The following is a 72089-nucleotide window of genomic DNA, read 5'->3' as shown; positions in this document are numbered from 1 at the left end:
AAATAATAGCATTGTCATATGTAATCTGAATAATTCGACTGCAAGACCGAGCGCCTTTACAAATTGATATTTCACAGATGTTGGTATTTACGAGGGCGGCCATAGTCTATATAATAAAAAAGCCCTTTAGCGCATAATTTGGTGGGCTATGTCATATGTTACTTTTACTAGTAGTTGCAGAACATGTAAATACCTTGATATCATAGAACCCGTGATATCATAGGAACCGCGAGTATATACACATGTTTAAAGTGGTGGCATCTTTTAGATAAATGGTGCCGTGATTATGATAAATAGTAATTACTGTTGCTTTTATAGATGTCTGGTGCTATATGGTTTTGATAGATGGTGATGTCATTATAAAGTGACGTGGTGATGATATATAGTGAAGTAGTTTAGGTTTAGGGTACTGTCGTTTAGATAGATGGTACAGTGGGCTTTGATAAATGGTGATGTTGCTGTCATTATAATATATGGTGCTCTTTTTTCATATACTGTGCTGTTATTTTGATAAATGGCGATTTCATTTTGATATATATGTTCATTTCATTTTGATGAAAGTGATGTAATTTTGATAGATGGTGATATGGTTCCGAGAAATGGTACTCTGGTCTTAATCGGTTATGCTATCATTTTGGTAATTTTGGTATAAAGTGACTTTATTTTGTTAGATTGTGCTGTGATTTTCATATATGGTTCTGTTATCATGTATATGGTAAATGACCTCACCATTCACCGAAACAACAGCATTAGATCTAAAAACACCATAGCACCATAAAGCAGAACCACATCACCATACCAAAATTACATCACAATATATGGAAACTCCATCACCATCTTTCAAAATGGCATCATCATATATTGAAACGACATCACCATCTATTATTTAAAAAATTCTGGAAACAAAGTGATCCCTCGGAAGCATTTATCACAACAAAATTACATAAGAATTGCAGACTCGGTTTGATCGAGTCTGTAAAGTAAGTCGCAGCACCGTCTATAAAATGACAGCAACATACGCTTTTATAACATCACATCTATCAAACCGAGATCACCATATATGAAAATGATAGCACCATCTATCCAAACGACAGCACCATATAACAATAAATAAATCACCATACGACAATAACGACATCATAAATTAGCAAAATCACAACATAGTATCAACACTTTAGGATGTATATAGAAGGCGGCTATGGCGTTCCATAATTATCTTTTTTTTTCTTTCTTTTTTTAAAGAAACACATGAAATATGTTTTAGAAAGAGTCTGGGCTGTATATAATCTGGTTACGGTGACACAAAGGTGAAATGTGTGTGTTTTATTTATCTCATGAGCACGAGACACTATGTCGTGGCCACGAGCTACTTACTCGTGGTCACGAGTTACTTAGTCGTAGGCACGAGATAATTAAGTCGAGGGAACGAGATACTACGTCGTGGCCACGAGTTACTAAGTCGTTGGAACAGATAATTAAGTCGTGCGCACGAGATAAAAAAACCAATCAGATTTCCCGATTTATATTAACTTTCCTAGTACTAGTGATTTTACATTTAGCGTCACTGTGACCCTAATTTTTGACCCATTGACCTCAAAATTATTTGATGTCATCTACTGATCAGGTGCTATGATCTTTCTAGGTTATAATAACCACGGCTTAATAATTCTAAATTATTAATCAGATTTTTTTACATGAAGTGTCATGGTTACCTTGACCTCAAACATCTATATATGCTATCTACTGTCCATGGGCAATGGCCCTAGCAAATAAAATAAACAAAGATTTATTCCTTCTCATGTCATCGTATAAAAAGTGTCAGGCCGTCGTACATACAAAAATCTGGAAACAAAGTGACCCATCGGAAGCATTTATCACAACAAAATTACAAGAGAAATGCAGAATCGGTTTGATTGAGTCTGTACATGAAGGAAAATGAATACGTGCAACATCCCTCACGCCCACTAGCACCGGCTTGAGCGGTACTGATTTCTCAACACTAAATAGTGCTGGCATCAATGATCCGGAAGGACCAGAAAAATATAACAACACTATCACAAAGGGCTATAACTTAGTCAAATTAATGTCTGATTTATTGGCCTTGGAAGGTGACTTTCTCATATTATCCTTAAGAAATGTATCAAATTAAATGTGATCACCTTTAGTATCTTCAAAGATTAATGTCGCATGTAAAACTGTAATAAGTAAAACTTTATTATTGTGATTAATGCTTCCAGGGGATCACTTTGTTTTCAGATTTTTATTTATCTCATGCCCACGACTTAGTATCTTTTGGCCACGACACATAGTATCTTGTGCCCAGGATTTAATTATCTCGTGGCCACGACTTAGTAACTCGTGATCACGAAATAGTATCTCGTGCACAGTAGATTGATGATAAAACACACACACATGTCACATTTGTGCCACCGTATCTGGTTGAATTGTTGCTGCATAAATTGTAAAATTGATGCAAAAAGGAAAGAGCCTTTCATCAATACTTTGAAGCGATATACTCAGTTGCTAATTGAGATTTGAGATTTTCTCTATTCCAACAAAGAACTATTTCAAGTACCTAAAGTTACTGATGGAATGCGATTTTTTATGATCCAAAAGTGTATGCCTTCGAGCCACTTGCCGTTCATCCAAAAAGTTCGAATACCGCCAGGGACTTTGGATTCTTTCACAAGACAAGCTATCCAACTAGCTTTTGATACGTCGATGATTCTACTAAGGTGCCCGCTTGTGCCTGAAATAATGCACACAGGGACACTCGAGGTCCCATGTACCAGTAAAGCAGAAAACTCGCCATATGACATTAATGATTTCAATCTGACATAAAAAGCAACCCTAAGAAGATAAACGACTGCTGTGGATATATTACAAATATGTTACTAGTATGGTACAAGACCGTTTGAATCAATTACAACTAGAACTGCCATTCCCATGGCGTGAGTATCCCCGCATACCGCTTTGGCAGAATCAACAGTGGTCATTTAGAGCTTAAGGAAAACCTCCTTGCCAAATTTGAGGTTAGTAAGTCAGTGCATTGATAAGTGATGTACTCTACATGACCCTCGATTTATTTGTCAAAATGAAGGCTATATTAATTAGGACAACACAAAGAGGAATTGAATATTAACATTAATGAATAATAAACCTTAATTTATAACAAATCCGTGGTATTCGACTGTTCCCACTATCACATGTATTAAACTCATTACCAGCAAACAAATAATCTAATAAATTTTAATAGAATATATATATATATTCTTCACATGATACTTGTATTAAATTTTTATCAATTATGATTAATCATCTATTATATATTTAGCCTTTCTAATTTATTCTATATTGTTGAAGACAGCACTCTAGACTAATCAAATACTGGAGGCAGCTAGTAAAGGAAGATCTATGAGCCAAAGTATGTAAGGTTTTTAAGTATAGAAGATCTATTATGATATGAGCCAAAGTATGTAAGGTTTTTAAGTATAGGAAGATCTATTATGATATGAGCCAAAGTATGTAAGGTTTTTAAGTATATAACTTTTGAGTTCAAAGAGAAAACTACGGTGACACGGAGGTGATATAAATTTGTTGTTTTTTTATCTCGTGCGCACGTGTTATTAGATAATTAGGTAGTCGCGCGAGATACTAAGTCGTGTGCACGAGTCATTAAGTGGATTGCACGTGTTACTAAGTCGTGGGCACAACCTACTATGTGGTGTGCACTGGATACAATATCGTAACAAATTACTGCATTTAATCACACTTTAAGGCTTTAACAGAGCTGATTTCCAAGTTATGCCACCCAAAAGACAGTAATTCTGGGTTGACATAAAGCGGTAAATAGAATCTACCTAAAACGTGAATTGATATTTATAACAGATATACGAAAATATGCGGGACTTATATAATCCAATGATCATAAAAGCGCATTTAAAATACAAAAGTTCTCTGTTTAAGCACGGATTTATATTATAAGATAACCAGCGGAAACCATTATATATTATAATAATAACTGTAATTAAGATCCGTGGTTTGTGGTATCATTGGACGACATTTTCATCAGTACTTTAAATTGAAACAGCAATGTGTTAAAAATAAGCTTTCTAGAAAAATTGCACTAGAGTTTTTGAAAACCTTGCCTTTGTTGAGGTTGATGATAAGAAACATTCGTTTGAAACTTGAAGTAAATTCCTCATAAAATAAAAAAGTTAAAGTAAAATTTTAGGAAAGTTCGAGGGGAGATAATTTATTTGTTCATTTCGATTAAACTGCCATACATTTTGATGGAACAGCCGTTCAATCGGGTAATTTCAAAATTATATCTGTCACATCTCTGTTGTTCCTCACTTGCAGTTACTCCGAAATAACATATTTACTTATAATATTTCTGCAATAATTGAAATGACAGCTTTGTTCCTTTAAGAGTAATCAATCCCAAACATTTTGGAACTACATGTAATAGTTTTAAATTTGGCGAAAAAATGTTGGGAGTTCATATTTAAATGAGTACTGAGAAATTTAGTGACGAGGTGCATACTTTTTCTTAATACATTGCATATATGTATCTTTTCTCTTTCCAATTTTTTGAGGAGGGGTATGAAAAAATGTTATCACAATCATATATGTACTCTTTAAGCGCATGTAACATAAACAACACTGTAGTTAGAGATTTTTTGTGTTGATATTATCATATATTTAGCTGTAACCACCACCTTGATCAGCAGAACGAAACCATTTGAGAAATTAATTATAGAGTACCTGAAACATCTACGCGAAAGTTAAAGAAAAGATGTCATTTATATTTAATTTCTATTTTTAGTTATGGCGGCCATATTGAACAACAGACCAAAACTGTGATCATTGCTTTATAGAAATCTATCCAAGGATCATTGCAATAGTGTTTTAAAATAATTAAGGAGTAGATCTCGTTTAAAGCCCCTGGCCTCCAGATGATAAAATGAAAAAGAAATCAAGTAAAAGGTTAATAGTAGTCTGGTTAGGTTTAATATGTAAATCTATTATTACTGACATCTTAATTGAAACAAAAGCGTCACTATAATTATTGCGTTTCTTCTTTGCATTATCTACTGCGTTACCAGTAGTAGTAGCCAATAATAATTACGAAAAGTTAATTCATTCAACATTTTGACGTGTCACAACAGTGGTTCGGAAAAATTCCGGGATCCGGTACGCTCGGTGAGGTATATTAATGTTCCTTCATGAGGAGTCCCTAGTCATATTTCAAGTTTAGATCGATATGGTATAATTAATAAATTATAATTTTGAGTGCAACAAGTTACTACAAATATCAAAACGAAAGCAGTTTATTTGTTTCCCTCTATGTTTGCAACGATTTCGAATTTTGTGCGTTCCGGTCACAAGCCGTGATATTGTCCCGGTACTAAAATGAAACCCAGATGAATGAATTCCGTAGTAAAATAGTAAAAAAGAAGGTATATCCCATTTGGCAGAAAAGCTTTCTAATTGTTTATAGGGCAAAAATGTTAAACTATGATCATTTTGAAGTGTCATTTAATATATTAGCAAGACGGTATTTGTTTCTCTTATCTTTTTGCCCCATGTTCACAAAAATTTAAGTATCAGGATCAAATCTAAAATCTTCAACGGACCGGAACCACTTGAGCAATTGCTATAAAGACTGTGAATCGGGCTAGTCGACTGTGCAGGTCACTTTCTTTGTGATTGATCATGAAATAATTTCGATGGTTATTCAAAAGTTATCAGTTCTAGCAACTACTACCAGAAAACTGCTTAAAAGCCTGTCCAGGAACGATGCGATGGCTGAACTGTTCTTTAATTTGAGGTAAAATTACCAACACTACCACGACCATTGCTGTATAGTTCATCAAAATATAACAAACAAAACTATTGTTTTGCTATGCAACATAACATTAAATGAACTAAAGACAATGCAGTTGCATTTTTTCTTTACTTAAAGTTTTAAAGTTTTCAATATTTTGTTATTTCTCGAATATCTTGGTCTTGAAAGTACGAATTTCATATTAATCTTGGCTTCTAAAGTACAAATATTGATAGAGGGGTCGAAATGTCTTAGCCATTAGGGGTCGGAAATTCATTTAAAAAGTGGTAGGAGTGTTAAGGTGTCTAGAAGTCATCTTAATATCCTAAGGGTCGAGAAGTCAAGTTTCTTACTTGCCTACCAGTTGATGCATCATCTAAATATCTAAACCCAGAGAAGATGATTTATAATTTAAGTACATTGTATATGTAAACTAAGCAACACCACTAAACAAAGGTGGGATATTTTAACCCCAGGGGCATGACGTACATAACATTTATAAATATCCACTAGGCGGTGCTACATGCCAAATATGTAAGCTATGGAATTACAGTTGCACAAACGATGACTTAAATGGTTTATGTGTACACTAACTTCTAACACTATCAGTTAGGTGAACCCTTATGGGGGCAAATAAATATATTTTTATCCAATGAGCATGATTTATATATCCTTTGTTAATGACAACAAGGCGATGTTACATGTCACAATTATCTACGATCGAGGTATGACTGTTTCTGAGAACAAGTTTTTTAATGATCATATTTGAAGTCTATTTTTATCTTTTGCAACCTTCTAATGCACTAGACTGAAACCGTTTATACCACTTTTTAGGACGACCTGAGAATCATGTCTGCATGGTCAAAATCCATCAAGTGGTTTCAAGGGAGGTGTTGTTTTAAGAAAATGTGGACAACGACAACAGACGGACACACTGTCATCACAAAACTCACTTTTGAGCGCATTGTGCTACATTAATCTAAAACAACAAGTTCATTTCATTCAGAACAATGCTGTCAGCAGCAGATAAATGACGCATTAAAATTTCAAAAAGTGGAGGAATAAGACGGACAGTATCGTTGGGGAATGGTTAGTATACTCGTGATCGGGTGATTTCATATTGACCTGTTATTTGGTCAAAAGACATTTGTATCTTTTTAATTTTTTTGTGTTTTTTATTTATTTACTTTTTGAAACAAAAAAGCGACTTTCATTCTTTAAATTCCTATCAACGCTTCGTATTGGCAAAAGTACGTACATTGACCTTCCTTTTCAGCATTTGCCCTGCTTCCCTCGTATTGGTAATCTTATATTAGCATTGTGCTGGCTAGAATAGTATGGTACACAACAATGTTAAACTTTTTTTTCACAACTAATGCTTCAGGGAATACAAATTGAATAAAAGACGAGACGAGAAATGTCGAACAACAGATATGCCCCCCTTTTTAGCCCTCGACTCATACTATTAGTAATTATGTTATAGAAACATGCTATAAATGGGTACATGGAAGAGTTAAGTTATGGAAAAGAAAATACAGTCGACATTGTATTAAGAGACCACTCAAGGGACTGCCAAAAAGTGGTCTCTTAATAAAGTGGTCTCTCAATAGAATTCTGGAAAATTCGAGACTTTTTATTACAAGTCATAGATATAATAACATCTTTTTTATAAAAACAAAAAATATACAATTTGATGTATGTATTACCGTTTTATAATTACATTTATGCCTTTTTTTTAAAAAAAAAGTCATCAATATTGTTTGTTTTTGATTTTTAGCAGAAATTTGTGTACAAATGTGTTTTACGCTCATAATACTGTAAACAGGTCATTTTGACCATGATACAAAGCATATTGTCTTATATTTTTAATATGTTCATACACATCTCCTGCTGAACATACTTTAGAATCATCAGCCAGAGCTCCAGATAATTATTTATGCAATGAGTTTTAATAAACTTCTTGATTTTTTCAACAATTTGTTTTCACACTACCCCGATTTCAAATTCAATAAGATTTTTAGAGATCAAGGATTTGTTTGCCTTTTTTTGTCGAAGGGTCATATTTAATGGGATACTACATGTATTTTGTAAAGCATCAGATGAGCACCTACACCATCAGCAATGAAAGGCTCGGCTCTGTAATGTTTAGTCTACTAGGTTTCACGATTTTATTTCGACTACAATCGGTGACATTTGCTATTTACTCAGACTCAATTCCATGCACGATTTCCTCATACAATTTATCCGGTCTTATTAGTTGTCTGTCTTTTTTTCGCTCGATCAGTTTAACAGTTTGAACAGTTTATTGAAAATGCTGGGCCTCATAGAGGCATCAGTCACATATACAATAATATATACATATCCGACATCATTTTCGATAAGGGAGGTCACTCTCAGCACATGACAAAACTATGCAAACGCGGTGTTGTGATACGTTATTGCTCTGACAAAATATGTCACAATAAATATTACGATCGGAAAATCCGATTTTGAAACGATTGCAATTGTTATTCATTTCGTTTTTAAACGACAATTACTTGTGACCAATGACCATGAAAATTATTTGTTTGTTTGCTTGTACACATCTAACCTACTCGCTAATTACACAGGTGAGAATGCCCGCAGGGACGATTGTTTGTCACGGCCGTTTAATAGATACTTTAACACTTAATTTTGTACATTTGGGCCGACATTCAGTGGCCGCTGGCCGCGATATAAAATAGTCGTTTAATGGAATTAAATTAAATAGTAAAAATCATCGGGAGGGATTTTATGCGGCCGCTTAATAAAAAAGTCGCTTAATAAAGGTGGCCGCAAGTACGATGCCGACTGTATGACCAATTTATGACCTGAAACTGAATAAAAGAAAGCTGTCATTGTTAGAGGGTAGCAAGAATAAAATAAATATTATCATATAAATGTAACAATTCTGGCATTTAAGGCCCCTGTGACCTTGACATTTGACCCCAAAATCAATAAGGGTCATCATCTGACCAATCATTATGGGAAATATGAAGAGCTGGTAATAAATAGTTTTTAGATAATGAGCCGAAACCATTCTGACATTTAATGCACATGTGACCTTGACCGTTGACCTTGTGACCAGAAAGTCAATAGGGGTCATCTACTGAAAATGACCAATCAGTATGTGAAATAATAAGACTTTGTGATATATAGCTTTTAAGATAACCAGCGGAAACCATTCTGATATTTAAGGCCCCTTTGACCTTGATCTTTGACCTAGTAACCCCAAAATCAATAGGCATCATTACCTCGTTATGAATAATCAGTTTGTGAAACATGAAGACTTCGTGATGAATAGTATTCAAGATAATCAGCGGAAACCATTCTTACATATCAGCGGAAACAATGTGGCCTAGAGACCGACAGACAGACAGACCGACCGACAGACCCACCGACCGACACACCCACCGACATAAGCAAAACAATATACCCCCTCTTCTTCGAAGGGGGGGGGGGCGTACAAATACTCATGATCAACAATTATGGCGTTTCAGTATAACAAAAATGTCTTTTACGATGTAGTAACTTAGAGTACAAAATGAATATCATATGAACGTTTTTGACACAGAAACTGACAACAAGGCTTGTGGTATATAAAATGAATTTGAGATAGATTTTATTTTTGGGGGATAAAAGCGATGCTAGATGGCGTAAAATATGCATTGATACAGACTTCTGGACTCAGGAAATGAACATGAGAATAATAAGATTAGATCAAATAATGAATTGATGATATTAAAACATCATATGGTGCAAAACTGAAGTTTCAATGGTTATATGTTGTAAGGGGTGAAGTACAAAGGAATACGTTTAGTAATATATATAGAAAACAAATGAAGTTATGTGATTAATATCACTTACTTTGTTTAGAATCAATATATTCTTTTTCTTTCTCGTCTTTACTTGCTATTTTCAGTGCTTTTTGTAACGTCTCTCCTAATCCAGCCAGGTCTGCTCGTTCTTTTTCTCCTTGTTCATGAATTTTCCCAACTTCTTTGTCCCGTTCTTCATGCAGTCTTTTAACAGAAGCATCAGCTTCATCTTTTAATTGTGACTGAAGAGATAGAAGATCTTCTTGTTTTCTTTTTATCATATCTAGTTTAATTCTGTCATATTGCTCGTCTAATCCAGCCTTCATCTTGTCTTGTATTGCCTTTGCCACATAGTCTAGTACTTTTCTTACATCATCTTTACCAATGATTAAAATATCATTTTCTAACTGTAATTATAAATACAATACAAATATACAATATAAAATTTTAAAAAGGTAAATAAATAAAAAAATACAAAATAAATAAACAATAAATAAATAAATACATAAATAAAATGAACCAATATTAAAACAAATAAAAAATAAAAAATGTAGTAGTGGTAGTGGAAGTGGTGGTGGTAGTAGTAGTAGTAGTAGTAGTAGTAAATTTAGTAAATTAGTAGTAGTAGTATTAAGTAACAGTAGAAAGAAGCGGTAGTAATTGTAGTAGTAGTGTTAGTAGGTAGCAGTAGTAAGTAGCAGTAGTGTGTAGTAGTTGTTATTGTAGTAGTGGCAAATTGTAGAAGTAGTTAGTAATAGTAGTAAGTAGCAGCAGTAAGTAGCAGTAGTAAGATACAGTTGTTATTATAGAAGTAGTAGTAGTAAGAAGAAGTTGTAGAAGAAGTTGAAGAATAAGAAAGAAGTTTAAGAGGAAGAAGAATGGGTAGTAGTAGTAGTTGTGGTAGTAGTAGTGGCAGTTGTAGTTGTGGTGGTAGTGGAAGTGGTGGTAGTAGTAGTAGTAGTAGTAGTAGTAGTGGTAGTGGTAGTTGAAGTGGTAGTAGTAGTATTAGTGGTAGTGGTAGTGGTAGTAGTAGTAGTTGTGGTAGTAGTTGTGGTAGTGGAAGTGGTAGAAGTAGTAGTAGTAGTATTAGTAGAAGTAGTGGTAGTGGTGGTAGTTGTGGTGGTAGTGGAAGTGGTGGTAGTGGTAGGATTAGTGGTAGAAGTAGTAGTAGTAGTAGTAGTATTAGTAGAAGTAGTGGTAGTGGTGGTAGTTGTGGTGGTAGTGGAAGTGGTGGTAGTGGTAGGATTAGTGGTAGAAGTAGTAGTAGTAGTAGTAGTATAAGTAGTAGTAGTAGTAGTAGTAGTAGTAGTAGTAGTACTAGTAGAAGTAGTGGTAGTGGAAGTGATAGTAGTGGTAGTGGTAGTGGCAGAGGCAGCGGCAGCGGCAGCGGCAGCAGCAGTAGCAGTAGCAGTAGTAGTAGTAGTAATAGTAGTTGTAGTAGTAGTACTGGTGGTGGTGGTGGAGGTGGTGGTGGCGGTGTCGGTGGCGGTGGCAGTGGCAGTGGAAGTAGCAGGAGCAGTAGCAGTAGTTGTAGTAGTAGTAGTAGTGATGGTAGTGGTGGTGGTGGTAATGGTTGTTGTATTGGTTAGACTGGTAGTGGTAGTAGTAGTGGTGGTGGTAGAGGTAGTGGTAGGGGTGGTGGTGGTGGTAGTAGTAGTAGTGGTAGTGGTGGAAGCGGTAGCGGTAGCAGTAGCAGTAACAAGAGCTGTCGGTAGGACAGCAACGCTCGACTTTTCTTAGTGCTTGATAGCCAAAAAAGCCTTGATTAAAAGGTAAAATTTTCTCAGTAAAGAAAAAGGCAAATTTTTTCTTTAAATCCATATTACAGTTATAGGCATTGAAGAGAGTCCTATTATGCTCTCAAAGAAGAGTATAAAATTTCAACATGTTTCACAGCCTTATTTCAATGAACTTTGAAAATATTTGAGGTATAACAAATACTTTAACGTAAACTCTAAGTCGAAAAGGGGGCATAATTCTGTCAAAATGCTTGATAGAGTTACCTCCTCCTGTTAACAGGTTGGGGTCATGATGGTCAACAAGTACATGCAAAGTTTTAAGGCCATATGTCAATGCATTTTGAAAATATTTGAGGTATTACAAAAACTTTAACGTAAATTCTAAGTCGAAAAGGGGAATAATTCTGTCAAAATACTTGATAGAGTTACCTCCTCTTGTCTACAGGTTGGCATCATGATGTTGAACTAGTGTGCAAAGTTTCAAAGCCATATGTCAATGGACTTGAAAATATTTGAGGTATTACAAAAACTTTAACGTAAGTTCTAAGTCGAAAAGGGGCATAATTCTGTCAAAATACTTGATAGAGTTACTTCCTCTTGTCTACAGGTTGGAATCATGATGGTGAACTAGTGTGCAAAGTTTCAAAGCCATATGTCAATGGACTTTGAAAATATTTGAGGTATTACAAAAACTTTAACGTAAATCCTAAGACGAAAAAGGGGCATAATTCTGTCGAAATGCTTAATAGAGTTACCTCCTCCTGTCTACAGGTTGGGGTCTGTGTACAAAGTTTCAAAGCCATATGTCAATGGACTTTGAACATTTTTGAGGAATTACAAAAACTTTAACATAAGTGGTTACGCCGACGCAGACGCCGACGCCGACGCTCGGGTGACTTCAATAGCTCTACTTATTCTTATCTAATAGTTGAGCTAAAAAGGGTAAGTAGCAGAAGTAAGTAGCAGTTGTAATTGTAGTAGTAAGAATTAGTAGTAAGTAGTTATAGTAGAAGTATAGATGTTTACCTCTGTCAGCTTCTTTTTAGCATTCTGTGCATGCGTGTCTGTAGCTAAATATACTTTATCAGAAAGTAGTTTCTGTAATAGTTTTAAGTATTTTTGAAGATCTGTATCCTCTATTTCAAGTGTTGAAGAATGTCGCACTTTTCTTCCAATTTCCCTTGCCTGGTCAAAATTGAATAACAATTTTTAGTTACTTTTACCTAAAACCTATAGGTTGAGTATAAAATATATACGTTTACTGTGTAAGAAACTGTTACGTTATACATGTAGTAAAATAATACTTACTAGGACTTGTATAAATAATGAATTACAAACACGATAAGAGCTTTGTTGAGCTTAAATGTCAAAGCTAGAGGTGTGGTCTGCTAGGGGTGTGGTCTGCTAGGGGAGTGGTTTGATAGAGGAGTGGTCTGCTAGATGAGTGGTCTGCTTTTTGCATTAACCACTGCCGTTTGCCAAGGGTCGTTGTCATATTTTCCCGGGAGTATTAATAATGTTGTAGTGTTACGTACCAGTACCTCTCTTTAATACAATTATGATATCAAAATCGATATAAAAATTGTTTCAAAAATGAACGCTTCGTAAAAAAATTACTGAGGAATGTAGGAGTGCTTGCTTACAAGGAACTATATAACAAAAAAGACAAAATGCAATGGGCAACAATTTACCTAAAATAATTGATATGCACAAAGGCTCAGATGAATTTGGTTTAATCCCTATGACAAGATAAGAAGTTGATGACTACTGAAGATCATTTCTTCTCTATATTCAGCACAAAATTTGGGGTTAAAAATCACTACTCAGTCCTGTATATTTTCTTATCACGAAACCATCTCAAAATGTATCTTCACACATGGTGGTTATACTTCTGTTAAATTAAGTTTGAAATTTCTAAGAAAGTAAAAAAATCTTAAAAATACATACTTTGGGAGCAGAATAAATTCTTTATACTCGCCTACAAATCTTTTTTATCGACATTCCCCTTTGAAACAATGTGCTTTATTTTCAGAAAGCATAACAACAATCTAAGTGTATTATATATATCATACAATACTGTTACATATCTTACTTTAGATCACTGAAATATGCAATTCTTGTTTTTTTTTGGTAACTGAGGACCAAACACAAGTCTAAATAAATAGTATCTTAATATTGATTACCTCCTCAAACATATTCGCCTTATTATTGAGGTTTTCATGTATTTTCCCCTGGAAGTCTTTGTAATTGAGAATAACGCTGATTATACCATTGAAGTCTGTTTCTGCTGCAGACGTTTTATCTTTATACCCATCTGGAGGCATGAAGCATTTCGCCACTTCCCAGAAATTACTACACCACTGTGAAGCATCAGTGTTTTTGTAAGATGGACCAGAGTACCTATGTACATTTTGTATCTCAGTTGTGAAATTATGACATATTTTGTTAGGGCAGCCGGCAGGATTATACCTTGTTGCAGCATTTCGATGATAACTGCATTTTCCGCGTCCAACATTACATATTCTATTTGTTGGACATTTGATAACATTTTCTGTACAGCAATTCGAACACAAAGTCCCACTAAATAGTCCATTTTGGTAACATATATCATCTAAGCATTTCAATTGGAATTGTTTGATTTCATTGCAAACAAAAGGTTCAATACCTTCTTTAGTCAACAACACTGCTAACTGAGATTTAACCCAGTTATTGTATTTCTTTTCTAAAAGTTTAGGGCTATAAGAAGCCATGACTTGCAAACTTTGTGTCTTCCAACTTAAAGAATTATATACACTGGCATGTTTTGTAAGCTTAGCTCCAGGTAAACCTGAAAAAAATAATTATATAAAATGCCATAGTATATTATTACTTTTCAAGAGGGATCTTTCACTATCATTTAAAGGTGTAATGCAATTATTTAGTAAATAAATGCAATGAGGGACTTTAGTGGATTATCTTCCCTTGATAAAAACCGAGGTAAACCAAAATGTAAGTAGGTCCAAATATTTGGAATCCTTTGATTTTATCGTTGAGTTTTATGTAAGACAGGTTGATATGTCTTAATCAATTATTTCAACATGCATCAACAAATATGTAAACCTTAAGCAAAAAAATGTTTCATTTATGTCAACAGGTTATACACCTTATCGCAAAATTTAATCTGAATATTACAAAATTTAATGATCATAATTAGCCCTAATTATTTTGGTTGGTTCAAAGAAATAGGCGATAAAGTCCGAGTAATCCAATAGCTTAGGACCTACCTATTTATAGGGAGTACTCAGGGGAGGTTATTCGCTAAAGTCCCTCATTGTTTTCAGTTTTCATACTCTTTAAGATAACAGTGCTTGTTAAAAAGAAATAAAAATGCAGAAATTCAAGCAATTCAAGCCTGAAAATATTGGCAGATATATCAAACTTTGAATTTCAAATTTATAATAATATTACAATAGTAATATAAATCCGTGGTTGAACATTTCTATCGGGCAATAAATTTATCTGAACAGACATATCGTCAAAGTTTACCATAGGGTTAATTCAGCTTGGCACCACTTTATATAACATTTAAATGGTAAACACCGAGAACCGAAAATGTGTGACAAGCAAGGCAGTTCATTCATGTATGCGGTACATAATATTATGGAGCTGTTTTGGAAACCAATTTGTTTAATGGATATTGGTCTCCATTCCTTTTGCAAATATCACCTACAGTGTTATTTTTTCTTCAACAACTTTCTATCACTTGAGCTTTGTGATGTTCATTAAGCAATTTACACATGTATCGTCTAACATTCTGACAATAATGCCTTGGTTCATTATAAAAATGAACCGGTTGAACCGGGTGATGTTCCCCGAGAAGGTTTTGGACACAGGAAAGTAAAAAAAACGAACAAAAGGCAATAACTCCGTGATGATATTTTTTATAGTTTCAGGGTTATGTCCCAGGTAAAATTCAAAGTGTAAAAATGAACAAACATTGCTGTTGTATCCAATGAGATCTATCTACATACAAAGTTTCATGTTGTTATCTCTTATAATTTAGAGTTATGTCCTGGACAAAAGTCAAAAAGTAAAAACAATCAAAGGGCAATAACTTCACAAAAAGGCAAGGCAGAGCTATGGTTCTTTAGTACCGCACATCTTACTAATTAGTTATTAATTATAGGTAGATATATCTACCAATTGTTTGTTTGTTTGTTTGTTTCATTTTACGCCTTTTCCCAACAGTATTTCAGTCATATAGGCGGGTAGTTTCCTAACCATCGTTCCTGGAGAGTTACACCAGTACTAGACTACCTTTCTCCGCGCTAAACTACCAAAGCATCTCCCGGGGATCGAACCCACGCCAGAGAGGTAACTGGATTAGAAGTCATCGACTCTAACCCCTCGACCACGGAGGCGGATATATCTACCAATAAAGTTTCATGTTGATATCTCTTATAGTTTTAGAGTTATGTCCTGGACAAAAGTCAAAAAGTAAAAACAAACAAAGGGCAATAACTTCAAAATAAGGCAATGCAGAGTTATGGTTCTTAAGTACCGCACATCTTACTAATTAGTTATTATTAAAGGTAGATATATCTACCAATAAAGTTTCATGTTGAAATTAGTCAAGACAGAGTAATGTTTTTTTCAGAACTTCACTTCTACTAAATGAGACCTATCTACCTATAAAGTTTCATGTTGATATCTCTTATAGTTTTAGAGATATGTCCCGAAAAAGTTCAAACTGTAAGAATGAACAAAGGGCAATCACTCCAAAATTAGTCAAGACATAGTAATGGTTTTTCACCATTTCACTTCTACTAAATAAGACCTTTCTACCAACAAAGTTTCATGTTTATATATCTTATAGTTTTAGAGTAATGTCCCGGACAATGTTCAAGTGTGAAAATGAACAAAGGGCAATAACTAAAAAAAAAGGCAAGGCAGAGCTACGGTTCTTTAGCACTGCACTTTTACACCTTGAGAAATATATAGTATAGGGCTCTCTAACAAATAACACAATACTTGTATATTGTGCTGTTTTTATCATTATCGTTCATTTCATGTCAGCTTTTATAGGACTCAGCCTAAAAGGAAATTTCTAACATCAAAAGAGTAACATACGTAGTGGTTTGTTATTTTACGAACATGAAATGCTCCAGAATCTGCTCTACAGTAGGCCCCCTATCTGCCCTCAAGTTTGTTAATAAATTCCTTGTTCGTGCGTATCAGACAAAAAGCCATTGATTACAAAAATGTTGTATAGATCTTATTTTGTTTAACCTTATAAGAGTTTTACACTGGCTGCCGGTACAGACCTGAATATCTAGCTCGAGTGTAACGGTTTACGGTGGTAACGAGGCCCTGTCGAGTTTCCGCTAAACAGTTACCCAAGAGCTTGATGTTCCGGTATGAATCGACTGCCGGTGTTTGATTGTTTTTCTTGCATACTGAATTTTTGTAATATAAGTGATATAAGTGAAACTGATATTTTCATTATTTTGTCTATAGTAGCGTATGAATTACAAACGTCATTCATAACGGTAAGATGACGTCCTCCTTAGGACGACTTTTAAAGCCCGCGACTTGTCTTAACGTAGGTGTAAGATTTTCCAGCACTGGTGTTCACGGGAGATAATCCTGTCTGATATGCAAAAATCCATGATCGATTCTATTTATATTATCATATTGTTCGGCGCTATGTTTACACTATCTTTGTAAAAACTTTTACTTGTGGGCGAAATGACTACTTCGGTGACCGATTACCACATTATACCTGACATTGACGTAGTTATCAAATCAAAACTGGGAAAACCCGATCACATATTGACATTGAAACATTATAACCATGCAGTATCTTCATTACTTTTAATTTTAAAGCTACAGAACAGTAAAACATTGGGTTCATGTGCTGTCAGAGCAATAATTGCGTTTAACAAACTGGCCCAGTTTTTCACAATGGGTCTGGACCTATAGCCACTTAAACACAACTTGGCCAAATTCTTAGAAAATGTATCACCAAAAGTAGACCAAAAACTATTTACAATTCACAGTTTTCTGATTGGTTGGCTACAATAGGAATTACCCACACTAACGCATGTACAGATTCAATTACCCAGCCAACATTCTATATCGGCCCGACATCAAACCGACATGGTTTTCTATGACGGCCCGATGTCGGCTTTAACCTCGGCTGCAAATAGGAATGATGTTGGCCCGACATCGGCAGAACAATATCGGGCCGACATCTTAACGATATAGGCCCGATATTTCTTGCCGACGTCGGGCCTACATCAAAACAATGGCGGTGCGATGTCAGCCAACAGTAGAAAGATATCGGTCCTATATCGACCAGGTATCATCCTTATGCTAGCATGTTGATGACATCTAGCAACAAGCATTTGGCACAACCTGCAAAAACACAAAAAAAAAGTTAATTATTCTACAAAATTAGACAATAAAGACACATATTTTAACTTAAATGTGCAAATGACAATCACTACCATGATAATGCATGCCGCGAAATCATGTGACAAATATTTTCAAACATAATTTTACATCTAAAAAAGAGACAACAGATAAATTGTGTTTTTCCAATAATTTTAAGTGTAAAAATTAAATTATTAACAGCATTTACAGATTTGTTGAATCATCATTACATTAAAAAACATGCTTTTCATCACCTTCCTTTGTTAGCTTTTCTTTTTGGCGCTTAATCTGTTAATTGTAGGACTGCAGTGAATATTTTCAAGCTTTTCATTTAAGATATAATAAAAGAGTGATTTTTATGTAGTCAAAACGTAAATATTGAATTAAATAACAAACCACATATCATTTCCAAACTCAACTATGATTATTTTAGAAATTCATATCAAAATTTACAATTATTTGCTGCATGATTTTCAATTCAACAGAAAACGCAATATCGTACCAATGTCAATCCGATATACAAAATACTTACATTGATAGGTCATGTAGGCCCGACGCAGACCCGATGTATCTTTTTTGATTTAACACGAAATGTGGTTAATATTGTTCTAGTAATTGAAATCATACACAGGACAATTTATTCACATTATTAAGTAAACACTGGCATTGCAATTAGAATTTTTCAAAATACTCAATATGTCGGCACTACAGCGGCCCGACGTCGGCCAATAGTCGGCATATTTTGCCGACATGCCGACACTAATCCTATATCGGTCCGATATGGTGATGCTGGCTGGGTAAACCGAGCAATTTCCATGTAATTTTATTGTGATAAATGCTCCCGAGAGTTTACACTTGCTCCAGATTTTCTTTTTTACAAATACGTAAATTTGGCAGATGGTGCTTTTATATTTACGTTCTTTCTTGTTCTAAGAAACACGAACTGTTCTGTGTTACTTGCAAAGTATTACTTGTAAATTTTATTATTGAGATATCATACATTCATCGACTGACTAAGGCAGCAATGTTGTGTTGAAGTTAAGGAAACAGATATTTTTCATACGAAGTTATTCTTTGTAACAATTTTATACTTTGTTTATAGTGCTCACCATATGTTTGCATCATTGCAGAGAAGAGGTTTTAAATAAGATTAGTTTATGCATGTTGTGTATAATTATATTATCACAAAACTGTATGCGTGTTCATTTAGACAAATACTTAGACGAACACTTTTCAGATAGGAATATCATAAGTAATCAAACAATGAAATCCGTTTCAAACTTTTAAATGGCATTTTGTTTTAAGAATAGTTTACCTCTTTAGACTGCAAAAGGTCTTCTTAGACAGGGTGCCTTATATATATTATTACTTTTATTATATTATGTTTAAAGGTTTACTTAACATGTAGCCGATGAACTTTTATAATCAAATTGGTTCAAAATGTGGTCCCAAACATTTTTTATTTTCTAGGTACATGAATATATCTCGATATTTTGATTGATGTTTAATCTACTGACGTTTATGCTTCACATTTTATTTTGAAGCTTTTATTGTTCATGTGTGTCTTTTAATAGTACTCGTTTTATACTGTGACAGGACAAGAATGTCTAAGTCAATGTCGTATCGTGCTAGGAGTCCGACAACAAGTCTCTTATTTATGTATAGATATCAGACCCATTTCCAAATGTAACCAAATTAAAAGGTGGTTATTGCACACAGCAATATCCATATCACTTCAAAAGAAAAAACAAAACTTTGAAAGATATAAATACAATTAAATTTCGTCAAAACCAGCTTGTTTCCTAGTTTCTAAAAGTAAACAAATGGATAGATTGAGTAAATTCAGATGTTTTATGGCAATACAATGCAAAAGCTCACAGTGATGCGTTTTGTCCAAATGGAAACAGTTCCCATTTAGGTGAAAGAATAATAAATTTTAATTTCGCCTCTCGATTTAGTCTCGATAACCTACCTTCCTTACATGAAATCTAACATTTGCACAGTCCATTATTTGTATTCGGAGATATGAAAACATTGCATTTCCATTTGAAGAAAATGTAAATATAAATGTTTTGCAACACAGCCATACATTCAAATATATCACATAGTGTAAAACTGATTTATGTAAATGTTTTATGCAGAATTTTTATTGAAGCAATCTGTCTAAATTTCAGATCTACTTATTTCTTACATGTAGATCTGATTACAACCGTATATGTAGCACCTTCATTAAGATTCGAATTTCCCGAGAAAGCTATTTTAGCGATGCAATCAAACTATTTTACAGATAGGCATTAGGAGAGTAGTAAATTATCGTTGTCTGCGGAAGTAAAACAAAGTGTTGTTTTTGTTAGGAAATTCTTTTTGACATAATATGAAACAAGTAAACTTGAAATAATACACTCAGTTTTTAAATAGGCAAGATTGTTTTGCTAGTTTACCTGCAGGGTATATGAAAAAACGCCGTGTTTGTTCTCTTGAAATTGTGAAAATGCCCTACACAGTATTGGTTTTTCAGCTGTTAAAATTAGAAAACGCATCGCTTTCAAAATTAAGAAAGCTCGGCGATGATTGGTAGTTTGAAAAAAAAAATTGGTGATTGTCAGATCTTAAAGTGTAGGGTTACTTAAGGAGCTGATTGTAATCAGATTGTTAATTTACGACTCGCACAAAAAATCGTGTCATTCCGATATGATAATGCATTTTCCTTTAAATTATATCAGACTCGACAGTTTTGCAGCAGAAAAAATTCATCCAATTAAAACTAGAAATGTGTCTACGGGTGCACCCGCACTCCACTGTTTTGTCAAACTTATGACTCTATGTCAAATGTTTTATGTCTACACGTGACATACGTTGAAAAGTACAAGTATTTTACTAAGTCAAGGGCAAGCACTAACATAAGTACACGTGCTGATCATTTTTTTCAAAAAACATTCAAGCCGAAGGGTCAAAAACTTTTTGAGTTATGAACAAGTTGAAAATTGCAAAAACATCCACATGCAAAACCCCAGGTGCACAGCTTCACAGTGATAATAATCATTCTTCCTGTTAAGTTGATTGGTTTTATCTCAATCTCTCAGGGAACACATAAATAATAAAACGATTTTTACTTAGTCAAGGGCAATTACTCTTCAAATACTGAATAAATCCACAACTTAACGATAAGGTGCACAATTACACATGCAAACAAACATTTCTGAAAAGTTTCATGACTTCAAGTCAAATACTTTTTTAATTAGCAACACACGACCCAAGTTTGAAATTACAAATTTTTACTTATTCAAGGGCAATAACTAGAATTACTTTATAAATCCACAAGCGAGGTGCATGATGACCAACATTCCTATTAAGTTTCATGACTCTATAATAAATATTGTTACGCACAACACAATTTGAAAATTGCAATTTTTTACAAAGCCAAGGACTAAAAAGAATTAATCCACAAGCAAAACCTCAGGTACACAACCTCACATGCTGAGCAACAGCCCTTTAAAGTTTTTCATGAATCTAGGTCAGATACTTTTGAAACTTGTGCGACTCAAGTTGAATATTGCAAATTTTTACTAAGTCAAGGGCAATAATTATGACAGAACAGAATAAATCCAAAAGTGAAACCCTAGTTGAACAACATGCCGAGTAACATTCCTGCATTGTTTCATGACTCTACGTCAAATACTTTTGAGTCACGTGCGACACAACATGAGAAACGACAGACAGATGGAAGGAAGGACGGACAGACAATGGTAAATCTAAATACCCCCATAGTGGGTGGGGGTACAACAACTTGTTTACATTAATATGTTTCTTTCAGTCGAGTGATTATTTCATTTTGTAATTTAGTTGGTTTACGACTTACATTAAAGCCCATTGTAAAGTGCCTTTATTCGTTTATTGATTTACGAGCGCCCGTTTAACCCCTGACCCTTTCCCAAAAGCTAAACCCAAATTAAAGGGCTATTAAAAATATTTGAAAATTTTGGGGAAAAGGTCATTTTTAACGTAAAAAATTTCCCAAATTTAAGTCCATTTTAATGATGCTACATGTAGTGGGAAAATTGAATGTAAGATAGGGGTTATTTTTACCCCAAAAAATTTTTTGGCCAAGGTTTTTTTTATCTTTAAAACCTTTGGGTTTGGCCCCTTTTCCGAAAAAGTCTTTAAATTTGTTCAAGAAAAATGCTGGAAAGGGTGTATGTTCCAGGGGTTTCAAAAACTTATTTTTTAAATTTTGCCGGCATTTAATTTTTTTCCAACTCAATTTCATGAAAAAATCATACCTGCGAAGCTCACTCAATGAATAATCAAAAAGTTTTACGTTTAGTTAGCTGTTAATATAAACTAAGCATTAAGGCAGATATAAAGATTGGGTATCTATGCAATAAGTTTTACGTTTGGGTGTAGATAAATAATCTTGCGAATCGTTAATAATGTCATTTTTAAATGGATATGGCTATCTCTAGTACAATTGAAGAGAATGTATACATGCGTATTTAAAAAGTTTATTATTTATCATTATTTGTTATTTCTGCATCAGACCGTAAAAGTATCACGCAGTGAAAGGGGCTGTTTAATTATGTAAGTACAATAACCATTAAATACAATTACGGCAAAAATACACGTCTCCTATTTAAGAAGTTAAATCTTTCTTTATCAAAGAATTTGCTTTTTATCTTCTTAATCAACTATTTATCTTCTTCAGTATTATTTCTTACACTATGCTATCTACAAATCAATACAGATAATAAAGATGAGGATAACCACAATAATATTAAGTTTTCTTTTACCAAGATAACGTGATTTCGAAACTTAGTTTTTGTGTTGTTTGGGTTTGTTTTGTTCTTGTTGTATATTTTTCAGTATTCAGTATTCAACAATTCCTTCAGTTGATTACGTGAGAATATCAGTATAACAAAATCCAATATTGGTGATGAGAGTCATATTTCACCATACACTGGGGATATCCCCAGTCATGTCTCTGAATATAAATCGCTTTAATTTGACTGCCATAGTCATAGGTTTAAAACCAGTCTGAGCTGGCTCATGTTTTTCCTATTATAGAGTTATGGCAATATTGTAAAAGGTGGCTTAGCCTGTCTGTTTTGTTTATATGTCACACTTTGGGGCAGCTTTACTTAATGATTTTATATATTGTATTTATGTTATGGAGGGACACTGATCTCGACGACATCCAGTTCTCGTACAAAGTCAATCCCACTACATACTTCTTACAGTGTAGGTGTTTGCTTGTACTCTTGAATAAATGTGTGCACTTAATTTTATGGTGACTGAGTGACGGATTCGAGTCCCTGTCAGGCTGCACATTTCCTCACTCTGTGACTGACATAAAGCCCAGAGTTTATTTAAAATTGCTCTGTAAGCCTGGGAAATTCAAAAAGCTACTTGCATATATAGTAGGGAAGTATTTTACGGTTTAGAACTGTTCAGTATTTAGCGGAGATAAAGTGAAAGCGGCCGAATAACTCAGTGGGAAGAGCCACGGAATGTTATTCCGAGTGTAAGGGGTTCGAGTTCCTGCCAGATTGTTACATATCAAGATAAATCTGTTAATTAGAAAAAAAAAGAAAAATGGAAAGGAATTGTCTAAATTAAATACACATGTATTACCAAAAACAGGATTGAAACTCTTATCTTCCGCGTAAAACACGACGAAATCCAGTATTCACCATGAGGTCACAAACTTTAATGTAAACATCACAATAATATTTATATATATAATATTTCTATTCTTGGAAAGAGACACTAAACATCTTTAAGAAACCCGAAATTTACAAAATAGATCTATTTAAGATTTCCTTTAATTTCGCAAAAGTAACAGACGCAAAACACGGTACTTAAACGTTTAGACGAACGCAGACGCACGTTAAACACGTTTAAACGTTAGTGGTGATAGCAAACGCACGTTTTCAAATGCACGATAAATGAAAAACGATACACGAAAAACGCTAACCGTGAAACGCTTGTAACCGATGCACTCTTGACAAAGCGTTTTATCAAACGCGCGATGCAAGATATATGCATGCAAGATATACGAAAAACCCACGCACGAAAAACGCTATTTTGGACAAACGAAACGTCCAATCAGTATCAGTTCTATGGATTGTAAAAAAATACCGTCGTTTGGAAGTTTTTATTGTTAAAGAAGGCTACGTGAAGGGGATTTACGTTTTGTTTTCTTTGGTAATGTTCAAGTGCACAAATACGAATGAATTAGACCGTAAGAACGATATTGTAAACACCAATCACTTATATGCAAGTACCATTTTCAAATTAAAAGGATTTATGTAAAATCTGTTGATAAAGTAAAGCATGACTTAAAAACAGCCTTCAGCTTTTCTAAAGGTTAAATATGTTAGATTTAGATAAATCGTTTAAAAATAATTTCCAAACTTAGCAACGAAACAATGTAAATACATAAACAACGAGAATACCTCTTATCTACCCGTCCGCTCTTCCTAATGTTAAAAAATCAGTAATGTTGAAAAAGAAATTTGATAAATTAAATGGGGTTGAAAAAAGTTACTGCCTTTATTATTCTAATTTGGAAATTCATTTTCTTGTGCGGGACAAGGGAATTGAGTCAAGGGGGATCTTCCTTATTTTCCCGTAATTGAAAATTAAAGGGCGATAAGGGGTCTGAGAATATTGAAATAGAAATTGTTAAACTATATATTCATCAACATCAGTAAATTTTCTTATTAATTTGGATGGCAAAGTAATTTCACGAGCATTTATGTGAAAAAAATATTTTTGTTTACAGAATCCTTGGGTGTATTATGTTTGAAGGAGTGTGTGGTGATTTAAGTATGGTAACCCTGTCAACGGTTGCCTTCCATAAATTCTGGACAAGAGGCCTGCAACTGTTGTGTTTAGGTAACTCAATCATTGGTTACCATCATAAATAATTGAGGAGTATGGTATGGTAAAAACGTGGTCAAACCTGTCGTCAAAAATATAGAATACTAACTTTGGGTTAGTTTACACTAGTGTAACCTCGAAATTTTATTGAGAGATAAAAGTAATAGAAAGGCATCGAATGATTTGTACGAGGGTGCGTAGCCCCCCGAGTATACTCACATTGCTTATTGTTTTGATGTTCTTTCTCTTTTGTATCATAGTCAAACATGAAAACATGTTCCCTGTTGTCACAATATGAAACCCAAGAAAAAATAACCAACAAACGAACATCTTATTTTGATATTTCTATCGCTATCCCTTTCTCTGACGACCCAATAAGTAAACCCCGGCAAAAGTAGGTCAATCAATGTGCATGCCTTTGAGTGCTGGTAACTAATACCTGCAGTCCAGTGTGCATTTTAGAAGAGACTGACGACTATATTTGTAACAGTTTAACAGTATACCTATATGGTAGGAGAACGCCTTAAAATCTGTAAATAAAAGCATAACAATTACTGAACAATTAAAGACTAGCAATTGTTTTCAGTTATATCAAAAAATTCAAACATACAATAACGTTGCTCAGTTGAATAAAAACCTTATTCAAAATATTGACATCTTAAAAAGCAACATTACAAGTTTTCTAAAATGAATTAATGATGCATCCCTAAGGATAAATCATTGACTTTAGGAATACTTTTACTTATTTCAAAGTGTCAAGCGGTTTGCTGATTTTATTGGATAAATAAATTATTGCATTGATGTTTGAAATGACACATTAAATTATCTTGTTTGTTTGTATCTTATGGGACCTATTCTATTTTATTATTTTAATTTATTTAGTTATAAACTATTTCTCCCTGTTTTCTTTGTAAGAATAAACGGGGGACTACACGTTTGTTTTGTTATTGTTATAAAAACCCTTTTTTAATTAAAACCCAAAGGCTGATAAGACGGGCCCTACGGTAATTTGTAAAGGGTTTGGGCACAAGGTAAAAGAACCCTGTTTAAAGTGAAAATAAAAGTAATTTTGGGGTTATGAAAAAATTAAAAAATCCCCCCGGTTTAAGACGGTGGGGGCCCGGAATAGTTTTTGGGAAATACAAAAAAAAAACAAATAAACTTTTCTTTGTTTTTGATTTTTTATCATAAAAAACGTTAATTTTAAAAATTCGAAATGTAACGCCCGGGAACATTGAATTTCAACAAAATTTTTATATTTTTTTTTTCGATAGCCCCCTTTTAAAAAAGGGTTTTTATGCGACCCCCCCTTTTATATTTAGTTTTGGGCATTTTTTAAATGCAAATTATTAAAGCATTTTTTTATTTTCCATATTTCCTTTGCAAATTTTCCCGGAAAAAATCGTGGTTATTTGTCCGGTAATTAAACCCGGGTTTCTAAAAAGTAAACTTTTTTTAAAATTTTAAACCCCCGGTATCCCTTTTTAAAAAAACAAGAAGAAAATTAAAAACCAGTAAAATTAACCAAAGATTTTATCATTTGCTTTCCCAAAGCCAAAAATGGACCAAAAGGTGTTAAAAATTTTCAAGTTATTTTAAAATTTAAAGCCCAGAAAAAAGGTTCAATTTTTAAAAAGTTGTTTGTTTTTTTTTTTCTTTTATGAAATTTTTTAAATTTTAAAAAAATTTTCCCATTTATCAAAATTTTTAAAATTTAAAAAAGTTGCAAAAAGAAATAAAACCCCAAACAATTTAGGAATTATTTTTCATTTTGTTTAAAAAAGATAAAAAAAAATAAATTTTTTTAAAAAACTATTTTTAAAAAAACCAACGGGAAAATTTGCCCGGGCCAAGGGGATTTGAACTAGCCGGCCCAAAATTGGGGGTTAAAAAACTTTTTCGGGTCCTTTTCCCCTTTAAACAACAAATTATTAATTGTTTTTATAAAAACATGAAATTTAAAAATTTAAAAACTTAAAAAAAAATTTTAAAAAACTTTTTAATAAAATAATAAGTTTTAATTGAAAACTTAAACAAAACCTCCCAAAATTAAAATGGGGGCCCGGGTTAAATTTCCAAAAAACCAAATTTTATTTTGGGCTTTATTTAATTAATTTGAATTAAAAAAGTTTCTTTTGAAAAAATTGTAAAAGAAAAGTTTTGCTTCAAAAAAATGATTTTTATTTTTAACATAAACCAAAAAAAATTTATTTGCAAAAACTCTTTTTAATTACAAAAGTTTAATTGTGTGATTCTATTAAAGCAAGAAAGCCAAAAGTATTCAAATTAACTATTTTTACCATTTAACGGGTATTTAAGGCAAAATTTATGAGAAAAACATGAAAACAGGTTTATTAATCTCAAATGACCTTTACATCCCTTAAATTGTTCCCCTTTTTTCCCTTTATATCGAACCAAATTTAAAATGATAATTATTCCTTTACTTTTATGATAATAGCAAATCATATTTCTTCCGGGACTTGATGCTTTAAGCCCCAGCCGAAAAAACTCTACTTGTATTAATGTTTATTAGTATATGAAACGAGTTTAGTTACGAGGATTTATAACACAGGCGGGTGACCATCAAGGGGTGTTTTCTGCAAAAAAAAAAATGTCGAGGCTGTTACTGGCATTTATTTTCGTATAAAATTTCAGAAAAAAAGAAAAACGTGCATTCCTCTTTTTTGCCCTTTCACCCTTTTTCACCTTCTCACCCCAGATTTAAAATGAACCCATACCAGCTAATGATGTCATAAGCCTACCTTATAAAAGGATGTTTCGTAAGCTACCTTACAGCTTTTTCAGTTGAAATAGTTTCATTCAGCGGAGTGTTATCCTTTTGATTTTCAATAGCAGTTGCATAATTATATGAGGAATAAATTCATTTAACGTAAATTGTCTTTCTTACTTATAATTATTATTTAATTATTATTATCATCATCATCAAATTATTATTATTATTATTATTATTTTTGCTACTTGCTATTCCGCTGCCCCATTGGAGCCTCAGTGAAGAACTGTTACTGTTTATATATCAATAACAGTTTTCAAATGCTTATTGAAAAGTGTTCCCCGAGATAAGGGTTAAGTAAGAACAAAGAGGTAAAGTTCCAAACCATGAACAAGCGGCATGGCATGGTCAGAAAGGTAATTTATTTTCCCTTTCTGTATCATTTTTAGAATCGTACCGCGTATTTAAGGAAGGTTATTACAACGTTTCAGTATTATAACACAAAATAAAATAAGCAAAGACGGCGGCTGAATTTTTTGGGGTCTCAGAATGTAGGAGGGGGTAAAGGGTTGTGAGATTTTAAACCAATTTTGTTTTGTAAAGTTCACTTTAATTCCGTTTCCAGGTAATATAAGTATAGTAAAATTGGCGGTATAAGACTAATTGCAACATTGAATTTTTAATTCAATGTTTTTTTTTGGCCTGATCAATAAAAAAAACATATAACAAAAAAAAAAAACAAAAAATCAAAGAACCCCCCCCCCCCACACACCAACAAAAAAACATGTGTTGCTGGACATCGAACTCGGACTTTCGCTTCAAAGCGAGCGTGTAAAACCACACTTGGGCGCTGGAGTAAGATAACAGCCTGAAGAAAACCATATTATTTCTTATTAGAAGTTTGTAACCCTTACTAATTTCGAATATTTTTGTTCACCGTAAGCCTGTTGTTTAACACTAAAGTAAATAATCATGGAGCTGAGTTTTTTAAGCATGTATATTATAAGAATAAACACAATAATTAGAAATCTTTCGAGGCCAAACTACGGGAACTATTTATTCGTTACAAAAAAATTAATTACGCCCATTCATTTGCAATCTTTACGCAGTGATCTCCCCTTAATTTTTTCGGCGTTTTAATGTACATATGAAAGTGAAAAAAACCTCTCCGGACGATTTTGGACTACTTTCGCCGCATTTGCAAATTAGAACATCAGGGTAAACAAATAAAATCAGAAAAAGGCAAAATTAACCGAGTGTCGCACCGACACTGTCAAAGTCATATGATGGCTTTTCAGCTTAAATTTGGAGAAAGCCCTCAGGCGTCCCTACGTATATCATTTCAGGGATTTAGGAAAACAAATCGACCTTCTTGTCAGCTGGCTCGACAGCTTCAAGTCATTATAAGATAATTCGGAGTCCTTGGTGGGATTCGAACCCACAGCGTTTGGGGCATGTGATTGGACGTCAAGGAGCTTAGCAATTGACCATTCTTTCGAGAAGGCCCCAATATTTAGTTTACCGTAGACGAATCTTTATTTACGCCATAGAAGAGTGATACACAAGGTGTTAAATGTTTTGAGTTATTATTCGGAAACTGTTGCATGTACACTTTACAAGCATGCTGCTTGTGGAAACTCTCTACATATTTAAAAACTATCCATGCTAGAAAAATTAAAGGCGTATATAGTTTCAACGGATAACTTCTTTTGTAACAGCTTTAACCAACTTACGGACTTTTTGCCTTTCATACACAAAATCAACTTTAAGGAAATGAATGGCATAGTGGTTTAAATATCACCCATTTAACCCAAGAATCGTAGGTTGGAACATTCTACGGGCTATGTAAATATTTCTTCGTATAAAAAGTACTGGTTAGTTCCAGGAAGCTGAATCGAAAACGAAATTTAAGGGTTCCCAAAACTTTTTTTAGTGGGGGTTCGATAGGGGGGTGAATTTTTGTTTAATTTTTTTGATATGGGTTTTAAAATGATTGTTTTTAAAAACGATAGATTAAAAAAAATATGTTTTCTTTTTCCTATTAAAACCCAGGTTTTTTTTTATGGCATTTCATTGCATTCACAAATTTTTTAAAAAAAATAAGAAAAAAAATTTTTTATAATAAAAAGGGGGAATTTAAAAGGACCCAAATTTTTAAAATTTCATTATAGATATATTTTTCGAAAATTAAAAATGAAACATTGTATTTTCCTTAATCTCGAAATTTTTTTTTTAAAATTTAAAAAAAAGAAAAGGTTTTAAAATGTCTTCTGTCACAAAATTTTTGCTACACATGCTTAACATTTGACTGTTGTCTATTTTAATAGAAATATTCAAATTAGACAAGCGCGATTTGTTTGTGATCTTTTGTGGCTAAGATAATACACGTGATTTAAAGACCACCCCATTTCTATGCCTGTAATTAAAATATAAATAAGTAAAAATCTCGCCGATGGAAACACCTTTTAATATAAACCAAGGGCGGGTTAAATTTTTAACGTATTATTAACAAATGGTAAAAACCCAAATTTACGCCCCGGGCTTTACGGCTTGTTTCTTCAACAACGACGCCAAATAATTCTAATTGAACTTAAATTCAGCCTAAAGGATGAGAAAAAAACACAAAGCTCGATAAATAAAACTTTGATCTTCAACTACCCCCGCGTTAGGAGTATATATGCATATGGCCGCCCGTCCTGAAATAGGGTTGTAATTCTAGTGTAAACATAAAAGGTTTGCCTTTTTTAAAACATCTTTTAATAAATAAAAATCGCTAAGTCACGTGATTTATCAAAATACCCTAGAAGATAATGATCAGAATACGGATTGATTTAACAATTTATTTCAAGTCCGCTGAAGAATTCGTTTAAATGAAATTTTATGCCACTTCCAAATCTTAAACCTGTCAATATTAACCAACTGGTCAAAAGGTTAAGGTCTCAAGTTCATGAAATAGTATACAAATGTGTGCACTTAATATTATCATTCACGATAGCAGATAGATATTAATGATCAACAAATGAAACGTTTTTAACAAGAGGGGGGGTTTATGGGCCCCCGAAAACGCTTTACCCGTAAAAAAGGTCTTTGGGGCGGGGCTAAATTTAACCCAGGGTTTTTTATTTGAAATCACTAGAAGATCTTTCATGCTTAATATCTAAACTCTAGCTCTATGGGTTATTTAGTTTTTTTTTTGTTTTTTTTCTATTTGGGGGTATAAGGGAAAATCAGTACCCCCAAGGCGGGGGGCAATTTTTTTTATCCCCGGGGGGTTTATTTTAACAAAACCCTTTTTAGACACTCACAAGAAGTGTTTCATGCTTAAAATCTAAGCTCAAACTTTCTTTTAGTTTTTAAAAAAAGTTTTTTTTAAGGGTTTTCTATATTCATATACGGAAAAACAATTGGGCCCCCGGGGTGGGGGCCAATTTTGACCCCATGGCTTTTATTTTTAAAAAACTTGGTTTGACACTCATCAACAATGTTAAACCCCAAATATTTAAGCTCTACTCTTTTTCGGTTTTTAAAAGAAAATTTTTTTAAATTTTTTACTAAAATACACATATAATTAAAGGAAAAGCAAAGACTTCCTGGAAAAAGGGGCCCAATTTTAGTTCCCAAGGGGTTTTTTTGAACCCAAAATTTATAGACACCCCACTAGAAATGTTTCATGCCAAGTCCTTTCGGGTTTTTAAAAAAGATTTTTTAAGTTTTTTTACTATTAAAACATATTTAAGGGAAAGGGGAAAGACCCCCGGGGGGGGGCCAAAATTTACCCCGGGCTTTTTTTGAACCAAAATTGATGACACTCACTAGAAGATTTTTTAAACCAAATATCTAAGCTCTTGCTCTTTTGGTTTTTTTAAAAGGGAAAGGGATTTTAAGTTTTTCTTTTTGCTTGGGCCCTGGGCCCAAAAAGAGTTTTGCATGGGAATTTAAAAACCTTTTAATAATTTAAAGGTTTACCAAAAAAATGGACTTTTCCTGGTTGGAGTTTTTGGAAAAAAATTGGCTTAACGAAACTAACAGGAGATGCGTTTTTAAAATAAAGTTTAAAGGACGACGACGAACGAAAGGAGTACGCCCCGGGCGAAAAGGATACCAAAAGGGTCACCCTGTCCCCTTTTTTGCAGGGGGGGCCCAAAAAACCCAAACAAAAAAAAAACGATCTTGGGGAAAACATTAGGGAAAAAAAAGATATTCACAAAACCCCTGGCTCACAAAAAGTGGGGCAATATGTCGAGATTTTAAAAATTCAAATTTTTTAAAATTTTTTTTATTGAGCGATTGACAAAAGCCCCGATTTTTAAAGGGATAAATTTCCCCCTAAAAACAATGGCCCTTTTTTTTTGGGGAAATCTAGGTAAGTTTGAAATTGGGGTTTTGGGCCAAAAACTTCAAAATTTGATTGAAACCCAAATTTTATATTCAAATTTTTGAAGCTTTTTAAATGAGGTAGCTAAATTCTTTTTTAAAACATCCCTCATCATTTATAAAAAAAAAACATTTTTTTATTTTCATCATCATCATTTTTCATTTTATTATCATTTTTCATTCAAAAACCTTATGCCCCCAACATTGGGCCCTTTTTTCATTTGTAATAGTTATAGTAATTTTGAAAAGAGTTTCCCAGTAGTTTCGAGGGTATTTAAAACTGGGTGGGGGGGCATCAAGGGGTGTTTCTGGGGGAAAAATGTCGAGGCTTTAAGGGCCGGGGACGATTTTTTTTGGGCAGAAATATCCCGAAATGTCGCCACAGCCAGTGTTAAACCCCCGTAACTAACAAGTTTAATATACTATAACTGTTTTATCGCAATTTCAAAAAATTGTTGTGTTATAGGAATCAACAAAAAAATAACAAACAAAAAAAATTAAACGCCAGATAAAATGAACCAATATCATCTAATGTCGTCGTAAGCTTACTTACAGCTTTTATAATTAGGCAGTTTTTTTGAAGGTGTTTTCGCTACCGCAAAAAAAAAACAGAACAAGAAAGAAAAAAAAAACAAGATAAATTTTTGCAAACCCTTGAAAATTTTAAAAAATTCATAAAGTTTAAAAGACGGATTATAACTTTTATTCCTTGTTTAACCAAAAAAATATTGGGTTCAAAATTTTTAAATACTTTTTTCCCCCTGGAAAATAATTCATTCAGCGGGTTTACCTTTTTTATTTGAGGGGAAAGGAAATTTTATTTCATTTGATTTAAACTTTTTTTTTGTATTTTCGAAAAAGTTCGTTACGGTGCCCCCTTGGGAACCTCAAAAAATTTAAAAAAAACTTAACCGATATATAGCAGGTGCAAAAAAGTCAACTGCTATATAGCAGTCAAGTTTTTTCCGGAAAACTGTACTGCTATATAATGTAATATGTATTTATAAATAATACTGGTGCTAAACCTTCCAAAGGGGGGGGGGTGGTTGAGAGTTTGACTTTTGGCTACAGTCATGTTTTTTGTGGTTTTAATTTATGAAATATTCATTGTGTGAGAAAGAGAAACAATGTAAATAAGAAGATGTTAGAAAAATTATGTATACCAATAAACAATGTTAGAACATTGAGAACGTTTTTTTGAGTATTTTATCATGTAAGGGATTTTAATGGTAATTATGAGAGAGAATCTTAACTACAGTTACTACAGCGGAAAATTCATTGCATGTGAAAACAGACATATTACAAACATGATTGTAATAAATGGGAATGTCTGGATGATCAAAGTAAACATTATACTGGCTTCCTTATTTTGCATGCCATAGCATAGAGGGGAACAAGGTATGCAAAAATACTTCTGGGATAGGAATTACATTATAAAAAGACCGTCAACATGTAGACTTATACTTGAAATACAGGTACATAGGAGTGCCAATCGTCGAGCATAAGAACAATTAAATAGTAAGTGAAGTCAAGTTATTTGCATGTGTGTTCAACTCTCTTGTTCTCATTGTTAATGCATTTCAAGCGTAAATACCAGGTTCTAATGTACATGTCATGACGATCTTATCTTTTGGACTGGTTTGGGCTTTACTGCGCTAACTTACAAAAAAATACGACAATACCACCGGTGAAAAATCGTGGCACAAAGAACTGGCATACCCCTAATTTTCGTACTTGGATGTTGTAAACATCCTCTGTAACAATATAACAGAACAATATACATGTAACAGAAAATATGTTTTTATCATTTTTCTACTTTTCATATATGGGTATGATAGTACATGAATAACAACATGAAACATATTCTAGGTAAAATCAATGCGATGTGTAACTTAAGGTGGAGGTGATGGTGGCGGTGGTGGTGGTGGGAGTTTTCACTCCGGATCACGGCAGTAAGCCACATTGAATTTACCACAAAACAATTCAGCCACCGCATAGTTCCTGGGCAGGCTGTCAAGCAGTTTACCAGTACTAGTTTACTTCACTTTCGCAAGGAACTGATTTTTTTCTCTACATGCAAGAGCAGAGCTACAGTGCGAATGACTGTAGAGAGGATTTCATGATCAAGTACAACGAAAATGATCTGCGTCGTCCAGGAATCTAACACGGATCGCCCGATACACAGTCACGCTCTACCAAGTGACTAGAACATCTTTTGTAGCGGCTACAAAGCCACTTAGTTCCGTCTTTCAGCTGAAGATAAACATGAATATATACTCGTTGACATATCTAAAACTAAAATGACTGTTATATTTGTTTTGGTAATACATATATATGTAAACATTTACCTCTATGTCGAAATCTTGACGTATAAATCTAGACTTAAACATCCACCTTCGTCATATCACATTTTATCACTATGACATATAATTTAACTGTCAGATATGTATTTTTGTGTTATTGTCCATTTTATCTGAATATCAAACAGAATTAAAATCTTAGAAAAGTACAAATCACTAACATAGTCTCAAAAAATGAAGGTGTTTATCTTTGTCGCTATGTGCGACGTAAACCCTGGCGTTCATTTGTTTACATATCGCTTATCAATGATACATGTACGTTTTTTTTCACATGCTAAATTTAGATTTAGTAACGAAACGGGGAATTTTGTAGATAAGTTATACTGAAGATTTTATAACATTTCAAATAGTAATTTATACAGGTCAGAATTTTTTTATCACACCGCACAATGGAAAAAGAGCAAACAGTATTAAAGCAGCATGCCTCTAGATTCATTATGATTTTCATGAAAATTTATAAACGTATTTTAAAGTAAAATATATTGTCAAATGAACAATGAAAGAAATTTACACATTGCAGGCGACACTTAAAATCTACGAAAAACGAAACATAGGTAAGACTATGCAACAAAGGCCTTACGGCGTTAGTCACACCGTAGAAAATAATAATAAGTATTGCAAAATCAGTCATTTTATGCATTTAATGTGTTAAATTCTTGAATCGAAGGTAAATTTACTTTGTTAAAAAACATTTTTTAAATCTTTATCATGGTTGATTTTTATGAAATATTATGCCATATCAATAGCCAGGCAGTTTAAATGCGAAAACGGCAGTGTAACACCACACTTTGGGACCCCAAAGTGCCGTTTACTTAACACATCAGTTTTTGGTCATTTATAAATACTGATAACTGGTTTATTTTACGATTTGATTTAGTATCGATTTAAAAATAATGTAACAAAAACAGCATAAATTATGGAAAAAAAAAACAACATTTTAATGTCTGTACACATGTTCCGACTTAAAATGTCTTACCAATGATATTATGAAACCTATGTAAGTAACAAGAAAATAACAAAATTATGTATGTGTATATTTCTATATGTTTTCACATAACAAAACTTCATTCAATTAATTATCTTATGTATCATCGATTTTATTTCCATGTATATTTTTTAACTTAACGACATGTATTCAAATATTTTTATATATTAAATGGATCACCTTTTCGACCAGTTTGGCCATACCACGTGACCAGTGGCATCAGAAATGATAAGGAGTTGAATGGCGTCACAAACAAACAAAGCAATACGAATTTATATTTCCAAGCTAGTTCCTTTATTTCTTTTTCAAAATCAATTAAAAACTAATGATACAGTTAAAAGCGAAAATTTGTTTCATTTGTGGTTTCAATTTCATAAACACGTTTTTTGTTCCAACATTCGAACCGCAGTTTTGAAGATATACAGGAGTTATATTGCAAATGGTGATTATGATGTAAAATAATCATGATTTATGCCATTTTATCTCTTAAATCGACCCCTTTAGACATGTTCGTCACATTCGAAGGTGAAGATAAACTTATAAAAGAGTGATCCCTCGGAAGTATAAATCACAATAAATTACATGAAAATTACAGACTCGGTTTCTGTACAAGACTTGTAACGATTAGAACTGAAATTACGCTCACCAGTCTCTGTTCGGAACAAAATGGTTTTCTATTTGGAGAAAAGCTCGAAATGTTCTGATTTGGTGTGAAGCAGTTTGGAGTATTTTATATTAACGGGCCCTTGTTTGTAAAAATGCTACATTTCACAATTTCATAAATCCTAATGTATATTCCTTTCCATGCATTATAAAATCATTCTACACGAGGTGAACAAAATAGACAAAGCCCGCCATAGGTTTGCTTTATAAAACAATTATAGCATTTAATATATGGCAATGTTAGTGAGATCTATTTTATCATATGACTTAACGCATCATACTAGATTTTTAAATAAACCAACAATTCTTAACCTTCTTTAACTATTAAATTAGTTTTCTGAATAAATACATTATACATTTTAATAAAAAAAGTTTTATTTTTGCACTAAAAAAGTTGCAATAAAGGGAAGCAATTCCTAATGTTTTCACAGTGTGCTGTGCTTTTGTATAATCACTTGTGTGTGTTATCTCCCTTTACAACTCTAGGTGCCGGAGCAAACGTGGGTGGTCACAGTTCAGGGGGTAAGTTGTGACCTTCCCGTAGGTTGACTACGTTATAAACATTATTTCATATTATTTGTTTAAATTTTTTATTAATTTTTTTTTTGATAATTTTTATAGAAAAGAAAAAGAAGTTCCATGAATATGACCAAAAAATAAATAATGTTCTTAAAATTTCTTCTGATAAAAATTTGTAGAATGAAGCTTGCTTGTTTGAACAAATATCTTTCTCAAATCTTTTACTTAATTGCTCTAAAGTTACTTCGGCATATTTTTGCTTCAGTTTTTAAAGCAAGACATTTCTGGTAGTAAATGCTCATTCTGGATTATGAAACTTCTTCTGTAACGTTTGAATAGGCATGTCCTAGTTCAACATACAGTTTTTTGTGTGTTATTTTTGTACTATTTTCTCCCTAAACAAATATCCAACCTTTTTTTATTTGATTATTTTCATAAATTATATTAAGCACACATTTATAATGTTAGAGATTTTTGTCACAAAGTAGATAGTCAATAACAGTTCTATGTTTGACATACTTAGATAATTATATTCTATTTCTTAAAAGTGTTAAAATATAAACTGACGTTATCAATTTCTTTTACAACATTTATAATAATGCAGATTTTAAATTACCCACTTGTGCCAGAAATAATGCAGAGAGGGCCATGAGATCTTCCTTAATCAAGAATTTGGATTTTAGCTGAAAAGTAGCCATTTGACCTTAAACTCCTACCAAACAAAAAGAAGAAAAAATGATAATATTTCATATGCATTTTCACTAAGTAGATCATTTAACATGGTTGAGAATGTGCACTGTATGAGGGATATATCAGTGGTAATAATATAGTCCCTGTATATGTTACCTGAGTGAAGCCTAACAGGCCAAGTCTGCTCATCTGTGTAGTCTCGAATCATTTTTGTATTCTGTTGACTGTTTTTTTAACATTTGGATATCAAAATCAGTGTCTAACATCATAAATTTAAATTCAATATGGCACAACATTTTAATGAACAAATTAAATTTAAAAAAATGTCAAAAAAACTTTTTTACTCTGTCTGCTGCGATAAATGTCTAAATGAGAGTGCAGCATAAAGGGCTAAATTATGATTTATTATCTGATTTTAGAAAAAAATGTAACAAGTATAAAAAAACATCTTTGGTAGTTTAGCGCGAAGGAAGGTAGTCTAGTACTGGTGTAACTCTCCAGGAACGATGGTTAGGAAACTGCCCGCCTATATGACTGAAATACTGTTGCGAAAAGGCGTAAAATGACACAAACAAACAAACAAACAATAAAAAAACATAACAAAACAACAACAACAAAAAAAACCCTTAGCACTCTATAGTAAGACTTGCTTGCTTTTTGATAGGAACATTTTTATTATTGCTCTTGAATTATAGATTTTCACACTTATCAGCATATATAAGTGCTACCATAAAATTTCTCTGCTTTATTCTTATTATAAAATCAAAAATAATTTGATAAAATAACTCCAGACTCCGTTCTTTACTTTCTTTTTGCTTTTGAGGACCTTTTTTTCCTTCCTATTACTCTACAGCACTGTTGTTTTTGATGGATCATTTTATTTATGTGAGTAACGATAATAATATACCAGTCAATGAGGTAAATTTTCTTTAATCAATCTAATATTATTAATATTATTATATGCTATGTGTTTGCCAAGCTTGAACCATAGAGTGAAATATATCATAAAATATATTAATGTTGATTATGAGAACTGTAAGATGTCTTGTAAGGTTTACAATATTATATATGTTAATTAATTTAGGTCATATCATACCAAATGAACATGATGGATTAGATAATTTTTAAACATCATTTTCAATTAAAAACTGTGCAATAGTATTTTTCGTTTAAAAAAAATTTTACCCGTCTTATAAGAGGGGTTAGCAAAAAGTGCCATTTTTGAGTCAAAATAAGGACCCCGTCTTATAAGTGGTCCGTCTTATAGGCGAGTTAATAAGGTATGTTCTAGGAAATCGAAGACAATGATATAATGTACGTATACCTGATCCTAAATTATGTCTTACAAATACTCAATTCATCAAATTATATAGGGTTAACGCACTTTTTTCCGTGTTATAACGTCTGCATAGTCCCGAGGAACGGTTGGTGCCCGAGCCCGGTAGGGCGAGGGCTCCAACAGTTCCGAGGGACTCTGCAGACTTTATAACACGAAATAAACGTGCGTTGACTCTATTATAGCATACAATTTTCAAACAGATTCGTGATGTATAGTTTATACAAAACACAATTACATTAACTTATTGTGCTTGGACGGTATTTATCCAATTCTATGTTTTACGTATGCGTTTCATTTTTCCGGGGCCAACAACTTGGAAAATTCTCGGAACCGAACTAAATTTTGAATTTTAATTGATTTAACAAAGCTTGGCCTTTGGAGATTTATTATCTCAAGAAAAAAAACGTTACATTACTCTACCCTCTACCCAAGACAAAACATGACCCTCAGAAATTCTAAGAATGATTTCAGATTGACGGTAGAAAAAGATCAGTGACATCAGAATCGGTTTTTTTTTTCAAGCAAACAAGTTTACAAAAAAATCAGGCACTAAGCATTATTCTCTCAAAGAAATATAAAGAGCATTTATCAACATTAACATAAATAAAAAAAACATTTTCTCATATTAATTTTGTGTTATTTAGTTTTGTAAGTTAATCGGAGTGTTAAACTGAATGACAGGTAGATTCTACTGTATTTGTTTACATTGACAACTGTCCGTTTCTTAGAAAGGGCGACAACCAAGATTAGCACCGATGTCTATACGCCGTTTTTCCGGCATAGTTACTTGAATATGCGACTGGGGCCCTCGAATCAATAAATTTCAATATAACAAGAGCGCATGACTCTTTGGCAAACAGGCCAAATCGTCATTTTTTGTTTGTTTGTTTACTGGGCCCTGTACGTATTGCGCATAGGTGAAACCGGGCTATAACAAGAGCGCGTGACTATGTTAACACATGGTTTTGCTCCCGTTATAACATGGGCAAAAGAGGGAAAAATAGCCGATTTTATGCTATAATGTAAGTTCATAAATTGTTTTAAATTCATAGAACATTGATTTTGAGTGCTTTTGGGGGAACTCCCCAAGGGTTGCAAAAGAGTTAAATGTTAATAAAAAACCCCTCCAAAAACATGAGTGATTGTTTTTTAAAGCATTTTAAAATTTAAAAAATAAAAAATTAGGGCCAAATAAAAATTTTTTAAAAACCCCCTTTTCGGGCATTTCCCAATTTGTAGGGGGGCCCAAAAGGTTATAAAAAATTTTTTTTTTTAAAGCTCAAACTGTATTTTAAAATTTACCTTGGGTTATAGATTTTCCCTGTTTATTTTCCCAAATTTTTTTAACCAATTTTAAACCCCCCTTTGACAAGGGGAAAGCTCTGATCTGTTTTGGTCAGAATAAAAGGATAGAATCCCGCACTGATAAAAATAAAAAAATTTTTGGGAGGTCGGGGGGACCCCCTCGCAGACAAATTTTAAAAACCCTTTGGGGCCCCTTACAAGGGTCATACAAAAAAGCATGGTTGTGTTCCTTTTTTTTAAGGTTTTACAGACACCATTGACCAACAGGCCATCTGCATTAACCTATTAGCATTCACTGAAGAGCCTTATTTATAATGTTTAATAGGAAAATAAAAAAAGGTTATCCTTTGTTAAAAAATAGCCATTACAATTTGATTAAAATGCAAGATGATTGTTTATTTAAAATGTATAATTATAACATCAATGTTTTATTATGTTCATATATATATTTGTACCTCATCAAGCAGATATGCAAAATGGCAGTTCTAGTAGAAGGGGTATGACAGAAAATTATACTATACAAACATTTTATTATCCCTATCTCTCTACTATATTACCTTCTTCAAACCTCAACAAATGAACATTAAAAGAAAATGACAAATTTCTCTCTTAATTTACATATTTTCTTTTTGTTGTCGATTGTTTCTTCTGAATATTATTTTCTAGTGGTGTTTTTTCTATTTACAATTATTATTTCCTCATTTCTCTTTTTATATTACATCTTTTTTGTGCAATTTGGTCAAGAATTTTAATTTTGTTTTCTTATTTTTTTTCCCTTTATGTAGGGCAGCTTTAAGAAAAGTTTCAATCAACTTTCAGGTTATTATGAAAAAAAACTAACATGTAAAAATAATTATAGAAAACCAAATCAAAATACCCGGTACGAATAAGTTTTTATATTTATTTTAAAGAAATTTGTAGTAAATAAATTTTGAAATAGATTTACCAGGAACACATATTTGTCACTTTCTGTAAAGCTTGATTTTACCTGCATTTTCATACCGCTTTCAAACCCCAGCAAACTTTACTTGTAATGTTATCTTTATTTTCTCCCTTTCCTGTAATATAACTGCTGTTTTAAACAGACCCTTAATTTTGTGTCTATTTATATACAACAGCATTGCCTTATGAATTTTGCCATTTCCGACAGAATTTGTATTACTTTTGTAATATCTGTGTTGTACATTTGTGTTACATTTCTGTGTTAACCTATTCTTTTGTTGCTAAAGGGTTAAATTATAAATATTGAGTAGCAATTATAGGGGTATTATATATTAAGATGTTTGGTGTATTTTCTGTATTTTACAAAGCAGATTTCTATAGTCTATAAAATATTTCTGTGTTAAAAAAACTATTTTTTCTTGCATAATGCACTGTTGCTGGCTATTTAAATTTGATAAATTAAATTTACAATTTGGATGTTAAGCATCAATCAATATTTAACAATGTTTAAGTTAGGAGGGAATACATGGTTAGCTTATTGGATGTTGGTATTTCTACCTGTCCTGCACATACCTGTAATAATACACAAATTGGGCACCTGAGATTTTTCTTGACACTACTAAGGTTGCTATGACAATTACAATGTCAGTATGGCTTAAAACTCAATAAAAATAATAACTTTACAATTTAGGCTTGTGGTATCTGGCCTGACTTGAGTATGATCCACAGTAATCCAGGCTATTTTAACTGTATACCAGTATTAAATGTAGTATATACAGAATGTGTACCGTGGGTCAGATGATGGACATTATAACTGAACTTCCCTAGAGTATCATAATGGACAGTTCCAAATTCAAAGCAGGAGGAGTCTCTTACATAAATAAAGGGAGGGAAGGATTACATAAATAAAGGGAGAGAAGGGTTACATAAATAAAGGGAGAGAAGGGTTACATAAATAAAGGGAGGGAAGGATTACATAAATAAAGGGAGGGAAGGATTACATAAATAAAGGGAGGGAAGGGTTAAAATTGTTTAAATTTGCATTTATAATTTATCTCTGTTTATCATTGACAGTTTTAATTGGATATTATTAATTAATTTTTAGTCAAATTAAAGAAGTCAGCAATGGTTCATGAAATATTTTGGTAACTTTTTATTGTACATCTTTTTGCAGTTATTCGTTTTAAATCAAAAGGTGACTGAAAGTAAAAAATATAAAGTGTATTTACACATTATCTATTTGTAAAATTAAGATATTCAATATAAGAACTTTATAATATGATTTATAGAATGTATAATGTACAATAAATATTTATTATTTTGAAATATTTCTTATAAAAAAAACATAACTTTACAACTTTTACAATTTATATACAAAACTGTCTGTAATCTTTATACAAAATTTATCTTTTATTATCAAATTATCCCTAGACATATGTGTTTTTTATCAATGCATAAACAAACTTCGAGTATTTCTTGTTTATCAGCAATTATAATTTTTCTATTAGTATGCGATATTACCACATCTACCAAAGAGAGGCCTTAATTATGAATATACATGTATAGTATCTATATGAATGATAAAAAGTCATGTAGCCTTTTTCCTGTCAATTACCAATAGCTCTTTCATTCAATTAAAGATATTTTACAATATTTACAATTAAACAGTAATAATTAATTGAAAAATAAATTTCTTGTTGATGTAAATAAAAGACTATTCTTTCATTAGCATTTATTTTAAATAAATGTTATAGAAATTATCTTAATTATTTTCATATTTTTAAATAGTAGTAGTCAGTAGTAAATATAAGTTTTAAATATACATGTACTTGTATAGACTATTTTAATAATTATAATATTAAAGTTTTTATGTAAATAAAATAAGGAAAAAAAACTTTCGTTAAAATTATTTACAGTATTATAGACAGGTCAGGTTGTTGTTGCTATGGAAACATATTTTGATATTGCATTATTTTGTCACTTTCTAGCTTCCCTGGCCGCAGATGCTAAAGGTAAAGGTAATAAGGCGAAAGGTAAAGAAAAAGGGGGGAAACCTACACAAGAAACTGAGGTAAGTTGATGTCAGTTGTGACTATGTTATCAACTTAGTGCAATAACTGGTTGACTTCTTTTAAAATTAGAAGGATTTAACCTGTTACTGCACTAAACTTCTAAAGTGACATTATGTCATTCTTTTCTATGCAGATTAATCTTGACAATACATCACATACATTTAAGCATCCATTTTTAGGTTAACGAAGAGCTGTTTTCCTCACTTTGGTGTTTGGGGAGGTGTAGGATTCGCCATCCCACTTCGGTTAAGTTTTTGCATGTGAATTAATATCTTAAAAAGTACTGAAGGGAATAGGTTGAAACTTCACACACTTGTTCTCTTTGTTTATCTATCAAGATGATTATCTTACTTGATGTGCACAGGTCCCACAACTCTGAGTCACCTTTATACAGAGTTATGCCCCTTTACTTACTGTCAAGCACTGAGAATAGTCTAGCCCACTGTCTAACAGACACCTCTTGTTATTACATACATGTAATTAGGTACCCTATGATGCCTTGGTTGGGAATACAATATTTAACAACAAGCAGTAGATATTTGTATACTTGTATTAAACATTGCTTGTTTATGAACATCTTTTTTAATTTTCATGCAAATTTTGGCAAACATCGAGTTGTGAAATAAAAGTTGAACATAGTTTGTATTATAACAGAACAGTCTTGTTATTATAACTGTTTATATTTCAGCCAGCTGACAGTCCTGACTTTATAAACCCATTGTTAGAAGGTGCTGATTATATAGATGGTCAACTGTGGGTGGCCGGTAACAGGGTTCTAATAAACCTCAATCTCTCACGTATGTATTCAACTTTAATGTTAATTTCAATCATATAAATGCTCTGTTACTTAATATTTGTAGGTCTGAGTCGAATGACTAATAAAGCACATTTTTGGTTAATGATAAACATCAAGTGACAACTCTTCTTTTCTGATTTAAATGTGCCTTTCTCTGCCATTAATGCTAGAAGTTTGGTTTTTGTGAAGAAGATTTTTCTGTCATTAAACACATCAATAATTGATTGATTGATTGATTGATTGAGTCAGCACAGCAACATAGTGAAATATACACAAAATTTTAAATAATGTGAATGAATTAGTAATAATTAGCCATATTTGACGGGACTTTATAAATTCTTCGACTAACGCGGAATTTTGAGTAAAGCGATTTTGACTTATTGAAAGTCAACTGTATTCTATTTATCTTGTACCCGAAATAAAAACTGTTAAGTGAAAAAGGATAATTTTTTCATAGTGTAACACTAACATATAGGGTGTCATTACACTATGTTTGTATTATAACGAAAATGACGTCATGTCAAAATATATGCAGGGCAGTGCAATAGCATTTTTACCGAGTCGCAAAAGCGGCATGGGTATGCTATAATATAATTTTATTCAAAGTTTTAAATCAATTTTGTACTGAACCCACAATTTTTCAAAATCGTCTATATATAAAATTGAACGTCTGAAATATTACAGGAAACAAGATTGGTGAGACAGGCCTTGAGGCCCTACTGAAGGCCATGCAGTATCAAACAACATTGTGTATGGAAAACAAAAGTACCGGAACAGGGCTTATGAGATTATTAGTCGGGGTAAGTTAACATGGGCTTGATTGATTTTATTTTCTGGGGCGTCCGTGGCCAAGTGGTTAAGGTCGTTGACTTTAAATCGCTTGCCCCTCACCGCTGTGGGTTCGAATCCCGACAGGGACTTTTGGATTCTTTCATGTGAGGAAGCTATCCAGCTAGATTACAGAACGTCAGTGGTTCTACTCAGTTGCCCGTTCGTGCCTGAAATAATGCACGGAAGGGCATCTGAGGTCTTCCTCCACCAGTAAAGCTGCAACTTCGCCAAATGACCTATACTGTGTTGGTGTGACGTAAAACCCAATCAAACAAACAAATTTTATTTTCTTTATAGTCAAACGAGAACCAAGTCTATATCTATACAGTACCAGAGCAGGCAGAAATTGAACTAGTTCTTAAGATTGACTATTCAAATAAAAGTGGTGTTTACTTCTCACAATGCTGTCCATAGAACACTGTGTTAAGATTTTTGCAAGCAACTTTAATAATATCTTGTTAACCACTAAAGGTATTATGCTGAAACTTCATATGTTACACAATGTATTTCTTTGGGGGGTCATAACTATGGTATAAATTCTAACTGAATTATTCCCCTTTGTGAACTTATCACATAACTTATAACTTAGCAAAACTATCCTGCAATAACCTGCTTGTTCTGTTACTTTCAAGCACATTGAGAACAGATGACTATATTGTACAATACATGTAGTATCTGAACGATACCTGAAGTATGATTCTAGGCTCTAATTAAAAGGCTAACCCCTTTTTAAGCCTGTCTTCTTTTTGACAATATTTCGACATTACTTCATGCTGGTCTCATCACTATACTATTATTTATTATATTTATTTATATGTACATATACAACTTTCAGTTTACAATGCTGCATAATTGTTTACAACATAATGCTACAGTTGACATATAAAATGTAATATTCTTGATTGTTTGTATTATTATATTTTGACATTTAATCTTTAACTTGCAAGCATTGCACTGCTGCTTTATTTTACCATATTGCAAACATTTATGAATTTTAAATATTTATATTTAATAAAAAGGCCATGGACCTAACATACAGTTGCTAATTGATTGATTGATTGATCGATTTTCTTTAGACCGGTCAGTCAAGGATAACCTACGAAAGTGCAAGCACTTATTTCCAGTAGGGTCCTTACCTCAGCAGACTCCAGAGACAACTATGAGATACAAGGGAATCTGGGAACCAGTCCCTAGCTCTTATTGCATAGGCCCCTTGGTTCTTTAAATACCCAGTGTATAGCACTGTTACATGCAGAATAATGTTTTGAAAGTGATTATGCTCTGATTTGTGATAAAAAAAGCAAACATTTGATTTTATTTACAATTTTAAGTTTTAGTTAATAGTAATTATTGTTTAATTAATTATTTTTTTGCAGAAGAACAAGGTACGATCCAGCCATGAGTTACTACAGAAGATTACAGATATCATGCTACCTAAAGATCCTTTCTATAAACCTCCACCACAGACCCCGGATGTTACTGAGGCTTAAACACAAATACAGATTTATTTACTTTAATATAGTTACAACACCTTAATTGAATGATTTGGAAAAAATTCTTTGACTGGATTCCCAGAAAAAAATCTTTTATTGGATTCAATGGAAATTTTTTTTTACTGGATTTTTGGAAAAAAAAAAATTTTGATTTCTAAGACTGTTTGATTGGATTCCTTGGAAAAGAAGTTCTTTAATTGCGTTCCTTGGAAAAATTCTTTTATTGGATTCCTTGAAAAAATTCTTTTACTTGATTCCTTGGGAAAATTATTTTATTGGATTCCATGGAAAAATTCTTTCATTGGATTCCTTAAAATATTTTGACTGGATTCTGTAGAAAAATTCTTTGAAGTCATAATTCTTTGAAAATTTTAAAAGATTTTGAAAAATAAAGATAGTGTATGAACTGGAAAATGAAACAGCTATCTTCTGATATCGTTAAACGTGTTTATGAATGTGATAACAAAAACTGTGATTTTTAGATATAATAAATCAGTGCAGAATTTTGTCATAATTTGTTCTATGCTGAATTTAAGGTCAACATTAAAACATGATATATTAGTAATACTTATATCAATATATATATGTGTTAAATAAACAAAGTTATTATAAAATGTGCTAAAATGTTAAATGTAAAAGCCTATAGCTATAACTTGGCTTTTAAATTATTTTAGAAGTTTAGTCAACATTAACACATATAATACTAGTATAAAGCCTAACATTGTTGAAATGTGTGAAATTTGAACGGAAAAGTGTATATCTTATAAAGGTTACTTTCTGTTAAATGTTAGATAATAATTCTAGGATAATGAATATGCAACTTATTGAAATAATGTTGTCTTTTATGTAATAAACTTTAAAACACTCGCATTAACATTTATAGAAAAGTTTTTTGTTATTTTTTTTAAAACGTCCATATTTTCTGTGATAATGTTTGTTTCTTATGTTCAGAGTTATTTATATATGTACATGTTTGGTTATTTTATTTAATATATGTTATTGAATGTATTTTTTATTTCGATAACATATTTATTACTTAACAGTTTGAAAGTTTAGAGTCATAAATGCATATTATGTGTTACATAATTATTATGTTATGTATGTAAAATATGCAACTTGCATTTGTGATGAATAAAGAAATCTCCTCTAAAAACCTCTTTTTGTAACTGTTCTGCTACTTCTAAACACGTCACTGTTTCATGACTGTTTGCTTGGATTCCTTAAAATAATTATTTGACTGAATTCCTTTAATAAAATGGATTGAATTCCATAGAAAAATTCTTCGATTGAATCACATAGAAAAATTCTTTGATTGAATTTCCTGGAAAAAAATGTCTCTGTTATGAGGGTGCTATTATCTTGTTCAAGTAAGCTTTGAATTTCTATTACAATCTGTCATAACTGTATAGTGCATATAGAAATGAAATTGACAATGTTTATATTAACCTCACGTTTACGAACGACTATTTGCCAACATGTAATGATGAATTTGTAAGTTTTACAGAATCTAGGATGATGGCAATATTCTTTTATTCATTAAGAACAAATTTGGTTCAGGACTTTCTGAACTTAGAAAATTCTACATTATGTTCGCTCTTGCTTTACTATCAAGCTATTGGAATAGTCGAGCACGCTGTCGCTCCAACACTTGCTGTTAATTTGTGATCCTGATCTTCAAATTTTGGGCCAGGTAATGCACTGCAGACGTTTGTCTTGATATATGAATCAACAGCTGGGTAAAAAAAGTGAAGTCCTTCCTTAAAATTCATTTTTTAATGTTACATTTTCATTTTACATGATTTTACATTCTAAATTGGGCTATAAATTCATGCATGATTTTGGAAAGAATATAACAATAAAAAAAACATCAAACGTAATTATCGAGCTTATCTTTAATAGAACTACATAATATATATGTACATTTGATATGTATGTAAAAAATAACATTCCTATGAAGCAACATGGCCTGAGAGGTTAATAACATGAAAGCTAATGATGCAGCCCGCCTCTGCAATATCTAATGTTGAAAATTAGTTCTGTCAAACGTTAGGAAATGACTGAATTTGTCTTTTGTTTTATCATATTAAGACGAATTTTGCAACTTTCCACCAATGGATGAAGACCATAACCACTTTACGTGAGCGACACAAAATTTGATTTTTGAGAAAAAAACAACAAAAAAAAAACAATCATTTATATATGGGGACTCCAAAAATGTCAAAAAACTGATATTGCAGTTTTAATTAGGTCTTATTGTCACACTTGTATTTTGCGATAATTTTATATCAATCATCTAATATCAATATTAATACATATTTAAACATATTGTGCTAGTTAATCGTGATTTTTTGTTGCGAGTTTTTTTAAAGAGATAAATAACAATTCTACAATGTTACATACTTTCAAATATAGAATATAAATAGTTCTCTATAACTCCACTAAGCTAGTTCTAATTAAACGAGTTTTTATATTTTTGTCAAATACACTAACACACTGATGATAATTTGTGTCAAATACAACTTTAACACACACACCACCGAGCTCAGGGTTCATATTTCCAAAAGGACCAAAATATATACAAGAAAACACCGAGGGATAAAATTATCACTAAACCAATATTTAGGCCTATTTTGGCGTATTTGTTTTGTTCAAGGCACGCAACTTTCTCCATGTGTAACCGCAGTTGTCTTTCCTTTTCTTCGTCGACCTCGTTCGTGATTCCACAAACGTAATTCAACGCTTTTTCCGCGCAATGCATCTCTGCAAAGCAAGAATTAAAATATTAATAATGCTATTAAAAGGATAAGAAATCCAATAGTAAATCGTTATATACATTGAAAGACTGTGTGTTTCTGTTTAATAAAAAGCTTGCTCCTCAAATAAAATAAAAGAGAGATTTTCAGAAGTAAGAAACTCGAAAAGTGCTAGTTAATGATTGATACCGGCAGGATTTAAACTGAAATTCAAGTTCTAATTTTAATTTGTCTGCCTCTAGAAATTTAGATATAATATAGGTGTCGAACCTTTATCTTCTTCTGGTTCATCAAGTTTCGGGTCCCTGTAGTGATGTTTTTCCTCCACGGAGAACACGTGCATGTTATTATCACCTGTTGCTGCAAGATTTGTGAAACCATTCTCCTTATCTTTATCTAGTTTGTCAGGTTCTGTCTCTTCTATATACGGAGCCGATTTCCTCGTCCAAAATGTCGTACGTGTCAACTTAACAAGAAAAAAATGTTTGTTTTATAAAAGTTGTGTATCTTTTTAAGTTTGTGATAAAACATTTATACATACTTTACGTTAATATTTAACAAACAGCAATGAGCTGGCAAGAGATTTGATCAAATTAATGCATATTTATAATACTTGATGGAAATAAAAACGTAAATATATAAAAAAATATATGAAAACGTTGAATAATTACTTTTGAATCGTTTTAACATGCCATATGAAATCATGTACTAAGGTTAAAAAGAATTAGATATGATTATTTATAAAAAAAATAGTTTCCTACAGTTTGATGTGAGTTATACAATTATTATGTAAAACATTTGTTTTCTGTGTACTTTTGCCAATTACGAGCATATTAGCTATGGCATATAACGCTATTTAAATGTATGTACATGGATTCCCTAAGACGACTTAAACATTAGCATACAAATTCATTCGTATTTTTAGACACAAAACTGTTCATAAATTTTACATAAACTTATTTACATATATAAAGATGAAAATGAACTTAAACATTACGTTTTAATCAAGATATATTAAACAGGTAAATTGTAATTAATAAGAATTTAGTCTCAAGTGTAAAAAAATACTGATATATTGATATTATGAAAAAGCAATAAGATTGACAATTCGAGCAAAACAACAGACACGAGAAAGCAATTAACCCACATTATTTATCAATGTCACGGCATTTAGACTTCTGCAATGTGGTTTATAGAATATAGCGTTTTTATGAGGTTTGCCACATCCCTGAAACAGTTAATTCTGCTGGTGAAGCAAATTTGACACTTATTGTACTAGGTACAAGTTTGTTGTTCATACAAATTATATAAGAAAGGTCATGCCGATACAGTTAACTATTTTTATGTGTCGTTTACCTGTGTCTTTTGCGGTTTTCAAAAAATATCATAAGAATGTTAACGCTAACTGGAGATATCACTGTCAAAGTCTAAGGATGTTTTGCTGTTATGTAATTTATTGAGGGATTGTCACTATGGTTTCTTGATCAACATAAGTTAATGAACTTGCATATATTTCTAAAAAGTAAATACAGTGAAATGATGTTCACATTAATTGGCTTTGCTGACAATCTTCATTTAAGTTGAAAACGACCCGGCGCTGAATCTAGATACTTTGTAACTGTAAAATGATGACAATCTCCATTTAAGTTGAAAAACGCATACCAAAATGTTACAAAAACTACCATAAATAAAAACAGTAAAACTAAAATGACAAGCTTAAAAATTATAAGATTAAAACGACAATCAGAGTAGAATTAAAACTACTTACGTATTTTTCATGAGGTCTTCCGGTAAAATAACTGATGACAATAGCCGTAACACCAGTCAACAGTGTGATAAATAACGAGAAATACATGTAATGAAAGTTTTTCAAGATGGCAGGGCGATTGTCATCTTTACCACAGCCTCCACTACTGTAGTAGACAAATGCCAAGATCATCCGAATAACACCAGTCAGAAAAGCCAACATCAACGCCCAGAATGCTCCCTGTAAAATTAGAACATACTATACTCAGAAAAGCCAACATCAACGCCCAGAATGCTCCCTGTAAAATTAGAACATACTATACTTTACAGTCTTTTACAACATCAACGCCCAGAATGCTCCCTGTAAAATTTAGAACAAACTATACTTTACAGTCTTTTACAACATCAACGCCCAGAATGCTCCCTGTAAAATTTAGATCAAACTATACTTTACGGTCTTTAACAACATTAACGCCCAGAATGCTCCCTGTAAAATTAAGAACAAATTATACTTTACAGTCTGTTACAACATCAACGCCCAGAATGCTCCCTGTAAAATTTAGAACAAACTATACTTTACAGTATTTTACAACATCAACGCCCAGAATGCTCCCTGTAAAATTTAGAACAAATTATACTTTACAGTCTTTTACAACATCAACGCCCAGAATGCTCCCTTTAAAATTTAGAACAAACTATACTTTACAGTCTTTTACAACATCAACGCCCAGAATGCTCCCTGTAAAATTAGAACAAACTATACTTTACAGTCTTTTACAACATCAACGCCCAGAATGCTCCCTGTAAAATTTAGAACAAACTATACTTTACAGTCTTTTACAACATCAACGCCCAGAATGCTCCCTGTAAAATTTAGAACAAACTATACTTTACAGTCTTTTACAACATCAACGCCCAGAATGCTCCCTGTCAAATTTAGAACAAACTATACTTTACAGTCTTTTACAACATCAACGCCCAGAATGCTTCCTGTAAAATTTAGAACAAACTATACTTTACAGTCTGTTACAACATCAACGCCCAGAATGCTCCCTGTAAAATTTAGAACAATTATACTTTACAGTCTGTTACAACAGCAACGCCAAGAATGCTCCCTGTAAAATTTAGAACAAACTATACTTTACAGTCTGTTACAACATCAACACCCAGAATGTTCCCTGTAAAATTTAGAACAAACTATACTTTACAGTCTTTTACAACATCAACGCCCAGAATGCTCCCTGTAAAATTAGAACAAACTATACTTTACAGTCTTTTACAACATCAACGCCCAGAATGCTCCCTGTAAAATTTAGAACATACTATACTTTACAGCCTGTTTCATAGATTGATCCCCATAAACTCATGGTCAATTAATAAAAAGCCAACATCAACGCCCAGAATGCTCCCTGTAAAATTTAGAACATACTTTACTTTACAGTCTGTTTCATAGATTGATCCCCATAAACTCATGGTCAATTAATAAAAGGCAAAATAATGGATTTAAAATGACATTTAGACACATTGTTCCAGTTGTCCCGGACATAAACACAAAAATTGAATGTTTGAAAATTCCACAAGCTTTAAAGGCCAAATGTACCTCAGCAATGCTATCATTTCAATTTGTCAAAAACTTTCTATTTTTGGTATCTCGTTACAGTTTTCAGGCAAAAAAATACAATTTGCAATAGAATAGAAACTATGTTATAAATAAACTTAACTATTAGCTCTAAATAGACATTGCGGTAAAATCAATTAGTATATGAAGAGCATTAATAATGAATTTAAAAAAATACCTACATTTTACAATAATTAGCTAAGCTTACATACAACATTACAGCACATTCAGCGCAAACATCTACTATTAATCCCAAAATTATATAAAAACATAACACTTAAACATAAAGAAGACATTTCTAAAAGAATTATGAAAAAAAAGGCCAAAATAATAAAATAAAAGAAATTTGATTAATAAAATAATAAAAAAATTTTTATCATTAAATGATCAAATACATGAGAAAAAGTTAGTCAAATGATACTTATAGACCAAAAACAAAAATCAATTAATAAGCATATTACTGTTCATCTAACCACGGAACTAGTAACAGCTACGATAGAAATAATAAAGGCTGCAAAAATAGGCCGCGAGCCAAATAATTTTGTTATTCTTGTATATAATGAAACTTGACCCCCTTTTGTCTCCTTTAGCACTGCGTACCCACGCTATTTGACACGCCCACCATGATGAGTATGAAAAGTCTGAAATGAAAATGAAATGCTTTCTATAAAACCTAATCTTTGTATCATAAAACAAAAAAATCATATGCCCTCATTTGCAATCCCAATCACACGTGACGTCAGAGACGTCACATAGTACTACACATACGTATTTCAAAATAGAGAAAATGGGAATCCCTAAAGAAAGTCCAAAAAGCAAAACTGAAAATCCTGCAGGCTTGATTTGATTGAGCCTGTTCATGGACGGAAGTGTCAAGTGCAAAGTACAGTCCGAGACCCTGAGCACCGGCTTAAGCAGAATTCAACATTAAAACATGAAAATGGCGAAATTATAAATTAAGAAACATTCGCAGATTTGTTCAACACATTTCTTTCCTCAAAATACTTCCCCGAAAAAGATACCTTTATATAATGATGAAATATTCTATATAATGCTATATAAATCTTACCTGCCTACAAGCATTTGTTCTCTTTGAGAACAGTTCTTTCTTATTTTAGTATAAATATCAACAGTGAACAGGGTACTGGCGCTGTTAAAGATCGAGTCAAGGTCACTCATAAGAGCCGCTATCATCACCGCCATCATAAGACCACGTAAACCTGAATATAAGACCATGTAAATCTGAATATAAGACCACGTATACCTGAATATTAGACCACGTAAACCTGAATATAAGACCAGGTTTACCTGCACATAAGACCACGTAAATCTAAATATAATTCCACGAAAATCTGAATATGAGATCACGTAAACCTGAATATACATGTTCGTATGCAATCAAGACTTTTCGTTATTCAACACATCGGAAATAAAATTGAGATATATAGGTAAGGGTCTTTGCTTCCTTAAACATGAAGCTAAAAGATGTGTCAATAAAGGAAAAGAAATAAAAAGTTTAAGTTTGTTTTAAAGGGAAAATATAAATATTGCAATATCTAAACGACTGACTACGGGATATAGTAAATTTTTATATTTACAATTTAGTTGGAAAATTGTACGGACATATCTTTAAAGTAAAATGTATTTAGACGATTCGGTATTTTACAAATAATCTATGACTTTTGTCATTTAAAATTGCACATAAGTTTCAGTAGTTTCAGTAGTTCAGTAGTATTTTTTTCTTTGTTATCAAAAATTGCCATTTGTACACACCGAAACATATAATTTTGACGAAAAGAATTTTGACAAAATATATTGGCATTTAAGATAACGCAGAAAAGGGAAAACTAAAATATGTACAAAGTGCAATTTCTGAAAGTCTGAACCACATCTTGTTTCTGTAACCCACCTTCTGGCATGATACCGAGGACAAGTCTCGGATAGGCTATACTGCTACATCCAGCCTCGCTTTGACAAACATAGTTACATATTTGTGGGTCAACACATGCAACTTCGTCTGTAATAACAAAAGAAAAAAAAGAACTATGAACTAACAACAAGTTGCAGCTAAGTCGGGTTTTTCTTCATATATTGTTACGTTAACCTTTCAAAATTTTCGAAAGGATAAGCACTGATCCGTTTCATAAAATAACGATTGAACTAAAACCTTTAAATTTTACTTCTGAGTTTCTCTTAAAAAATTTCTTGAAGAAAGTCAAGGAAAGTACTTATAAATATGCAAATTATTAAGTCAATCTCATTTAAATATTAAACGCTACTCATTCAAATAAACTCCTAATCAACGCTACGCATTAAAATCAGCTTCTAATTACCGATACGCATTAAATGCAGCTCCTAATTAATGGTATGCATTAAAATCAGCAATAAACGCTACGCATTAAAATCAGCTCATAATCAACGCTTCATGCAAGAAATAACCTAGTAGACATGAATTTTAGTCAGATTGATCATTAAGTATTACAAAAGACTCGTAATGAAAGATCACATATAAAGTATGTAAAAGGCACAGTATAAAATGGTGACCGTGTAACGCCAAAGGCCTTTGTGCCTATGGGGTGACTTTCATACAATTGGTTTTAATGATCTTTTGTCAAAGAGGCTTGCTTATACAATCCACTGAATTAACATGCTTATTTACTGTTAACAGAACGTCAATCAAAACAAACAAAATATAGAGGATATTTGTTTGTTTGTGTGTAAGATGAAATTTTATTTCATCGAGTGGGCTTTAAAAACAGTATTCTCACGAGTGGATGTTTGATTCATAGGGATATCATTTGGATTTGTTAGTCATACACCTTTTTAAAAGAAAGAAAACTTATATGAGGATTGTAACAGACAATAAATAAAGTGGATAGAAAATTGGAAAACTTGGAAGCCTTACGAACGCTGGGTCGTTTTACATATTCTTCGACTGAAAGCTGCCATTGCTTTGCAAGTTTTCATAAAGCATACTGCAGTTTTTGCTCGTAGGATACTTAAATATTCCCAAATGTCATCAAGAGCAGTTTTGCATGTGGAAGGAATGTATTTTTCAGACTGTAAAAATGAAACAAAAAATTAAAGAGACGATATTTGGTGATTGGTAATTTTAATGAATAGAAGTAACTTACTGTAAGTTTTCTTCTTTTTATTACTTTTGACATATAAGTTATTTATCAATTTCAGCTTTGCTTTTCTTTAAACAGCCTGATATTGACGGAATAATCAGCAAAAATAAAATTGAGGTACAACATGGGGAAAATCTGAAAAAAGTAGTTTCGTCATTGAAAAGTGTGAAATTATATTTTGATAATTTTCACTGTGAAATTATCAAATATAATTTTCACGGATAAATCAGTAATCCACTGAAAAGCATAAAATAAACAATACTAATTTGATAATGATATGTATTTGTTTAATCAACTCGATTTAATTACAGCTCTGAATTGTATCACGCCTTCATTCTACACAGGCATGGGCCGGTCTCCTATGGTAGACAAGGTATACATGCTATATTTTATTACCAGCGTAGAGAACTCTGCTGATCATCCCAGGCATCACCATCATAAATAATGGTAAAACTTTTATAAAGCCGGCCATCAGTGTGGCTCCTTGAGCATGTGACAATCTCTTGGCCGCTGTACAATCACCTGACAAGAAAATACATAAATAGCAATGACGTAAAGTAAAGATCAGCCCCTTTTTTAGAAACGCATTGACAGTTTTAACAAAGTTGTATATATCCGTCACCTTCCACACAGAAGAAGGTCCTTGCAAGAAAATAGGAATGAATTAGACCATTGTTATATGTTGAAATTACACCGATTCCTCTGTACCTCTTCACAGAGAATTCAAGAACAGTTTTCATGGTTTTTACTTAAAATCTAGATGTTTGAATCATACATTACAAATGGCTTTTCTAAGCACCCTTATCGGACGATGCTTTATCAAACAGGAAGATGCTTATTTGTCAAACGATTAAGAATTCTTTTATCTCTGAGATTGTATGTTACGAATGTCAACTGTGTTGAAGAAACTTAAGTGAATGGTACAGTGCAATTGTATACAAATACAAGACAAAATATTACATGGTCCAAATATTATATGGTCCAAGAAATTAAGCTTACGTTAGAATACCTGATCGGCACACCAGTACCAAATAGACCCCGGCGTTTGTCCTAGCAGAAACCCTAACCACGGCATATAGTCGTCGTCTGCTTCACGTAACATCCGGAACGAGTTCGGGTCTGTCTCGTGACACGTGGTGTTTGGCATTCTATACGTCATCTTGGTAGTTGCATTCGGGTATTTTCGGGCAAGCCCGTCATAACCACCGATCTTTGAGAAACCTGAAATTCAAGATATTGATAAATGATTATGTTTTTTATACCACTTTTCTTGAAAACAGTATTTTTCCAGGCATCTACCTAATTTAAGTAATAAGTAACGTTCCGAATCGATTTGTATGATCACCATTTAAGTGTTCTTGTCATTGTGCATCTTTGTGTAGGGCCTACAGACAAGTGTACAAAATGTACATAAAAAGCAAATTTAAATCATTTTCAATTGATTGTCATTGATCATAATTATATAATTGTTTATACCAATTAAGGATTGTCAGCATAGGTAATTATTAAATGGACAAAACATAAAAACAAAGTTTTCTGTAACTATAAAATATACACATATTTCCAGTCAACCTCCACTCCCCATCACACACCCAAATTTAAAGCACGCCCCAAAAGAAACTTACTCATTGCCATCAAAGTAAGACCGCCACCAACCATCAGTATGGCCTGCATAGTGTCTGTATATATCACAGCAGTCAAACTACCTGTAACATGTTAATTACGAAAATATAAATGTGATAAATTATACAATATGTTTGAGTAAAATGTATACAGAATAATTCTTTTTATAAATAAAATTATCTATAGAGTACTACGGGATGTCAAAGTTAACATGCAAATGTCAAATTAAATAATATCACATTGGTATGTGATGAACAATTAGATGATGAACGATTAATGTTTTAATTGCTGGACAGATTAGATTATTCGATTTGGCTTAACTTACAAACATTCATGTCCACCTTTATAATTGTTTCTGTTTAAAAATGGCAGATTTTATCTTCGTTTAGTCAGTATGATAAAGGGAAGTGATATATCTGTGTGGCCTTAAAATGCACATCTATAGCAACACTGAAATGATATCGCAGCACACGGACTGCCTGTGCGGCAAAAAAACGGGAAAAGAATAGCAAAAAGCCTATACATGTACATTTACCGGAAAGTCTTGGCGAAAACAAACAACAAACGGTGGAAAATAAATAAATAAATAAATAAATAAATAAACAAACATGTTAGGAACGTACCTGTCATGGTCATTATTCCGGTAACAGTGACTAGGATAAATATACATAAATATAAATCCCATTTTAGTGACTGCTGTATAAACAAAGCCCCCGTGAAAAGATCGCCCTGAAATATGAAAAATTCCAGGTATATTTATATTACTATAATTCTTTTACTGTGTAGGTATAAATGAATTCAAATTACATTGTACAGCAGTGACAATCATACAAAAGTGACAATTCTAGCCAAAGAAGTCTGAATTAAATTGGTAAAGAGTTTATAGTGCAGTTAATAATCGCTACATCAACTTCCACCCATGTTACGCCTTTGCCGTGCTGCTCCCACTCCCCTTTACCAGTTTCCCTGCCCACGGGAATATTACTTGATATATTACCATATAAAGTAAAATTATGGCGAGATATAGCTGGTTTTATTTGCTCAAAACGCCTGGTTTAAAAACAAGAGGAAAATCAATGACCCACGGGCCGGGGCTAATTTTAACCCCAGGACCTTATTTGAACAAACTTGGTAGACACCCATTAGAACATGTTTCATGCTAAATATCTTAGCTCTAGCTCTTTGAGTTCTTTTTTAAAGATTTTTTAAGTTTTTACTATATGCATATAGGGAAAATCAATGACCCCCTGGGGCGGGGCCAATTTTGACCCCAGGGCTTTTATTTGAACAAACTTGGTAGACACTCATTAGAAGATGTTTCATGCTAAATATATAAGCTCTAGCTCTTGGGTTCTTTAAAAGAAGATTTTTTAAGTTTTTACTATATGCATATAGGGAAAAACAATGACCCCCTTGGGCGGGGCCAATTTTGATCCCAGGGCTTTTATTTGAACAAACTTGGTAGACACTCATTAGAAGATGTTTCATGCTAAATATCTAAGCTCTAGCTCTTTGGGTTTTTTCAAAGAAGATTTTTTAAGTTTTTACTATATGCATATAGGGAAAATCAATGACCCCCTGGGTCGGGGCCAATTTTGACCCCATGGCTTTTATTTGAACAAACTTGGTAGACATTCACTAGAAGATGTTTCATGCCAAATATCTAAGCTTTAGCTCTTGGAGTTTTTTTAAAAGAAGATATTTAAAGTCTTTTCATTCGGTTGCCATGGCAACCAGAGTTCTGGTTTCATGCCAAATATCTAAGCCAAGCTCTTTGGGGTTTTTAGAAGAAGATATTTAAAGTTGTTTTTTTGGGTTGCCATGGCAACCAGAGTTCTGCATGGAATTAAATTCTTTGAACAATTTTCAAAGTTGACCACCAAAGGAACATTCCTGTGAAGTTTGGATGAAATTGGCTTAGTGGTTTATGAGGAGATGTCATTTAAAGTAAAAGTTTACGGACGGACGGACGACGGACGGACACCGGACGAAAAGCGATCACAAAAGCTCGCTCTGTCACTTTGTGACAGGTGAGCTAAAAACTGCAAGTTAATAGGAGTGATGACAATTTAAACACTATCTCACCGACTTCATTCAGCTCAATCAAGTAACTTCCTTCTCAAGTTTTATGAATAAACGCTTGTAAAAAAATCCCCAATTTAATGCGTTTGATGTTTATTAAAGTAATTCACTATGTTTACCAATGACGGAGAACAACTAGATCTAGTCCCTGTTTGACACAAAATAAACAAGACATATTTGATGTCTTACGCCTCGATTTATAAAGGTTTCACAGCTGTGTACTATTCTTACAGAATTCGGTAATGCACTCGACAATGTATAATAATAACCTCAAATTATATAGCTTTACAGCGGAAAAGAAGTGGCTAATTGTACTTCGAATACTTACAGAACATTTTGTGAATATATATAAAATTAGAGATAGTAATGCAAAGTAAACCCGCAGCCTTTCACCGCCAAATCTTTTTGTAAGGTATTCAGGCATCGTGTACGTCTGAAAATTAAGATTATAATTAATTTTTTTTGTCTAATTACGAATTTGACAATAATAATATATGAGCCGCGTCACGACAAAACCAACATAGTGTGTTTGCGACCAGTATGGATCCAGACCAGCCTGCGCATCCGCGCAGTCTGATCAGGATCCATGCTGTTCGCTAACCAACCCTATTACAAGTAGAGAAACTGATAGCGAACAGCATGGATCCTGATCAGACTGCGCGGATGCAAACCCATTATGTTGGTTTTGTCGTGACGCGGCTCAATTATATCTCATGAAATATCTGCAAAACGAACTCTCATTATTATCGGCCAGTGATGATATATTTTTATAATGATGAACTATTTACATATTCCATCTGTCAATTTGTCGACCAACCAGGTAGATGGAGGTGCTATGTTTACTTTACATGATTGTTTATGTAAATCTAGCTTGCCATGAATATTAAATGAGGTTCAGGTATGCTTACTATCTTAAGTGACACATACATACATATAAAAAAACTAAAATAGTCAAGATAAAATTCAAATTTTCATTATCATGATTAAATCTAGGTTTAATGATGATGGAACGTTGATGTCAAAGGCGATGGAACACTTGAGTGGAGAAAGTTCAAACCATTAAATATTCAAACATTGAATGTAAACCTATGTAAATATATACAAACATAATGTTCTACTTGTTCTCTAATATTATTCAAAGGTAAAATAAATTGAAAAAGGTCACGAATATATTATCATCAGATTTTCGGACTCCTGTTTGATAACTTTTTGGTCCAAGCTAATAATCGAATTCAGGTTTTCGGCGGGATCAAAACAAAACAACGAATTTAAAATAAACTTACCCCACATGCGATGTATACGGGGATAAATATCCAGCCGAGTAACTGTAAAAGGAGGATTGCCTGAAAATAAATAACATGTTTCATTTATATAACATGTCATTACAATACAATTATTATCATATTTGATAATCATTTGAATTCTGGCACCATTATAACATAAAGCCATGGCGGAAATTAGATGTATTACCTTCTTTAAATAAAATGTACTATTAACAAAATTCAGATCGAACCTGAGATACCTCCGATTGAAAGGTCAATAAACTATTGTAATGGTATAATAAGCTAAAATTGGACTTTCAAATGTGTGTTCTTTTATAAATGTAAATGTCCCTATATATTTTGTTAGTGCGCTCCTTGTATTATTAATCAAAATTTGGTGTCACAAAGTTGTTAATTTGCAAGCATGGTGGTATGTCATCAGCAAACATATACACTTTAGTGCTAGTCACTCACTATTTGGGCGATTTGGTATTCCAGGGCTTCAAACTTTGGTAATATATTCTATACATAAATATAAATTCTGTATTTCCTCTCAAACATTGTACTGATTACTTACATTAAATTCCCATGCTCCAACACCAATACCCTGTGCAGCACCCGAGCCGGAAAGACCTATAAAATGTTCAGTTCCGATGTTACTGACAAACAGTGAAGCACCAATCTGAAATAAGCCAAAAATTGTATAATAAATACATCAGAGGTTCATTATCCTGTAAATATTTAAGTATGCTTATGTGTCTAAACCATGGTTTACTTGTGATATACGAGGGTTGTCCCAAAAGTCCGTGACAAATTTTATAGACGGTTCATTTTTAACGCCAATAGATAATAATTCAAACATAAAACCGTTAAGGTTATTATTTAACATTACAACAAATCATTTACAAAATATTTACTCTAGTTACTTAGAAATTTTCAGTATTAACGACATTGGACTGAGTTGCCGGCGCACGTCAAATAATTTGTATTTTGTTATGAATAGGCTAAGATTAATTACGTATATTTCAAATATCTGATGATGTGTCTGCACAATGCCACGTTGGCTTCCTCTGCTGCTATGTTTACATCATCTCAGAAAATTTTAGTTAAATAACTTAAGAAACGAACAGGCTACGGATAAATGAAAATATATCATAGAAAATAGGAAAGTTAAAATGGCGACGTTCGAAGAATTTGCGGCGCAGTGAACAGGTCATTCAGGTTTCTTGACTATTTCGAGATGACACATGTTACGATTTTCAACAAATATACCAAATAAAACAGTTTAGCAACATATCCTGAGCATTTGTTTACTAAAGGCATGAACGGAACCAGAGTTCTTCACTACAAAAAGCGAAAATAAGGAAAGCATGAATAAGAAGACCAATCTCCGTCGCCAATTTTCTACTGCTAAAAGCAGGTGCAACCAGACCGGGTGTTCGCGTGTAGCAAAAAAAATAATGTATGCCATCCAAACTTTCAACAGACTTTAACAACCACATGATTAAAGTATGTAATTGACCATTTATGGGTAAAGCTGCATCATTATTGCGTTGAAAGCCATTGAAAGTATTTGAGAAAGGCGCCTTATATAGATTTAACGCCGTCGTTGACGTTTGACGTGCGCCGCTATTCAGATAGTTGCCATGGTATTTACGGCATATGTTTGTTGTTTATTAATATTTTTCCATGTAAGTTTGTGAAAATGTTTCAATTATATGGGTTTATAACATATTAAAATATCAAATTCGTACCTATTTTAGTTAGCTTTTAAACAATCTTGTCACAGAATATTGGGACAACCCTCGTATATCATAATATGTGTCATAAGCATCGTTAAATTTTGATATGTAATGCATCCTAAGCATGGTTTACTTGTTACATGTATCATAATATATGCCTATGCATGGTTTACTTGTGATAAATATCATATATGTCCAAACCATGGTCTTCTTGTACTATTTATTATATGTGTGTCAAAAGCATGGTTAAATTGTTATATGTAACATAATATATGTCATATGCATGGTTTACTTGTGATATCTATATCATAATATGTGTCCAAGCATGGTTTACTTGTGATATCTATATCATAATATGTATCCAAAGCATGGTTTACTTGTGATATCTATATCATAATATGAATCCTAATCATGGTTTACTTGTGATATATATCATAAAATTGTCCTGAGTATAGTTTACTTGTGATATATATCATAATATGTGTCCTGATTATAGTTTACTTGTGATATATATCATAATTGTGTCATACAAAAGAGGTCTACAACATTAGAAATTAAACATTTAACATATAGAAATAGTAATATAAGAAACCCCATCATGGCAGTAATTACTCGTTAATGTTTCAGGTTTTACATATTTACGTTATCATGACTGCAAGAATTCAACTTCAGATGTAAATTCTAATGAATATCAAACTTATATGGCACTTCATATTAATTTTTGTTTCAGCCATACACATTCATATTTTAACTATTAATCAACATTTTCATTTAATAAATTTAGAAAAAAATCTTTAAAATCTACGATCAAGAACTATTGTCTGAATGGCCAATGGTCAGTTATTTCCAGCACACCATTTGACATACATTAACATCGTGAAAATACTTACAGGTAAAAAGAACATAGATCTTCCAGCGAGAAAGAATCCACCAACTGTGCTTCTGTTAGACCTGCACATTGCCTGAAATAAAAGGATGTTACAGTAATATGATACTTTATATATCCTTAAATGACATCTTCCTTAACTTTTTTGTTCTGTTTGTTTAATTTTTTTTTGGTTGACGGGATTTCCCGTAGAACTATACCGATGTTTTTTTGCTTTTAGAAAAAAAGGGGATAAAATTTTTTAATTGAAAAGGGTTTTTTTATAAAAAAAAAGAAAAAAAAAAGGGGTTTCTTGGGGAAAAAGGTTTTTCCTATTTTTTTCATTTTTACCCAAAAATTGGGTCTATTTGGAATTTAAAAAATAAAAAAATTTTAACATGGGGAAAAAACTTTAAAAGGGACGCATGTCGCCCGAAAATATAAAGTCAATTTTAAAATTACAAAAAAAAAAACCAAAACAGGGGGGAAACACACAATTTTTAAAAAATTTTTAAACCCTTTGGGAAATTTAAAACCCAACAAAAAAAGGGCCCCCCAAACCCGTACCCCCTCTACTTTCTAATTATCTCAACGTTCATTATGGTCGCTTTATTTACTTTAAATGAAGCTCAACTTTATCTCCTTTCACTTATGTAAATTAAAATATCAGTTCTTTATTCAAATCACGTTCAACATAAACCTTGTAATATTTGTATGTATGTAAGTATGACAAACTATTGTCTCCATGCAGTTTTTGCTCTTTATATGCAGACATGTTGTTTCCCCCCTCCCCCCCCCAACTCCCCCTCATTGTTATGCACCTTAATTTGTTTCAATTAATGTCATTTAATAAGGAAATACTACAAACAAAATTAAACAGACGGCAGTTCTAAATCGAGAAGGCAAAAACTTGATCGGAAAACCTCTAGAACTAGATAACTTATTAAAAATGGCACTATATAGAAAGTTTTTTTTTGTATTACACAAAAAGAACCACAACTTCGCATTAACCACACTAAACCACGCATTATTTTTCTTTTTACATTCAAACTGTTCCTTTCTTTTATAAGAAAGCTTCACCATAAAACATCTTAAATTGTTACAATTTGTATTTTTTACAACTTACCACAACTCCTATGGCAATAATGATAACAAAGTATCCGGCCACCACGCCCAGATCTGCCCCGGTCAGGGAAACATTATCTGTGTGAGGGTACTCTGCCTTAAACAAGGCAAGCCTTTCTTCTGATGTAGCCATTGACTCTGTGCAAAATATTCCAGATTTCAGTCACCTTAAAAAAACAAAAAAACAAAAAACAAATGAAACTAGCTTACTCAATTTGTCTTGAATTATATTGAAATAAATTATATTCATATAACATAAACGCCTATTATTCTACTTATTCTAAGCTCCGTTTTGAATAACTAACTCATTTTGACACAGGCTTTAAACAACATCAGCTTGGTGCTGGTATACAAAAAATGCCGTTTTTTATGTTTTCTGAAGATGCTGCAATAATGTATTACATCAAATGAACGGTGGTTAAAATACACGCACTCTACATTTCGATGAGGTTAATAACACTACTTTATTATATACTTATACATGAAATATTGATGAAATAAAAAGTTATTTTCGATATTCCGTATTTTCACAGTAAAAAAAATATTTTCACTGTTGTGAAACATATTTTTCCGTGTTTTCACTGGTGTCTTGCCGGACTTCTTTCTTCCAAATTCAGCCAATATGTAAAATTGAAGTGATGAAATGTCAAAAAGAGAAACATTTATATATAAAAACAGACAATTCAAGTGTTTTCTCTAAATGCAGATTTTTTTGTCATCTTGAGGTATGAAATATTTATTTTCATAGCACTCAATGAAAATAAATCCTGTATTTATAGAAAAAACTTGAATATCCTCTATAAACCATACACAGAAGCTTTCGATGGGTAAATTATTAAAACATATTTTACATTAGAATATAATATGTTAAATAAATATGAACTTATTTATTTATTTATTAAATATTAATTTATTTATTTATTTGAATACATTAGAATAGAATATGATTAAATGAATATGAAATAATTGATTTATTTATTAAGTTATTAAATAATTAATTTATTTATTTATCTTTGAGATTTGTCGAACAAGAATTTGAGAAACATGAACTGTCGAGTTTACTAAGTTAAAATATCCACCTATAGCGTGTGTATCAAATCATGTTATAAATTAGTTAACGTTTTGTAGGCTCATGATTGAAATAAATAAAAGCGGCTTTCATAACAATTGAACTCTGACCCGGCTGAAACCGGAAGTGATAAACTTTTGCAACCAGTACAGGAGCCAGCCCGGCAGGTACATCGGTCCAGTCTAACCGGGCTCGATACTGTTGGTAGGTTATGATATACACGTATATTTTGGTATTGAGATCCCTTAAACTGAACTGTTAAACATTCAAACTGGGTAACTTTAAAACGTTAAGAGTTAATCAAGTTTGAAGCTTTGACACACATCTTCTCATAAAAAGTTTTGAATAGAGCCCGATCCCAAAGACAGACGCTCTTTGTTGTATAAGGAAACTTTCCAAATCGCTGACGGGAGACAGGCAGCCCTTCACCGTTTAAATAATGCATGCAGGTCCATCATGTACGCCTAACTCAAACATCAAGAAAGTGTGACAGTATCATTGTAATTGTAAACAAACAAAACAAATCATTTGTTTGAAATGCGTAATATATATGCTTATGACAGTAAGTACGTTAAAAGGAAATAATACAATATATGCATCTTATGATGTTTATGAACCGTAACTTGACTTTAAACATTTTGTATTTAATCATACATACGTTTATTCTCCGAAATCCTCAATATGTATTAATGTTGACAGCCAAATATCTGTCAGTAAAAATTTACATCCCGTTCAGAAAAAGGTACAAACACCAAACACTGCAATTTTGTTATACAGGTAATTCTTCATAGCAACAATCAAAGTACAGCTAGCTGTAGTGTTTAATATAGTTCACGGTTTACATACATTTGCATATCATTAATCTATTAAGTTGGTTTACCACGTGAAAAAATAATTATTTGTAAATATTGTCTTGTCTTCTATGTTTAATTTCTCACAACTGTCAATGTATTAAATGTTATTTTATACCATTTTAAGTATAAAGTTAAACATTAAATTTCGCGAGTGTATATTTTGTAAACAAAGCATGCTCTATTTGACAAGAAGATTTGTTTACAAGTTCATAAAAAGAAGGTCAATGTATTTTGGACAAAGACCGGTAATGAAAAGACCTGGCGGTATGTAAAAATGTTGTTAAATCTACACCCCGCTAATTTGTGAAATGGACTTGAAGTACTTTATATGTGGAATGTCCAATGAACGCATCTGTGGATGTTTCTAAATTCATTTTTGTATCATCCCACGTTAAATGTGTGATATTCTGCTTTAACCGGTGCTAGGGAGCATGAGCGGCAGCATGTACTTTTCTGTACTGTCCACGAACATGTTAAATTTCAAACTAGTCTTCGATATTTACATTTTCTCGTTTTAAGCGTTTGAGGGAGAAATTCATTTTTTCTATCATAAAATATTAGGGTGTGCCGGAGCAGTGTACAGTGCTTTTATCTGACCTTACAATTGGCCTGTCAATGTACTGCATGGTTACAATTATCACTATTATCATTAAAAAATATTTCAGTCTTATTTGTGGAACGAGAATTGTACATTAGAACCATCGGTCAGTAAACTTTATGACCGCCTGTTTAACAAGTTTCAGTTTAATGATCAAAATTTGAACCACGAATGTTCGACACTGTAACTTGAGAATATCCATATGATTCTTCGTTACCGTGCACTGTATTTATTATTTAATCAGAAGCAAATCAACTGTGTTAGTAAAAAGCTTGTTAAATTATAAAAAAAAATGATGTCATGTTTAGTTAATATTATTAATCTGGAACAGAACAGAAAGTTATTTGTCTGTCTCGAACATTTAAAGTTCATAGTTACATACAAAAACATTTCCTTATACATGGGCTAATGGGATACTCATACGTTAAATCAAGGTCTTTCTATTTGAAAGACCTTGGCAAAATATAAATTCATATTTATTACATTGGACTCGAATCAAATTTCTACTGTCTTTCCTTTAAATTAAAAAAAATATATCCGCATTAAAATCATTTACAAATGTATGAATTTAAGTGCATTTTAAATGGTTTAGTGCGTTTTGTCGACAATTGCATGCGCTTTTATAATACATGTAATTTGTAACGGTTTTCGAATGTATGACTCTTTGTATATTTAAGCAATTGAGTAAATTTGTATTTACGTGTCTGTGTATAAGTAATAGAAAGAGCATATCTGATTTTGTATGAGGGACGTGTTTTGGTGTTTTTTCTCCTTTGTATCATAGGCAAAAATGAAAACACTTATATGTAACCCAAGAAAAACAGTAATCAGTCTACGAACATCTGTATATGACTTTTCTATAGTTATCTCTTTCCCTTTCGTCACAATAAGTAAACCGCAAAAAAATGTTGCCAATCAAAGGGATCCTAGTTTGGGGACCTTACTGTTTTGGAGTGCAGGTATTAGTTACCCGCACTCCAGTTTCCACACTGTCTGTTGGGATATTAAATAGAAATAGGCTATCTGATTTGTACACGGGGACATAGCTCCCGAGTATTATTCAGATTGACGAGAGTGTTTTGATATTCTTTTTTCTTTTGTATCATAGGCAAAAATAAAAACACGTTGTCACAAAATGAACCCCCCTGAAACCTACCAGTTTAATGTCCGCGCATGCGTCAATTGTTTTTGTCTTTTTTTATGTTTGGGTCGTCAGACAAAACAAATAATGGTAGCAAAATTTCAGACTCCGATGCTGTTAATTGCAAATGCCGAAAGTAGTCCGCTTTATTGAAGCGGTTACTTTCCTTTATATGTACACTAACGCCGAAAAATTCAGGGGAGATCACTGCGTAAAGATTGTCAAATGACAGGCACATTAATTTTGAAGCAACATAGTTCCCGAATGGTCGAAGATTTCTAATATTGTTTTATTCTTTATAGATAAACATTGTACATGCTTATAGTAAGCTCCATCAGTATTTACATCTGTGTTAAACAACATGTTTAGCGTCGAAATAATAAGAGTTACAAACCCTAATTTAGAATAATATGGTTTTCTTCAGACCGTTTACATATAACGTCACCGTGGCCAAGGGGTGTACACGCTAGCTTAGTAGTCGAGAGGTCTGTAGTTCAAATCCCAGTTAAGGTCAACTCATTCTTTTTTTAAATTGTTTAAGTCAAATAAACATTGAATTGAATATCATGCAGTGTTGCAATTAGTCTTTTAGCCAATTTACTACAGTTAAAACACTGGAAAGCATTGGTGGCACTATACAAAAACAAATTGGTTTATAATCACACAACCTTCACCTTTCTGACATTCTGAAACCAAAACAAATTCAGCGCCTTCTGTGCTTTGATTTTTTTATATCGTGTTACATTGTATTGTACGTGTATCGTAACGTACGCTTTTAGCGGAAATTCACGGATACGTCCGTGAACTGTTTATCATGTTTATTGTGTGTCTAGTCGTATTGTATTGACTTTTGATATCTCGTTCCTTCCTTTTTGCCGCTACTTAAATTAGTCTTTATTCTCCTTCCCACACGAGTGTAGCTACATATATTTTAGTTAAATGGAACTCGATATGTTTACAAAATTTTAATTAGAAATATAACTTATCATTAAGTTATTTTCATTATTAATTGAGACGCTGTGGTAAAATTCTTTTCATTTTATTCATTTACTCGAAATAATAACTATTTTGTATCGCTTAATTTCTGTACTGTGGTATTTTATGCAGTTGTATCAATTTCTATTATAATTGTGTTTAATTTTATTCTTTATGTTTTATTCCCTTCATTAACTTTGACGAACCTATTCCTAGTATATATGTATGTTATCAGAACTTATGTATCCCTAAATTGTCGCTGTAGCATTCAAATAATACTTTAAAAATGCGTTTTCCTTTTAAATAAAAAGAACCATTTATTTACTATATTTTGTTATTTTATTATAATTAGTTCTCAATTAAGCAACAGTGCTTGGTTTTGTCTGTTTTATGTTTTCTTGCATAGCAGACTGGCGTTCCCATGTGTTTTACCCATGCCGGCAGGGGGGATGCCAGATGAGTCGCGTGCTGTACAGTGGCACGCTTAGGATGACGTCATTTTACCGTTATGATTGAAGTTGCAATTTCATACGCTGTGGTAAGAAAATAGTTACGGCCGTAATGATATAAATTTCCGTTGAAAATAAAGATAAAGAATTTAAATTATAATGGAATATTGTAGAATATGCAAGAAAAAATATCTGACATATGTTTGCGGTTCGGATCGGAATATCCGTCCCTAGGTAACCCGCCCATGGGCAAGTCACCTCGGGACGGATATTCCGGTCCGAACCGTAACATATGACAGATATTATTAATCTTTATTCTAGACGGATGATTACAATTCACATTGAATGTACATTTAACGTCCAGTGAAGGTATGCGGGTCACCTCGGGACGGATATTCCGGTCCGAACCGTAACATATGACAGATATTATTAATCTTTATTCTAGACGGACGAGTACAATTCACCTTGAATATATCTTTACATTTAACGTTCAGTGAAGGTATGAAACTTGGACTTACTTCCATGTACCTTAAAAATATATCTTTGTATCACACATGATCATTTACAGAACACTTTCCTTTTTTGTCCTATGAAACCTGAATAGTAAATAATCCTCACCATATATCTGTATAAGTAAATTACATATTTCGAAAATCAATTGACATAATTACCCTAAAGTCATTCCTGCTCACAAACATATACATATTCTTTTGTTCTAATCTATAAGCACGTGTCACGCTTCACCTTTTGTTTATATACGTACTGACTATACGTTGTATATATAAATGTATATGAATGTATATATCATATAAAATTATATTAATGAAAGATGCTAATAAAATTAATTACTGTAAACACCTCGAATTCTGAAAATGATAAAAGCTTATAATGTTACTAAATGCAATATCTCATTTTTTTCTATCAGCGAATAAAAAACAGCATAGCCAACGATAGGATAACCATTACATTAACTCTGTGTCTTTCTGTATCGGTTATCTCCCCTGTATCAACAGACGAGTGTACGTATTATATACAGAAAATCAGATATTTAATATTAATATAATATGTCATTTCTTTGAACGCTGAATACATAATTTGTAAGGTTGATAAGCCTTTGATGTTTGTACTTTACATAATCATTATTTAACCGGTTCTGATTCTTGTCAGTAACAAATTTGCTAAAACGGGTTTCGGTTCTTGTGTTTGGTTCGGTGCCTTCTGAATAAACTGCGAGTGTGGCGGGAAGTTTTAAATCTTTGTTCTCATGCTTTTCCGTTCCTTCTTGGTTTTCAAAGGGGATATTGTTTTTAAAGAAAAATTATAGAAAGAGATAACATTACATTATATCTAATCGTTCCCCGCCAAAATTGACTCATGGTGCAATATATGCAATCAACAAGTAGATAGGGATGCGTCTGGCGCTTAAAACAAAATCAATACCATACTTGGACTGAATCTGTCGCAAAGGAAATATGATATGATTTTGGCAACACGGCTCTGTTGGAGAATTTTTCCCAGTTCAATAGCGATCGTTTTTTTTTGTGTGAAGTCATATATATACGTACACGTGGAAGATGAAAAAATAAAATTTAATCATTACCCTTCAAAATAACTTTTCCCTGTCTCTCTATATATATACTTACGGAATAGCACCCGGGTGCTAATATATAAGCACCCTTTTATAAAAAAATGTTTTGTAGAAACTATAATCATTAAGACAGTCTCCCCAAAAAATTCCAAGCCCCAGTTTTAAAAGCATTGTAACCCCCATGAAAACCCTCTCCCCGGCAAAGTATTTCCTTTATAAGGCAATATAATATATAATGCATTGAAACGGAATGAATCGCATCATTGTCGCTCTCTATATATACTTACGGAATAGCACCCGGGTGCTTATATATAAGCATCCTTTCATAAAAAATATCATGTACAAACTAAAACCATTCAGACAGTTTCCCCAAAAAAATCCAAGCCCCAGTTTTAAAAGCATTGTAACCCCCCAGGAGAACCCTCTCCTCGGCATAGTATTTCCTTTATAAGGCAATATAATATATTATGTATTAAAACGGTATTAACAGTAGTTCCCACGCGTAAGAAAGTAGTAAATCGGTCACGGGCATTGATTGGCATTAAATGTACTGCGCGTATTAATACAAAGCGCCTGACTGACACAGATTTTTTATATTGTAAAAATGAGAGATGGAACTCCCCCCCCCCCCCAGAAAAAAAAGAAAAACACCCGAGGGTGTTAAACTGGTATTATGCCATGGTTATTTTATCGTTTTTTTTTTTTTTTTTTTTTTTGTACCGGCTCGTGAAAATATGTGGCATTTTATCATGTTTCGTGAAAATATATTCCGTATTTCACGCAAACGAAAAAATATCCTCTTAATATTCGTCTTACATTTGAAGCATTTATTTTATCTATTTTAGTTCTGGAAGTATATAATTAGAGGATATGTTATATGTATTTGCCTTCAATTTTGATATCAATTTTAAAGCTGCACGTTGTTTGGCTACATTTATTTATTTTTTTATTTATGAAAAATGATTTGCAATTAATTTGATCGTAAAGCATATGAAATATCTTGAGCAATTCTGCCTCACGTACCTACTCAATGAGAAGAGATAAATGGAAAAAGTAAAGTGCTATATATTATAATTTCCCTTGCAAGATCATGACCTTGATATATAGCTATATATATGGGTTAGTACGTATTTAAAAATAAAATTGGTCGCACGGCCGAACCGCGCCTGACCTATATAATTTTGTAAATTTATACGTACTAATAAACATTAACCTAAGGGATATTTAGGCAAAATAATGACAAAAATATCAAAATGATCGTATGTACTCAAATCACGCTAAAATGACAAATCTTGAAGTTTCAGCATGAATTTATGTTTAAATTCTATATATTTTCGGTTTGAGGCGTAAATATATCTATATATGTTGAACAAAATTTAGACGCCACTAGAATCCCCAAATAGTTTTAAAACAAGTTAGGTGACTTAAACAAACCCTTGAAGTTACAATAACAGATATTGTGGATATTGTATGATTGAAACAAGTCTTAGTCATTCATTTGACATATTTTTTTAACGTTTCCAGAGTTCACTTCGACATCTATTGAGAAATCTAGCGCTCTAACCTGACCCACGCGGGTCAAGTTAGGAAACCACCATTTTATTCTTAATATTGAGAAAAGTTTTGTTCCTTTGACTGTCTAATATATTCATTTTGAGGGCATTTACAGA

At 32.6% G+C, this 72089-nt stretch overlaps 3 protein-coding genes and 1 long non-coding RNA gene across 4 annotated transcripts in view; 1 reads left to right on the top strand and 3 right to left on the bottom strand.

The window, feature by feature from the left end:
• The window catches only part of LOC132721643 (uncharacterized), an 18725-nt gene extending 4507 nt beyond the window's left edge, over positions 1-14218 (bottom strand). The window contains exons 1-3 of the mRNA XM_060705974.1: positions 13589-14218; positions 12432-12590; positions 9716-10073 (exon numbers count right to left, since the gene is read on the bottom strand). Of these exons, the coding sequence (XP_060561957.1) occupies positions 9716-10073; positions 12432-12590; positions 13589-14155 (1084 nt within the window). The 5' untranslated portion in view covers positions 14156-14218. The remainder of the gene's footprint in view (positions 1-9715; positions 10074-12431; positions 12591-13588) is intronic.
• A 29146-nt stretch (positions 14219-43364) lies between these two features.
• On the top strand, positions 43365-46773 carry LOC132721641 (uncharacterized). Its single transcript, XR_009624493.1, has 3 exons — positions 43365-43475; positions 44159-44274; positions 45682-46773. It is a non-coding gene; the product is annotated as an uncharacterized LOC132721641 (long non-coding RNA).
• An 810-nt stretch (positions 46774-47583) lies between these two features.
• On the bottom strand, positions 47584-50717 carry LOC132721642 (sodium/myo-inositol cotransporter 2-like). The gene is made up of 3 exons (XM_060705972.1): positions 50320-50717; positions 48822-49017; positions 47584-48558 (listed from the first exon to the last, which is right to left on the bottom strand). Exons 1-3 carry the CDS (start codon positions 50518-50520, stop codon positions 48341-48343), a joined length of 615 nt encoding a protein of 204 aa, XP_060561955.1. The 5' UTR covers positions 50521-50717; the 3' UTR covers positions 47584-48340.
• A 292-nt stretch (positions 50718-51009) lies between these two features.
• Positions 51010-65771, bottom strand: LOC132721645 (sodium/myo-inositol cotransporter-like). Its single transcript, XM_060705975.1, is given in 15 exon segments — positions 51010-51036; positions 51438-51475; positions 52516-52556; positions 52985-53135; positions 53825-53932; positions 55443-55568; positions 56046-56267; positions 56672-56752; positions 57293-57398; positions 59080-59184; positions 60035-60094; positions 60591-60695; positions 62646-62717; positions 63747-63912; positions 65473-65771. Coding segments are annotated over 14 exon segments (1374 nt in total). The 5' UTR covers positions 63879-63912; positions 65473-65771.
• Between the last annotated feature and the right edge of the window lie 6318 nt (positions 65772-72089).

Source organism: Ruditapes philippinarum, unplaced genomic scaffold, assembly GCF_026571515.1.
Source record: "Ruditapes philippinarum isolate M1 unplaced genomic scaffold, ASM2657151v2 ctg7089_1_1_1_1, whole genome shotgun sequence".
Lineage (NCBI taxonomy): Eukaryota > Metazoa > Mollusca > Bivalvia > Venerida > Veneridae > Ruditapes > Ruditapes philippinarum.
The sequence above is the reverse complement of the archived record's forward strand: the minus strand, read 5'-3'. Positions and strand labels throughout refer to the sequence as shown.

What these genes read in the sequence shown, in the direction of transcription:
- LOC132721642 (XM_060705972.1), bottom strand. Translation starts at nt 50,520, where the DNA reads ATGTTGGCTTTTCTGACTGGTGTTATTCGGATGATCTTGGCATTTGTC. An exon ending in GAAGACCTCATGAAAAATAC is followed by an intron (nt 49,018 to 50,319) that starts GTAAGTAGTTTT and finishes TTTCTTGTTAAG; the next exon opens with TTGACACGTACGACATTTTG. An exon ending in TGAACCAGAAGAAGATAAAG is followed by an intron (nt 48,559 to 48,821) that starts GTTCGACACCTA and finishes CTTGCTTTGCAG; the next exon opens with AGATGCATTGCGCGGAAAAA.